The sequence below is a fragment of the Perna viridis genome, chromosome 3, assembly GCF_037379345.1.
Source record: "Perna viridis isolate PV_CMFRI_1.1 ecotype Kerala chromosome 3, ASM3737934v1, whole genome shotgun sequence".
Taxonomy (NCBI): Eukaryota; Metazoa; Mollusca; class Bivalvia; order Mytilida; family Mytilidae; genus Perna; species Perna viridis.
Genome location: NC_142447.1, coordinates 535,199 through 596,146, shown reverse-complemented (window position 1 = coordinate 596,146; position 60,948 = coordinate 535,199). Strand labels below are relative to the sequence as shown.

Here is a 60,948-nt window from a genome sequence, read left to right as displayed (position 1 = left end):
ATCCTTCAAATGTGGCTATTTATTTTTGGAATATGATGGAATCATATAACACTATTTACATTCATAAATAGTATTTTGTATTTCAACTTTCTTGACCTTCTGTGAATGATACGACAATTCTAGCAAATCATTGTAAGGTTGTATTTTGCTGTTGCTATTACTGACAGATCATATCTGTTTACCACAATAAAAAACCTGTTAGTGTGATGTCCATGTTCCTTGGATTTTAATGATTAATTTGATCGATTATTATACTTAACTTTATGTGTATTCATATTACATAGCCAAGACATAAATACCATCTATTTCCGAACGAAAAACAAATTTGATAAAAAAAATTCTGAAAGCATAGAAAACGTACTCATATGCATAAAAGTCTTAACAGTCCAGGCCTCACTAAAATTTGGAGCATGGTACAGGTGCACTAGAAGGGTATGTATTCATCGCCTGGATATGTAGCTCACCCAGAGGAGTCAGAAAGATATACTGACTGATATAACGATATAATGAAATATACAGTTATCACTAGGACACTGTATAATACATTTTATATAAACAATGGACATTGTAAGGTAGTATAAATGTGATGACTGTTCATTCAATAAATAATATTTCCTAGTGTGTTGATATGATTGCATTGTCATAACTATGCCGTAAATCATGGTAAAACGACCATTTGGGGACAAGGGGAAACTAATTTCCATACTATCATTCTGAAGTTATTGGTTAGAGGCAATCATAGACCTAAAAATGGTAAGATAGAGAAACTAAATGTAAACATCATATTGAATTAATACCGATGAACAATATTATTTTTCCTGTGATCTCCTGTTAAGAAAATGTTGTTTGATGTTTTGTTTGCATGCACACTATCTAAAAAGGAAGAGCTGATGATATCAGTCTAAGACCGATGTAAAAGAAAATTTAAATCAATGAAGCTGTAGCCTTCAAGTCTAAAAAAATCTGCTTTTAAAAATACAGTTGATAACTGAAATTGAAATACAGAATAGATAATAAAACAAACATTAAAAACCAACTAGCTGATACCATTCTTATTCTTTTTTAAAATTTCATTCACTTAGATAAATGATTTATACCTATACATTTACGCTCAATTTCAACACCTTAATTTGGCCATTTGAAAAAATAACCTCAACAAACTTTATATGCCTTCACTCACATTGTCTTTGCAGTTTGAACGAACGAATCAGTTATATAAATGTTTAGCTTATAACATGAACATTAAAACATCTTTCAAATCTTTTTAGTCATGTTTAGTTGATTTTAATTTTTGTTAAACATCCTGAAAATCTTAAACTAAACATTAAGGTTTAACAATTCTTTAACTTAACATCCACTATTTTAATTTATTTATCCGAGGGGAAGATAAAACCAATTTACATCATTACAAATCAAGATATTTCAGATGTAATGTTTTGCAGCTTTGTATCATTATATTGATTTTTTGTCAGATATATCAACTAGTGATTAAACAAATTTCACGGTTCATGTTGTAACTTAGTTTATAAAATTTAATTTTTTTCAGATTTAATTAAAAATAACTTATTTGCAATAAGCGTTTTGCACACTTAAATTTTAATTTGGAGCTTTGTAGACCAGGTTCCACTGAATCCCTGGTGAACATCGCGTATTCTTCTACCATTGTTACCATCGATTGCTTCCTAATGAAATTACTGTAATGGTTGTTTGTGTTTGTCATCTTTGGACCGTTTATATGATACTAAATCAGAATCTAATAGGTTAACTTAATTCATTTACAGAGTGCGCTGTAGAGTCAGTTATCTAGGGATGTAGGAGCAAAAAAAGATCAAACAGGTCAGTTATTTCTGTTTTGCAATTCGTTCGTGCATTTGGGTACTTTTTATGTACAATTTTAGCATTTCATGATGTTAAATATTCTGAAATAAATATATATGAAATTTTAAGAGAAAAATGTTTTTCGAATATCATATAGGTATCTTCTAAACATAACAAGATATCTAAGATATGTTTTGCTTTCATTTCCAGTATTTAGGTGATTTATTATTTAACATATAACATTTAATGAATAATTGTGTGCGCTTGTGTGTGTTCTGTTTAAAGTCATTAAGGTATTTGCTCCATTAAAACCAAAATATCACTTGGCTTTGTTTTTATCTGTTATCAATCTTAAATGACTGTGATATTCATATATTATTACACATTTTCCATATCGCCCTAGTTATTAGCCCGAGACTCTAATATCATGCCAAGACGTAGTCGGTTGCTAGTATCGGATGATACGGAAAATGCCATGTAATAATCATTACATTAAAATAAATAAAATGCTTTTGACCAACTATTTGTGTAAATATAAACCAAAATTTGTAAAAATCAACAAATAAAAAATGAGCAGCAACTTTGCTCAAGTAGATATGAAAAAAATATTCATCTTATAAAAATATGTAACTTATGGTTACTTATTGTAATCATGATTATTTAATGTTCATATTTCCAATAGAAGCACCTGAAAGAATAAAAAAAAAATAGATCCAAGGAATTGCAAAGTATTTATATTTTTATATATTACTGATCACTGCAGATTAAACAGATTGAGTGCAAGTTCTTTTCATTTCGTAAAACTAAACATACTTATCGAAAACAATTGCTCACAAAAGTTTCGATCATTTTCTAAAAATCATTTTCAGTTTAACATAAATGCTTTGAACCTACTTTGTCAAAGCTGGATTATATAATTATTGATTGAGTCTTATTTTTCCACTGTGATTAAATATGAAGCAAATAAGACTATTTAGGATATCTTCTGTTACTATAAATTATGGTTGTAAACAATTAGAGACAGAGATAACGAAATGTTGCCTTTAACCACTTTCTGTTAATTCGATGTTTTTGCGATTTTGGTTTTTTTTTTAGAAATAGAATTTATTTAATTGAGAGCGGAAGGAAACAGGTGTCAAATATATGAGAGAACATCAGCATATGCAGAAAACATTTTCTTCGTTTGTTTTATGGACTGAGATACTATTCTAAATCGTTATAACTGTAATATGTGGCGTAAGTTATGTCCGTGCTTGAATGGAATGTAGCCTTTACTTCTTAATTAACGCTCAGAATCTTGAGATTTTCTGTAAACCGCCCCTGATTCAAGACATATATGTAACCTACAAATGATGAGATTTTGCTATACATGCTATACTATACTGTGCAATATTTTATGAGAAAGCAAACTTGGAAGCAAGAAAAACGACATTTAAATGCAAATGACCTTTAAAACGACGGTTTACATACATATTAACACAAACGGAGAAAGGTAAATTTACCTTCTAGGACAAGATTTGTATATTTGTTAAAAATATCAGCATCAATTATCGACCTATTTGTTGGTTTTTGCTCGGTCGTTGTGTGCAATATTTATGAATAGCGATTTTTGTACTTATTCTGTAGAGTACTTAAGATTTCAGATTTTATACTTCATAGTTCTGATTATAAGTTTCATCATATGAACAACAGAGTACATCCATGAGTATTTCATTTCTTGGACATTTCTCTTCAAGAGAAGCATCAATGAAGGAAAGGGCTGATATTTAACGATTGAATATTGTAAGGAAAGAAATACGAAATAATAGCGGAGTGCAGACTGATCGAGGCTAGTGACGTCACAGTATCAAAGAAAATAGTACAAGTTAACCAAAGTAAAATAAACAATCAGAAAGCTTGATGAAATCGAATTTAAATACTCTCCATGAATTTCTTCCCCTTTGTACATTTTTATCGCTTATGCAATGAGTATTATTTGAATATAATTTTTCTACTATAGTTTTATATCAATTTAGAGGTCGGAGGTTTATTCAATGATTAAAAAAGAAACTAGCAAATGGAACGGTTATATCATCTATTATATACAGTGTAAATAAACATGCATTCAACGCACAAACAAGAGATGATATTTATAGGAAAGAATTCTGTTATCATGATTGTTTAAACAAACCCAGATAATGTGCTGATATTAATTCAATAACATGCTTAAATAATTCTTAATGTTAAAAAAAGTAAAAAGGCAAAGATAAACTCAACCGCAACATTTATTATAATTCAGCTCGCTCTGGTATTGCTTCCGTAGTTGTTAATCTTTCTTTTAAAGATTATCTTCTGAAACACTCAGTGGCTCACTGGATCGTAACTTTATTCGCCCAACAGCGTTCTTTGGGTATATATTTCCAATATAGTGTCGATTATCCTGATCAGGCAACAAACATGGCTGCAATGTCTATACATAGAATACAAAAGTAATTGACTATTGTCAAGACGTCTCTAAATAACTATGATAGAATAAGAAATATAAATGTGACTTTCTAACTTCAGTTGAATAGTTCTACACGACGATTTCGAATCATCTTCCAAATATACCAGAATTGTACTTCTCTTCTCGCTGAACTTTTCCTACACTCTTGTGAGGCTGACTATAATTGATCTGTTCCAAGGGAAGGGAAGGAATTTAACATCTTTTAGCCAGAACGTTTGATCTCAGTTTCCGCCATATAGATGATTTATTATCGTTAAACTATCCCAGTTTTGGGGATTTTATACATCGCATCTACCACAAAGAACTTGAGATAAACGATACTACAGGTACTGTAAAGTCAGCCTCATTTCTTGACCTACACTCGACGTGATGCCAAAGTTGGCTGTAACTCCATATACTTTTTTGTACCACGTTAGACTTCTTACAGTAAGGCTTCTTGAACAGGGGTATGTTGCTACAAGATTGAAGTCATCACTACAGAAGTTTTATGGTCGTCATCATAAACACCTTTATAGCCGATTTGTTCAACGTATCATAGTTTTTGTTCCTCTTTCGTCTATCCCGGACTTGTCTTTTTATGAGCAACTCGGCGGGTGTTTCTAGAAAAGCAGAGGATGCTTACCATACCGGTGCACCTTGTCCATGCTCCAAAATTTAAGTGTAGTCCAGTTTGCTCATTTAGTTTAGTTACTTATTATTTTGGTTATTTATGGATTTTGTTGTGTAATTCTGTTTTCCATGTCTGGTCTTTGTCTCTGAATGACTTTCATTTGAACTTCGCTACAGCTTGCCAAAACTACGAAGTTATTGTATCGCGCTAGACTTTTGATAAGCAGGCTTCTGGAACAGGGTTATTTTGCTACAAGATTGAAGTTATCACCACAGAAGTTTTATGGTCGTCATCATGAACTCGTGGATTGTTACAGTGTATCCATCTGCGCCATAAAAAACTGATTTGTTCAACGTGTCATAGTTTTCTTTTCCAGTTTTTAGTGGAGTCGGAGTTGCTCATTGCTGTTGTCGCTTTGTATTTTTAGTTCTTTGTTGTGTATGTCTGTTTTCCATGTCTGGTCTTTGTCCCTGAAAGGCGTTCTTTTGATTACCGATAGAACCTTCATTAATGTGATTACTCTTTCATAGTTCTGCATTATACAATCATTATAAGACAAACTCATTCCTAAAACACGAATCGTAGAATTCATTGCCTGATTTAAATGTGATAAAGTTATTGTAAGCTCAATCTTGTTAAACAAAGAAAATTGAATATTTAAACAGAATATGAAATATACAATCTGAAATATAAATATTATATTAAATATATATATACTAATCCAGAATACAATTTTCTTTTATTTGCACCTGTTCTAAGACTCACTCCCCATCGCCTATGATAGTTACCTTTTTCCGAGAAATTCGGAACGTACTTCATTTTTCTCTGTTTTTTTCGGTATCATTATTATTTGGAAAATTGATTTTTTTGTTCTCTAAATTTGATTATTGCTTCAGTTCCAGCCTTAAGTATTGCTAATTATGCAAATCAAATTGATTTTCAACGAACAACCACTCTTATCTGAACTCGTTTGGACTTTTGCTCAACATTAAATTGCTTTTATTGATATAACATTTCGAAATGGCGATATCACTGAATTTCTAATTTGTAATGTGATTCTTTTTATGACGACTTGTTTTTATTTGTTATCATGACAGATTATGATAGTATAATTAATGTGGATAGACTAACAGGAAATAAGTAAGTATCAAGAAAATGCATCCCCATTCAATATACATTAAAAATAAACGCATGTGATATCATTTCAGGATGTAATGCTTAGAATTATATTTATAGAGCAAACAACAGCATTGGCATTTCACATTTTACTTTTGTCAATGTTGAAAATAAATTTTGTTGTTTCCTATACTTGGTTGTGTAAGGCTATTTGATTTGTGGAAATTGTATTGCCTGGAACAGTTTTTGTTTTAGTATCGTTTACATTCTGGTTTCCTTGGTTTCCCCTTCTACAATTTTTGATGTGAACTCTGCTGAACATTTGTTTTCTTTTCATTTTATTTGTTAACTTAATGTGTTTATCATATTAAAACAGACAGAAATGTTACACATTTACTAACAAGTAATAACACACTCATATCTAAGCAGTATTATTTAAATTAGAGTTTCTGCTAACTTATTACCATGTGAATATACCACTTTCAACTTTAATTAACGATCGCAGTTATAAAATCAGAAACAATTCCAAACTATATAGATGAATTGTCATATTTTGCAATATCATTATCAAATTTGAAAAGATAAATATTTCTAATTTGGAGGCGTGAATTAAAAAATGTATTCACACGTGTCAGGCAGCACCGCGATCTAGTGAGTGCACGCACGTGTTAAATCGATTTATTTTTGATTATCATATTTGATATTTGCGATTTTTCATTAAGTGTTTTATTAATTATATATAAATGAAAAATTAAAAATAAACTTGGTTTCAAATATTGAAAAAAAAAAAAATTTTAGTATTTAGGAATAAAACGGCATATCGTGGCACGCAAACATTATTCTAAGTAAAGGTAGACTATAACAAGTCATATCACATCGACAGGAAGTGAGTACTTATCTAGGTGTTTTACCACAAGTAAGTCATTATCAAATAATTCAAAGCCACCAGCATCTAGGTTACATTATTCATACTATTGTATCTGTATTAACAGTTGGTGTTTCGTAATGACTCTTGTCTCATTTATGTGCTAATGTGGACGGTCTGTAACTCCAGGATGTGACATCAGTATTCAGACAAGAAATCTATTGGTGCCAATTATTATGTTTATCATGAAAGAGTATGGTAAATCGAACTTGTATGTAAACGTTGCTCAAGCTATTAGATTTATTTTCAATCAACATTTTTTTTAAAACTATTTTTGATGTATTAAGTGGTCGAATACCTCACCAAAAGGCGTGTTTCGACAGTATGGTGTTTCACAGGCCAAAAATAATGATGTTTATTAGACATTTAATTTTCTTTATCTGGCTCAAAAGTTCATTGTCCATCAAGTGACTCAACGAACTGATGGAATCACAAGAATGTGGAGAAGTCTTGTGTTATTTGTACTTGACAAAAATGCTTTATAACTTCTTGATCCTGATACTATAGAAGATGTAATTCTTTACCTGAGAATTTCTATGTTTAGTGACATTATTATACGATCTCAAGGCAACATTTTTTTGTCTTATTTATAAAATCTGTCACTCCTTGTTCTTGTAAATTTCATTGGGACGCAATATGACCCAATAAAAATACACCTATAAGATCATTTTGACAGTGTAAGTAAAACGTTCCCTACACTTGTTCGTAGGAAAGTCAGCGTAATTGTTCTAACACGCAATTTTATCGTTTTCCTTTGTCTAGTTCAGATAATCAAATACCATAAGCTAGACTAACTGTTACTGATATTGTTACAGAACTATTCAATTTTAATTGTCATTGTGATGAAAATGATGTTTCATGACACTGGATATTTTAAGATCATTTGCGTGTATGGGGATACATCACACCGAAATTATATTAAAAGGAGCGTGTGTCTCGACATCATGCTCATATTTGTTTCACTATGATAAATCAGGGATGATTTGCATCTATCATATTGTAATTAAATGCGAGGCATGTTTCATTAAAACCAATTCTTTCCTCAATTCTAGTTCCACCTATATCTTATTTGGGTCGATGACAAACAGAGATATGTTAAGGTGGGCACATTTAGGAATCAAATGTAAAAACATTAATGATAAATAAGAGGATTAAGATGATTCAGTCTAACCCTGCAACATAAAACTGAATCTTGAATGGAAGTTCGATCAAGTAAATTTATACAAGTGCCAGTTCCGGTACAAAATTATATACTTTCTTTATTTTATACTGCAATTTAAGACTAAGTGTTCTCTAAGTCAAGAATTTATTAAACAAATGATGAACATTTTTCAATTTGAAGATGTTTTATCTTTCAACGTTAGGTGAAAAAGATTAAAAGGTAGTAATCTATGCTTTCATGACCAAAGTTTAGTGCTTTCTCATACTAGTACATACTCTCAGACTACGCAGACTTTTTGTATCGCGCTAGACTTCTACAAGGTAGGCTTATGGAACAGGGTTATGTTGCTACAAGATTTAAGTCATCACTACAGAACTTTTATGGTCGTCATCATGAACTCGTGGATCGTTACGGTGAGCAGACAATCAGAGGACGCTTACCCTATCGGTGCACCTAGTATATGCTCTCAGTTTTTAGTGGAGTTCGAATTGCTCATTTGCTTTTGTTACTTTGTATGTACGATTTTAGTTACTTCATGTTCTTTGTTGTGCATGTCTGTTTTCCATGTCTGGTCTCTGTCCCTGGATTGCATTCTTTTGAGTTCTGCTAGAACCTTCGTTCCATTGATTACTCTCTCATATATTTATCTACAATGTTTGCAAAGATAATTCAAACTTTCACGCTTTCAAACTTAACATATTCAGAGCAAAATAACAATGAAACCAATACACGAGCAGAAACCAAAAGTTTACTATCCAAAGATAAAGTCAAGACGGAGAAACAGACGCACACGACGAAGAAGATGAAATAACCAAACATAACACGTACAAAGAAAAAAAAACAAACAAATTAGCAACTCGGAGTCAACCAAAAAACTGAGATCATGGTCCAGGTGTATAGGTATCATCATCTTCATTCCCTTTGGACATTAAGTCTTACATGTTCTGACACTTTGGTGCTATAGCAGGTTTTCGTTGTAAACTTACAGAAGTACGTTTTAGGTGTATGGCTAATCTGTAAAGCGATAGTATAAATTATACAATCACTACAGTTCTTATCTCTGATCAATTCCATTCTGATGAATTAAGCTGCTATTGCAATATTTGTGATGCCAGTGGTAATATCGGATCTCAATATGAAGGGATAAATTAAGCACTTAAGTAAAAAAGGTAAGTCTAACTGTGTTGGTAAGTTTTTATTGAAACGACCTACAGTTAAAATAGAATGTAAACGAATTTTGAAAAAGTAGTAATAGCGAGCGATTTAAAAGTATAATGTCTTCTACCATAGCAGCTTTGCTTTATTGAATAGGGCACTTATCTTTTGAACGTTACGAACAACTTTTTGTAAAATTTGCCATTTTCAATGCAACAAATCTGTATGCAATAAATTGTTCGAACATGATATGACCTTTTTCTTAATTAAATCTTGGCAATTTTATATTTCTCGTGTTTTCCCTTCAATTTCTAAATAGTGAATGTGCTTCTGTCTTGTTTATTTTGCCTTTGACATCGCCAAAAATTCTACTTTACTAGTTTTTATGCAAATTAGAATTGCCAAGAATATACCAACATAAGATTAGTTATGTTTGTTAATGGAACATATTATTTAAGGTACATTTAAAGAATATATCAGTTATAACAAGCTCGTAAACACACTCTTAAAGAAAATAGTAATGATATTGATGTCAATTAATTAAAAATGGCATACTTTGGTATTAACATTGACTTGCTCATAGATTCTTTACGTAGAAACTAACACACTATATTTAAAAAGGGTTTTCGGCATGACAAGGTTTGTATTCTGTTTCGTATTACCTACATGTACCATGGTTCTTAACCCTGGATGGGAAAAATTGGGATTGATATAACACACGATGAGAACGTATCTTTTTATAAGGTTTAAACTGGTCTGGAACTAGTATCTCAGTTAACTGTTAGTAGTCCTTTAATCATTTGTGTAACATATATTGTCTTTTATTTGTGTTTTAACAAGGGACTCAGACTTTTTAAAACTGATTTTAGGTGTGTTTAATTGTATAATATCATTTCCACAGTGGTGGCCAGATTTAAAAGGGGAGGATTTTAATCATGACAAAGTACTCTAAACTCGCCGTATTTTTTGTGCTTGTTCCAAGCCAGGAATATCTGGCCTCAGTATGTCTTGTTACGTTTTCGTTTTCTGTTTACCTTTAGGAAGACCTATGGATGACCTGGAGCTGACGTTTTTCATCCCGGTGGGGTGTTGTATGTTTGACATATTCACCATTTCCATAATCTCGTTATAAGTAAAAGCTATTTGTTTTGCTAAAGTAGTGTAAAACTCAAATATCATATCTAAACAATTACCATTGAACATAGAAATAATACTAACTCATTATACCATTTTGCCACTGATTTAGAATACACATTACAGTTGTTATGGTTTAAAATCAGAATTGGAAAAAAGTCTGCAAGGTGAATGTGGCAATGGAACATATAGGAAAGAAAAATCTTTAGAAATTTATATTTGAAAGAATATGTTTTTTATCATTAGTTAACAAACTTCTGTATCTATCATAAAAAGGTCATACAATCTGTCATAATGAAAGTTTCCTGTTTATCTGAAATCTGTATTTTATCCTTTGGTTTTGTTGACAGATATTTTGCTATCCCTAGTATAAAATATCCGTCAACATTGCGAGTGATTATGACATCATAACATCTTCTTAAGAGTTTTGAATGAAAATGACGTCACATACCAACAGTTTGTAGTCCCACTGCTTGAATTTTAGCTAAAGTACATTAAATGACCAAAATGCGATTAGTGGATTACCAATTAGTGGATTACCAATTAGTGGATTACCAATAAACAGAATGATAGTTATTTTTGATTTTGATATTGTCAGTATAAAAGTAGAAAGTAACGCTTATTCTATAGATATCATGATAACTAGAAACATCCCTCCATGTCAAAAAGATACCGTTCATATTAAATATCAAATGATCAATGATTCCAAAATGAAAGAGACACATACCCTTATCTGTATTCCAAGGATCTTCTTATTTGGATATATGAAGTAAATTACAGATAAATTTTACACTCAAAGGAGTTGTCGGAAAGAAAATTACATCATGTTTCTTCCAGCAATGTCTTCAGATGAATGATAATCTCTACGATCTTTCATACAACTAGATTGATAAGATGTAATTTTTTAGACGACATGATGACTTGACCACCTTTTTTGTAACGATTTAGTGACGATAGTGACGAACCTTAAATGCGTCGACGTAAGAACTAAAGTAATACGACCTGTCATAAAGACTTGTATGACCCGGAATGATTTCAGATTTTTTTTTCATTATATTTGTAATAATTTGCAGTATAACAAATTTCAAAATACCTAAAACTCTGATGCTTCAATCTTTGTATAAAATCTCTCGGTGATGGAAATGGATTCCTGTTCCGATGGTTTAGATTCTGAGTAGTTTTTGTATACAATTAATTGTAGTATATAGATGTTGTTATATATTTGAATCGTATACTGATGATGTGAGGTTACTCCTTAAATATGTGTACAGGATATTGAAATTTGCAATATATATGATTGGTAAGAGTAATCGAGGGAACCAAGGTAATAGCGGTAATCAAAGAATGTAATCCAGGGACAAAGACCAGACATGGAAAACAGACATACACAACAAAGAACATAAAGTAACTAAAATCTTATATACAAGTAACAAAAGCAAATGAGCAACTCGGACCGCACTAACAACTGGGATCATGGACCAGGTGCACTAGTAGGGTAAGTGTCCTCTGCTTTTCTAGAAACACCCGCCGAGTTGCTCATAAAAAGTCAAGTCCGGGGTAGTCGAAAGAGGAAATGAAAACACGTTGAACAAATCAGTTTTCATGGCGCAGATGGATACACCCACCGTAACGAGTTATTTCGTATAATTTGATAGCCTAAACCAGATGTAAACAATACTTAACTATTTTTTCTGGATCTTCAACGTGTTTCCTTTGTAATTCGGTAGCTATTGATACATTCAAAAGAAAGGGAACACATCTAAAATTCTTGTAACTGTTATTTATCAAAGCTTGTTATGCTGACGACAATAGGAAAAACGTAAACTGTTTTAAAGGACACAATTTAAATATAAATGAAAAAAAAAATCCACTACGGAGACAAGCAAATTCCTTTTTTAGCCATTTAAGATATCCTTATCTCATACGGGTGAGATATAATTCGCGACGTTTGTGGTGTCATAACTAAAAAGGTTGTATGACGTCCTGTAAATTCAAGCAATTCAGGCAAGCAGTGCACTTTTATTTGGCGTACTAATCACAAAATTAAATTTAAAGGTAAGAAAAAGAATCAAATGCCGCTAGAAAATGCAAGTTCATGTACTGATTAGCGTTATTGTGAGTCAAACCATCTGTAAACAAATTATATTGTACAATGAATTCAACACGCAATCTACTCTCTCATAACAATTTATGAATAACAATGGCACACGTAATATTTCATTTTGAAGTCAATAATTTCTCCCTTCGCAATCATAATGAGTTATACAAAGCACAACACACTGTCATAACAGTTATGATTGTATCAATTAGGAAAGTATTTGTCGATAAAATTGATAATTATAAATCAGAGAGAGAGAGAGAGAGCATATATCTATTATAAATCAGAGAGAGAGAGAGAGAGCATATATCTATTATCAAAGCAGAATCGGAATTTGAAGTTTTAAAATGTTTAATATTCTGTACATGACTTGTTCTCAAATGTTAATTTGGATTCAGTTTTTACCCAGGTCAAGATAATTCAATGTGTAAAATTGAAACTTGTATGAAGTACATAGTTTCACCGTTAAGACGAAACCATATAGAATAAGTTATTATCTTTGTTGTTTTGTTTTTAAGTGCCTCTTATATCAATCTTTAATAAAGATTAATATGATTGTTATAGCAACAAATTCATTATTACTTGAATGTTATAACATACTTCAAATCATTAAGTTATTATAGTGCATCTCTTGCCTTCAAATGATTTACCTCATAGTGTGTTCATAGTTTGTGAGATGATTGATATAACGCCATTGGATTTAATACAGTGCAATAATTTCCAACAGATAATTCAATAAAATTGCAACTGTGGAATTTTCTAATGTTTGTTTCTTTTCAATTATCAAGAAAAGTGTTTTGGATTAAACAGATATTTGATTGAAGGTAAACAAGACAAATGTGTGTAAAGTTTTACTTAATTTGTGATAATAAGAGGATATTTATTGGGCTTGTTACACCAATAATGTGTTTTCAATTACGTTTTGACATTGCTTTTGTCTTCAAGGTAAATATAAACATTGGATTTTTTGGTATTTTTTCCCGATCACACAATCCTTTTTCGACTACCCAGGACTTGACTTTTTATGAGCAACTCAGGTGTATTTATAGAAAAGGACGCTTACCCTATTAGTGCAATGGTCCATGTTCCCAGTTTTTAGTGGAGTCTGAGTTGCTCATTTACTTTTGTTGTTTTGTGCATATCATTTTATTATTTTCTGTATTTTGTTGTGTATGTCTGTTTTCCATGTCCGGTCTCTGTCCATAGGTTGCATTCTTTTGAGTTCTGCTAGAATCTTGTTTCCTTAGATTACTCTTTTTTGAAAAAGATTTTATTCCAATATTGAAAACAAATTTCAATTCATTTGTTACATTTTATTCATCCAGTAAGCTACTTTATTCCTTGGTGGTGGTCTGCGAATACTTCCGTCTTCTATCGTGTGTTTATCTAAAAACGTTTTTGCAAAACTAGGAACAAAATAAAGTACATAACACGTCATCGTAGACGCTAAGATCTCATATAATCAAATTGCTGTGAATATTTGCATCTTTTTTTACAAATTTTTCCTGAAAGGATAATTTAGATTTTGATGTGATTAAACGTCTTGGGAAATAGTTTACTCTGGATACTCCCTGAATAATTAAACAAAGTAAAGGGAGATTTTACCAAATAGTATTATCTATTAACTTGGTTGATACATACATCTGTTACATGTGATTGATATTTAGTTATGATTCAGCCGTGAATAAGAAAGTGAGAGAACACTTATGTGATGTTCAATTTATGGTAGCCTTGATGTATTTCATAGACATTGCTATATATCTGTTTTACCCTATCAATAATGTATTGCATGAGACGGATACACTGTAAAAAGGGCCGGGAAGTTTCCCGGACTTTTTTGCGCAGAATTTGACTGAAGTTTTGCTGTAAATATCAACCTTAACTAACATTCAAAGGATCAGCTATTACAGGTGCACAATAAGTGCACATCAAAATGTATACCTCTGTTAAAAACTACTCAACCAAATTCTACAAATATGATGTCTGTCAATAAAATCAGCACAGTAATATTTTCAGTATTTGTCACAAAGTATATTTTTGGTCATTTATAAATTATTTGTATGGTTACATCAAGGAAAACATTATGGTATGCTGAAGTGTTATTTTTATCGGTCCATCGGTCAAATGACCAGCTGTAGTGGCCCATTGATTTCTTGTGAGGCATGTAAAACAACTCGGAGCAATAAAAAATGCCAATTTTCAATGATATTGTTCCATAGTATTAGAGTTGTTAACTTTCAATTTTAATTGTCATTTTAGAATTGCTTATGGTACGATTATTAACATGGAGGTTGCTTTGTCAGTTCTCGTCAAGGCCAATTGTTAATGAGTTATATTTTGGATTTATGTTTCAGATATCTGTAACAGTAATTAGATTTTTAAATGACATCCTTCCCAACCGGATGACAATGAAAATTATGACGACTGCAGACATCTATAATAAACGATTTAGATTGGTAGATATTTGATTAATTTGAAGTAATACATTCCCCTGTCCTCATTTCTCCCCTGATTCCTTCAATGTAGACTAATATAGTAAAATTCCCGATGTTCAGACTGAAGGATTTTTATAATAAGGAGATATACTTTTTATTTAAAATAAAATGAACTGAAACTGTTTATTGTTGATTAAATCAGCATTCCAATGCATAAATGTTCAGAGATGTTCATGCAAGTCAATATTTAAAGATGGTTTTAAATGCAAATGATTAAAGAGTTCGAAAATTATACATGTCTGTTGAAATGTAAATCAGAAAAGAGATAATTTTAGGAGAGATTATGAATGAGACAGCTGATTAAGTTTACATTAAAAAAAGTGTTTTTACCAAAAAATCAACTGTGATGACACGGCATGAGTTAAATGTATCTTGAAATTTGTTAAATGTGTATATTTGTATATCTCTTAGTGCTTTGAAGGTGTCAGTTTCATGTATTATTTACATATCATTGCTGACGCTTTGGTATTTTTGTTTGCCATTACATATGTACATCGGTTGAGAGGAACTTTTAACATTGTAAACTGTAATCATGGTTATGTTACACGACAAACAATACAAATATTTGCATTAATATTTCTTTAATCCTTGTTCGTTGTATAAAGTATTGTTTAGTTAGTGGTGCCAGGTTTGTGCATACAAGTCTGAGATTCGACATCAAATTAATCAATCATCGAATCATGAAATGAATCTAAAGCTCACAAAATAACAGAAACTGTTTACAATAAAACCGTAACTTTTCACATCATATTCTCCTATGTCATCGTTATTATCAAACAAGTTTTTTTTTATTGATATATACTGATATGACTAGACAATTGATACTCTAAAATATATAGAAAAAGCCTTTGCGTATATTAGTACTCTTTGCTACTCATAAAAGTAAACAAACGTTTTGCATTCTTCAGTTATAATTTAAAAGTTTTTATTGAAATGATAACGAGTTGTGATAATTTGTATGAAATACATCGCAGTGTTGTGAAAACCAAACAAGAAGTGAAAAGACTCAGTGGTAAAAGCAATATTGATTATCATCTATCCATAATTAATTGAGGCTATGTTGAGTAAGTGATTCCGGAAGGAAGTTTTTCTGGTACTCAGCTGGGGCTGGAGTCGACATATTGTTCAACGCCATTTCACATCTAAAGAATCCAGACCCATGATTGTATAGAACTTTGCTGTATTTACTTGATAATGACGTACGGTATTATAGAATTGAAGAAAGCTTCAGTTTTTAGGGAGCGTTATATGATATCGTTCATATCAATTACGCCAATAATTAAAAAAGTGATTAACATTTCGGGGATAATTAATATAAAAAAATAATATGTACCATTTACCGTACAGACAACCGCTAGACTCTATAGAAATGGCTATGTTTGACTGCATAAATTAAGGATGTTAAGGTGTACTTCATGCTTATACCCTCAGCATTTTAACGGCAGAGATTGTACGCTTTAATCTTAGTCCGTGCTGTTTACTTTGCAGCAAATTGGACAGCCGTTGAATTGTAACTAGAGTTATATTATTTCCATTTTATTTTCAGGTTAATCCTTGCTTTTTGAATAATTCCAGGATCAGTGGTGAAAATAGATATGAATAATTGTTACCTTTACTCGTTATATGTGAAAGGATAATGTGAAACCAATATGTAAGCAGAAATGAATCAGGAGGCTAGATTTAGGAATTCGGTGGAGAATTTTGCGATAACCATATTCATGTCGTTCTTGTTAGCAGGTAAGTTTGTTTTATACTTATGACACAAATCGTAAAGAATTATTTTCGTCTTTTTCAGAAATTATTTCTTTAAATAGAATTCATATCTTTAATCAAGGGATAAACTTGGCAATGCATGCATGGAAGCTCGGGATATACCAGATTATTATGTTTTCTACATTCACACTGTAACACATCTCATATTTTAGAAAGACATTTAAGTGACTTGTGAAGATTTGAACTTTGCTAAGGCAATATTGCAAGCCAGACAGTCACTCCGTGGCAAATTGTTTCGTCATAATTAAATCAAAGTGCAGAAGTACTGAATAAAAATAACTTCAATTTATGAAATAATCACTCTTTAAGCTTATCGAATCCTTAAAAAAATAGTAATGGTTAAATGATAGTCATAACAACATTATGTGTTCGTACTGCGCCTTTTTATGTATAGTGTTTATTTTGTATTTGTGTTCTCTCTTCATCTATTTTCTATTCAATTTTGAACCAATGGTTACAGTTTGTCAAACAAAATGCAAAAAATGTATTTTCTATGCGACTGTAGGAGCGCCTCAGGAGTTAGTTATTAGAAAGGCGGGAAAAAAAAGCAAAACAAACAATTTAAGGTTCCTTAAATAATTGAAATGTAAGCATAGCGAATCGTTTAAAAAATGTTAAAATGGAATAAGAAGGCCAGTCGATCATGATATTTTATCGATATTGTGTAACATCACTTTAACTTCCCTAAATAGAAATATATACTTCTTCAGTAATGAATGGTTGACATTATTTTTCATTGTAAAATAAAAGCTTTGGCAAAGAATATACTCAAGGACAAATGGCTTGTCTCGTGCAATATGTAGAAATGTTGGAATATGTAAAAAAAACTCTCACAACAAAATAATTACTAACTGTTGGTTAAAAAGTCATTTGTATTTTAATCATCGGCTTAGAATGTGTGAAAATTGATAAAATGAACCAAACTCTCACCCGGTTATCATTGAGTTTCTATATCGAAGGTAACAAGAAAGTCTTGACTTTGACAGGTAAAAAGTTACTTCTCATCCGACTATCATTGAATTTCTATATCGATGGAAATGAGAATGTCTTGACTTTGGTAGATATTTCTATAAAAGTAAATTCGAACCTTGTATTCACATCCACAGATCGAGTATATTTAATTAATTATTCCTCCTATATACATATGTTGTCGAACAGAAAGCTGATGATTACGGCTTCAACGATATTATAATTTTTTGGTGTTCTGGTTGAATATTTTGCATGTATCATATAGTCAACAAGATCATTCAATCCTTTCTATGAAAGTTCATATTTTAGAAAAATATTACCATCCTACGAACACTCCCGTTCTCAGTAAAAACTATCGTAGGTAAAGAGAGGAGTACTGGAGACTGAGTACTGCAATACCTTAGGGATGCAATGACAACACCAAAAATATAGGAAACCTTTCAAGCCAATATAACAATTTATTCGACACAAATCCAAGACAGGGAAGGAGTCATGGCCATCGCCACTATACGTCACCTAAGTTACATGATGTCTCCATAGATGGTCTCCTTCCTTACATACAAAAACCTCTTAGACTCCATCACATTAGAACCAAACTTTATTCTATACCTCTCACTCTACTACACTCCCTTTACAAAACAAGTCTTGACACTCCTATTTCTGACCCAACTTCATCATTATACCTACTAGTTGCCATCATTTTGGATATTGGTTCCCACTGACTCTTTAAACCAGTTTGTGTGAAAGGTCAAGATGAAGAAAAACGATCATTTCTTCCACTACCGTTTGTCAACAAAGGTATAGATGTAATTAATTTGACTAACATCCTACATCACAAAAACGTTACCAACAAAATTCTCCCATAAATTCAAAACAAATCCATACCAATTAATTGTCTACTATACATGACAAATATGTTGTCGTACCAGCAGACAAAGCCCAAAACAACATTGTTTTTGTCTGCAAAAAGTTTTATATCTAATCTTTATTATTAGAGGTTGACGTAGAAAATAATAGCAGTGATAAGACCTACACTGCTACCACACACTCCAAAGAAGAGATTGTGGAAAACCATAAATCTGTGCTATCCTCTTTTGGTCTCTCTACCAAGGACGATGATTGGGATTTACCGTCTATGTACTGGATTCACAAGAACTCCACAAGAATCCATACAAACAACGTTTCATAGCTGGATCTGCAAAATGGACCGCCAAACCTCTTTCAAAACTTTTAACTTCTATACTCACAATTGTCAAAGAGGGTTTGCAGTCCTACCACAACAATTGTTACTCCCGTAATAGTATTAATTCAATGTGGATCCGAAAAAGTTCGAGAGATCTTTTGGAGGCAATCAGTTCAAAACTATTACCTGAATATAATTGCATTAAAATCTATGATTTTTCAACACTGTATACTTCTATTCCCCATACTCAGTTAAAATCCCGACTAAATTCTCATAATTTCTAACAAATAATTTCAAATCATCTCCCAAATATACAGAGAAAGATGTTTTCAAAATGCTGGAATTTTTAATCGACAACATATTTGTCCACAGTGGTGGACGTGTTTTTCAACAAACGGTCGGCATTCCAATGGGAACAAATTGTGCTCCTTTATTTGCTGACCTATTCCTTCACTCTTATGAGGCTGACTTTATAGCTGATCTGATCCTAAAGGAAATATATCGTTTAGCTAGATCCTTTAATCTCAGTTTCCGCTATATAGATGACGTATTATCTTTAAACAATCCTGATACATCGCATCTACCTCAAAGAACTTGAGATAAAGGATACTACAGACACTGTGAAGTCGGCCTCATATGTTGACCTACACTTAGAAATCCATGGTAAAAGTAAACTATTGACCAAACTTTACAACAAACGTGATGAATTTTCATTCAAAATTGTCAACTTTCCTTTCATCTTTGGCACCATCCCTCCAGCACCAGCGTATGTAGTATTCATATCACCGCTCATACGTTATGCCAGAGCTCTGCTAAAACTACGCAGACTTTTTGTATCGCGCTAGAACTCTCACAAATAGGCTTCTGGAACAGGATTATGTTGCTACAAGATTGAAGTCATCACAACAGAAATTTTATGGTCGTCGTCATGAACTCGTGGATCGTTATGGTGTATCCATCTGCACCATGACAACTGATTTATTCAACGGGTCATAGTTTTCCTTTCCTCGTTTGTCTACCCTGGACTTGACTTTTTATGAGCAACTCGGCGGGTGTTTCTAGAAAAGCAGAGGACGCTTACCCTACCGGGGCACCTGGTCCATGCTCCCAGTTTTAAGTGGATTCTGAGCTGCTCTTTGCTTTTGTTACTTTGTATATATGATTTTAGTTACGTTGTGTTCTTTATTGTGTATGTCTTTTTTCCATGTCTGGTCTTTGTCTCTGAATTACATTCTTTTGATTACCGCTATAACCTTGGTTACCTTGATTACTCTTTCAAATACTGTGAATGTACTTTAATTCATGGATACTAATTCGTGGATTATGGAAGATACACAAATTCGTAGATTCTTGAATTCATGCACTCCAATAGGAATTCACGTATTTAATGATTCGTGTCTGTCTTTGGTGTTTTTAAAACTTTAATACAGGTCTTTCACTTGAAAAAAAAATGAACGGACGGCTTTTCATAGAATATTAATCTTACTACAACGGAAACATTTCTTATATAGTTCTTACACTGTTTTCCTTGTTTTTTCTTATATGTGCAATTAACCCTGTGGAGTGACAGGTAATTAGACTACCTCATTTTTTAACATATGACCTTGCACTAGATCTAGACTTCAATTCAATAAAATCTACGTCAAAGTAAGTTTATAATGTTTTTGCTCTTTTTACTTCTACCATTCATGATGTGATTCTTAAATGAAAATTGATTCTCATCTTTGAGACATCAGTTGGTTGTTATAGCTATTACAATAATTGTAGACCACCAAAACAGAAAACTATTGTCGAAATAGAATGGATCTAGATTTTGATGAAAAGATCTATCATACACAGGCTATTATATGTCGATCATTTCTGAAGGATATCATATTGTATAAAAATACAAAACACACGATAATATGAATTAAAGAAAAAAATGCAGTAAAAACCATAGGAAATATTCATGTGAAATATGAATTGAAAACAATACCCGGTACTCATTAGACAATATCCTCTTCATCACAAAAGACATAATTGTATTTAGTGTTTTTCCTATCTTATGTAAATTATTTCAGACAAGCATATAAAACCATAAAATAAAGTAATAGTGGTAATAGAACGAACTGTTTTAAATTGTTTCGAACTCTGTAATGCGTCCAAAGGTAGGAAAAAGAACATTGTCCAATAAAACAAAAGAAATATTTCTCATTAATTACGTCTAAACTATGAGGCAATTAGTTAAGTTGTTATTTTGTTATATAGCTCACTGTATTTTCAAATAAGTCTAGTGATTCTTCCGGAAAATTTTCCTTTGTCTACAAATCACAAAAATGGATTAGGCCTTAAGTAGAACTCCATCTAAAAATCACGCAAATTTTGTCATATGTGATACACCAAAAAAAAAGCTACACATTTTTACTTTTGTTATTAAGTTGCTTTACAGGCCAATATATTGAAATGTATAATTTTTCATTCCAACTTGTCAGCTCTTTGGAGAAAATTCAAATTGAAAATCCAATGGTTTCTACTGTCTTTTGTGTCATTTACATAGTTATCTCCCTTTATTTCTGAATTCTACAGTACATTCAATATAATTTTTATCTCTTATGAACAGGGGTTGCATGAAAAACAACATGATAATTTCTGATAAGTATAACGTTTTGAACAAAATATAAAAAAAAATAAAAACAGGTAGGGTTTCCAACCATGTATCAAATTTTGCATGATTCTTAGCTGGAGTACTTCTTAATTACAAAAGTACCAAACATATAATATTGCAAATTTCGACTTGTTGTACTCGCGTTTCAAGGGGTGACCTCTCAAAAGCATAATTTAAAGAAAGAATAAAGGAAGATCTTAATTTTGAAAGAAATTGTATACAAGAAGTTCTCAAAATGCAAAATTCAGCGCCAGGAAGTTCACTTTTACCCTGTGCAATACAAGGAATGAAGCCTTTGAATTTTTTGAATTTTAAAATTTGCATACTGAAAATTTTGATACATAGTATATATGAAATGATTCGTGCCCTGGCTGGTCAACTAGCAGTAGCAAATTGGCAAAACAAATACTGAAGTATCACCATAAAAGAGCTATTCAATTATAAATGGCATAAAAAATTAAATAATAATAAAATGAATAAAATAAAACCCGAATAAGGAATTCGGAAAAGATTCACATTAACATTGAAGACAACATAATATAATGCAATTACTAAAGAACTCACTCAAATTGAGTACAATCCAATAGGTATCAAGTTTAGGGGATTCTTAGTAAAATCTTCTGAAGATATGTTGTCCCATATCTAAGATAGAAACAAGATCATGATTATAGAAATATTTATTCTTACATGTATAATGCCATGAAGGCTATTGACGATATTACTGAACTGATAAAATCTACACAGTCATGTAACTATAATTTTATACGTATCCCAAAATATAAAGTGAAAGATTAAAAAAGCCACGATTCATAAGGATAAAGTAAAATTAAGAATTGATACAAATGTTTTAATTACTAGATAATCAAAATAAAATACAGATGCCGATGGAAGAGTAATCAAGGGAACCAAAGTTCTAGCGGACATCAAATGATTGTAATCCAGGGACAAAGTTCAGATAAGGAAAACAGACAAACACAACAAATAACACAAAATAACAAAAATAGTACGTACAAAGAAACAAACGTAAATGAGCAAGTAGGGCTCCACTACAAACTTGGAGCATGGACCAGGTGTAACGGTAAGTGAAGCGTTCTCTGCTTTTCTAGAAACACCGTAGAGCTGCTTATAAAAAGTCAAGTCCGGAGTAGACAAAAGAGGGTATATCGAAGAGGGGAAATGTATGGGCAATACATTTTAAACCGACAATGACAATCGAAAAAAAATTCAAGAATGGTAAACTGTTCTTGTTTCTTGGAAGACACCCAGCGGGATGCCGGATTTAAGCCATGTTCGGTAAAGATGCAGGAAAATGATTTCTGAAAACCCAAAAATAAGATGTAACAGAGCCATTTGTGTTTTTTTTTCGACAAAATTTCACGTTGAAAGGATATAGGTCGAGCGCACAGACATGAAGGATAGACAGAGACTAATTCCGATAAAAAAAGCCATAAAGATGTATAACATTACTATAATGTTTTGATAATTTGATTTGGTACTAGACATACAATCATCTTTCACATAGGGTGCAATGTAGGTATAATAAAATTACAGAAACAACATAAAATAAATGTAGGAACGAAATCAACCCTGTCATTGTTTTAGAATAATTGTTACTTCCAATATAATTGTAAAATTAGACTATGTTGTGGTTCAATCATAAGGTTTAGGACCGGTGGCCTACATTTTGACAATACGTATTGATAATAGTGCATAATAATGACGAAAAGACAAAGGTTTATGTTGTATGCTATTGGTAACACTTTGGAAAATGCTCTCAGCAAATACCAATCATACCACAAATACTTATTATACCACAAATACCAATCATACCACAAAAACCATAATGGATTAAGATTACTTGGAAAACATTTCTGTATAATATTTAAAGAAAGATTTATTAAAAAAAAAACAAACACTATCGGAATGCTTTACCCCTAAAAATTTTCTTTTTATTATTCCTATCGTGTTTTAAACTCCTATCTACCCCTTTTATTTCCAGTAGGTTATGATTTATAGCATATTGAATTGCCATAACCGATGCATTTTTTACACGTCAACCTCTTTGTATTGTACATTGAGATACAGTTTGATGCAATAAAAATACGCATGAGATTGACGACCTAAATTAAAACTTAATAAAAGCACTTCTTCAGTTAACCAATATCTGCATTTAAATTTAAAATTATTTTTTTAGTTCCATCTTTCTGATGGACCAAATATTCTCTTTTATTTGTATGAATAGTACCTATCTATAGCTACCTTTGCATATTACTTCGCGTTTAAATGTTGGACAAAGGATAATAGGATAACAGGTGTGATACTATGACTGTACTTGTTTAAGCACCAGCCTCTGGTCAATGGAACTTGACAAAATACTTTGCACTTATTTTTTTAACAATTTTAACTCGAGCTTCTTCTTTGTGATAAAGCGTCATGAAATACTCTGATTTCTTTTCATTGAAGCATCGGCATCTTGGTCATGATGTGATAAAATACTCTGACCCTACATTTTTGTATTGTTTCAAAGTCTTTTCTATCTAAGAATAATCAGGGGAACAAATATTCTGGCGGAAATCATTAGAATGTTATCCAGGGACAAAGACATACCAAACATGGAATTTAGACAAACACAAAAAGAACAAAAAGCAACTAAAATAATACATACAAAGTAGCAAAAGTTAATGAGCAACTCGGACTCCCCTACAAACTGATGTTATAAAAAGTCGTTATATAAAAGAACGTTATAAAATAGTATTAACATATTTTATTTTAGCGCCGGCCTCTGGGTCATGGAATGGATTTGTTCTACCAACATTTTTGGATACTAAGACAAACATTTCTACATTTGTAGGATCAACAGTTGTATTGCCTTGTTCTGTTGCTAATTTAGGTACAAAAAAGGTAAGATAAAATACTAATAGGAAAGAGTTGAAAAGTTGGACAATGTGACGTAATGTGGGGAAGTTGTGACTCTCATTATATATTTTAAAGATATTCGCTGCACGTTTAAAATATATGTTAACATGAAGTAACGCCACATTTATAAATCTTTTCGATATTCAACAAAAAATATCGAAGCTGATTTTATTTTTATCAGGCTATAATTTTTTTGTAATTATGTAGCTGTTAAATTGTGTTTGTGTTCTGTTTGGGTGGGAAATTGTTGTGAAATAAGGAAAACGTTTAAAAGAATACAAATAATGAGTTTGTGCTGGTTTATAAAAAAAAAACCATTTAGTTGTATTCGTTCGTTATCATGATATATGAATATCTCTTAATTAATGTCTGAGTGCATACAGTCTGTGAGTTAGTACAATTTGCAATTTATCAGAATGATTTGGAATGAATTACGCGATCATATTTCTATACATTGAATGACACTACCGTTTTTCATCTATTATTGAATGTGAGATAGCAAAGTATTATCCTGTAGTAATAAATAATCTGATTAATGTACGCAGTGATAGAAAGTAATTCTGAAACCCGGGTAAACCCCAATAGGAGCGATATTCATAGAGACAAAAAATGTAGGATGTAATTTTTTTTTTTATTTTGGAAACATGTTTCAATTATAATATTGAAAAGGACAGTGTTGACCATTGAATTTCCGTTGGTGTAAAGATAGTTTTGGGGGCATTGAGCTTTTAGCTGTGACCTCGAGCTTTGAGTTGTAAATCTTAATAAACAATTTTTTTTTCTGTATCTTGATTCGAACGTAGTATATGCTTGTTTATGTAGATATCAAGTGCTCATAATGTTGCTGTAAGAGGATGAAAGTTTACACAGTTTTGAGTTTTGAGTTATGCATCATTTATATAAGCGACATTTATTGTCTTCAGTACCGTTTGTCAACAAAGATATAGATGCAACTAATTTGGCTAACATCCTCCATCACAAAAACGAAAACAACAAAATTCCCCTGTATTTCAAGGACAAATCAATACCGATTATTTCGTATTTCTATATTTCACCTATTGCATCCAAACTTTTTAAGTATAAAAGGCTATTGCCGAACCACCAGACTTCGAGAGTAACCACCTGACTGTTCTTGCAAAAACTCTGCATAAATTGCAATTATAACCTTAAAGGTCTTATGAATACCGTGGAGGACTACGCAAGAAATGAATAAAACGAGAACAAAACATCGATTCTCTGTCAGAGTGGGTAAAGACCGTGAGGTCTTTAGTTTTGAAACGAATGAAAGTTTTAAGTAGGTCAATGAGTGTCAATGATACTTCAGTTTTCAAATGATGTAGCAAAAACATTATCTATTATACATGACAAATATGCTATCATACCAGCAGACAAAGCCCAAAACAACATTATTTTTGTCTACAAAACGTATTACATCCAATACTTACTATCAGAAGTAGACGTCGAAAATAATAAGAGTGATGAGACCTATACTGCCACACTACACCCTCCAAAGAAGAGATAGTGGAAGGCCATAAATCAGTGTTATCCTATTTTAGTCTCTCACTAAAGACGATGATTACGAATTATCGTCTATGTACTGGGTTTCTAGACTCTACAAGAATCTATATAAACAACATTACATAGCTGGAACTACAAAATGAACAAACACACCTCTTTCAAACCTTTTAACTTCTATACTCACATCTGTCAAAGAGGGTCCGCAGTCCTACCACAACACTTGTTACTCCAGTAGTAGTATTAATTCAATGTGGGTCCTGAAAAATTGGAAACATCTGCATGAGACCCTCACTTCACAATTAATATCAGAATATAATAGCATTAACACCTATGTTTTGTCGACACTGTATACTTCTATTTTCCATACTCAGTTAGAATTCCGACTTAAAAACATTATACATGTTTGTCCAAAAAAGATGGTACACCTCGGTACAAATATATAGTTCTTGGTAGAGATACCAAGTACTTTGAAAACAAAATATTTCCAAATCATCTTCAAATATACAGATGATGTTTTAAAAATGCTTATCGACAACATATTTGTCTAGTGTGGTGGACGTGTTTTTCAACAAACGGTTGGCATTCCAATGGGATCAAATTGTGCACCTCTACTTGCTGATCTATTCCGTCACTCTTATGAGGCTGACTTTTCTGATCCGAAAAAATATTATTTAGTTAGATCCTTTAAGCTCAAATTCCGCTCTGTAAATGACGTGTTGTCTTTAAACAATCCTAGTTTTGGGGACTTAATACATCGCATCTACCTAAAAGAACTTGAGATAAAGAATACTACAGACACTGTGAAGTCAGCCTTATACCTTGACCTACACTTAGAGATCAGTGGTAAAAAAACCATTGACCAAATTTTACGACAAACGTGATGACTTTTCATTCAGAATTGTCAACTTTCCTTTCATCTGTGGCAACATCCCTTCAGCACCTGCGTATACAGTTTTCATATCACAACTGATATGTTATGCTAGAGCTTGCCGCAGACCCTTTTTATCGCGCTAGACTTCTTACAATTAGGCTTTTGGAGCAGGGTTATGCTCCTACAAGTTTGAAAGAGTAATCAAGGGAACCAAGGTTATAGCGGTAATCAATAGAATGTAATCCAGGGACAAAGACCAGACATGGAAAACAGACATACACAACAAAGGACATAAAGTAACTAAAATCATACATACAGAGTAACAAAAGTAAATGAGCAACTCGGACTCCCCTAAAAACTGGGAGCATGGACCAGGTGCACCGGTGGGGTAAGCGTCCTCTGCTTTTCTGGAAACACCCGCCGAGTTGCTCATAAAAAGTCAAGTCCGGGGTAGACAAACGAGGAAAGAAAAAATAAGACCCGTTGAATAAATCAGTTTTCATGGTGCTGATGGATACACCATAACGATCCACAAATTCATGATGACGACCGTAAAACTTCTGTTGTGATGACTTCAATCTTGTAGCAACATAACCCTGTTCCAGAAGCGTATTTGTTAGAGTTCTAGCGCGATACAAAAAGTCTCGGCAAGCCCTGGCATAACGTATGAGTTGTGATATGAACACTCCATACGCAGGAGCCGAAGGGATGTTGCCACAGATGAAAGGAAATTTGACAATTCTGAATGAAAAAACATCACGTTGGTCGTAAAGTTTGGTCAATAGTTTTCCTTTACCATCGATTTCTAAGTGTAGGTCAAGATATGAGGCTGACTTCACAGTGTCTGTAGTATCTTTTATCTCAAGGTCTTTTGGGTAGATGCGATGTATCAAATCCCCGAAATTAGGATTGTTTAAAGATAACACGTCATCTATATAGCGGAAACTGAGATTGAAGGATCTAGCCAAACAATATTCTTTCTTTCTGATCAGATCAGCTACAAAGTCAGCCTCATAAGAGTGAAGAAATAGGTCAGCAAGTAAAGGAGCACAATTTGTTCCCATTGGAATGCCGACCGTTTGTTGAAAAACACGTCCACCACACTGGACAAATATGTTGTCGATTAAAAATTCCAGCATTTTGTAAACATCTTCCTCTGTATATTCGGAAGATGATTTGGAATTATTTCTTACAAAGTATGAGGAATCTCAAACAAGAACTATATATTTGTATCTAGGTGTACCATCTTTTTTGGAAAAACAACGATGTATAATGTTTTTAAGTCGGGATTTTAACTGAGTATGGGGAATAGAAGTATACAGTGTTGACAAATCATAGGTTTTAATGCTATTATATTCAGATAACTGATTGTCTCCTAAAGATCTTTTGAATTTTTCAGGATCCACATTGAATTAATACCACTACAGGAGTAACAAGTGTTATGGTAGGACTGTAGACCCTCTTTGACAGTTTTGAGTATAGAAGTTAAAAGTTTTGAAAGAGGTTTGATGGTACATTTTGCAGATCCAGCTATGAAACGTTGTTTGTATGGATTCTTGTGAAGTTTAGGAATCCAGTACATAGACGGTAAGTCACAATCATCGTCCTTGGTAGAGAGACCAAAAGAGGATAGCACAGATTAATGGCATTCCACAATCTCTTCTTTGGAGAGAGTGGTAGCAGTGTAGGTCTTATCATTGCTATTATTTTCTACGTCTACCTCTGATAATAAACGTTGGATATAAAACGTTTTGCAGACAAAAACAATGTTGTTTTGGGTTTTGTCTGCTGGTACGACAACATATTCGTCATATATAGTAGACAATGTTTTTGCTACATCGGGGTCTTTGAAAACTGATGTAGCCTTGGCACTCATTGACCTACTTAAAAATTTTCATTCGTTTCAAAATTAAAGACCTCACGGCCTTCAACCGCTCTGACAGAGAATCAATGTCTTCTTGTTCTCGTTTTATCCATTTTCTTGCATAGTCCTCGACGGCATCCATAAGAACTTTAAAGTTATAATTCCAATTTATGGAGCGTGGTTCACGGTACTTGGGACATTTAGAAAGGATATTACGCAGAGATTCGTTTTCGATAATGGTTAAATCTCCCGTAACGACGTGACCAGAAGGAGTCATTAGAAAAGAATTTTTAGGGTCGTCATTATAAACTCGTGTTTCGTTACAGTGTATCCATAATGTTCTTTGAGTGTGTGTTTTCCATGTTTGGTCTTTGTCCCTGGATTACATTCTTTTGATTGCTGGTAGAATCTTTGTTCCCTTGATTGCTCTTGTCTTTGAGTCCAGCTTCAGGATAAAACAAATCGTACTTCGAATATTGGAATATACACATAATTTCGATAAGTATTCCATGTCTGGTATCAAATTGTTGCTCTGACAAAAGATATGTTTTACAAAAGTATTGCTTTATCATAGTATAAATAACCTACTTGTCTACAATAAAGCAGTATAAAATAAGTAAAATATTGGATTTAAGTCAGGAGTTGGTTTTGCGCCATTCTTGCCATTCTTTCTTGTTTTTAAAGAGAAATTGTTTTTCTTCAACATTAAGTTCGTTACTTGTTTACCATTTTGATTAGAATAATGTGAGGTCAATATCTTATATGATATAAATTTGTTTTGTCCCAATGCGTGATCAGTTCATTTCTCACTTTAATGGTTAGACTTCAGTATTTAATAATGCTTTCAAAGTGGTGATGAAAATTCATTGTGTGACGAATGCGTTTTCCTGTTTATTTGTTTGTTTTATTACCGAACGGAAACATGATCCCAAATATAAACTGATGATTGTAAGTCCAAGGTTGAAGAGAAAGATGGCATCACAGAAACTAAATATGTTTAGTGGTTTTTTTGTTTTTTTGTTATGAAACATTTTATTACTTCTTTCTGTTTAAATTTAATAATTTTATTTATAATGTAATAAATATTTATCAATCAAATTATTTTTTTTTTACTTAAATATGGATTCCAATGGTAATTTTCCATCTGTGTATTTGGTCTGACATACTTTTATAATGAAAAGGATGTAGCTTATATCATTGTCCTGAATAACGAGCGACAATTGCATGTCACACCTCATAACTGCACAAAAAGTAGACCACTTTCTCAATCTGAACTGGGATCAACTAGAAATCTTCAAAACAGTTGTTCCGTAATTATTTGGAGACAAATCAAAATTTGAGCATAAAAAGGTCTTAATATCACCCATTACTTACAAATATTGATTTTGCAAATACAATTTTTACACTCAGGCTGCCGCTGAAAGTTTTTAATTATTTTTTTCGGGCTTGCATAAAAGAGTAATGAAGGGAACTAAGATTATTGCGGTAATCAAAAGAATGCAATCCAGGGAAAAAGACCAGACATGGAAAACAGACATACACAACAAAGAACATAAAGTAACTAAAAAAATACTTACAAAGGAACAAAAGCCAAAAAATGTTTTATTCTCATAAGTTAGTATCTAATGTATGTATAAAGTACTTTTTAAACTCCTTCAAAGAATTTCTCTCCATTTAACAGGAAAGCAACTATATAAAATGTTTAGCCAACCTCCTGCTTGGTTTGTTAGTTTCCATTTATTTCTAACTAAGTTAGATGTTGTTATCTCAAATTGAGCTGAAAAAAAAACTTAAGAAAATAAATGCATGGTATTATGTCTGTAATATTATTGTTATTGCCAGTTCGTACTAATCAGTGTTAAAAAAAAGCTGAGAGAAGTTGTGTTAACTTTGATAAACGGACATATAGTCGGGATGAACGTACCACACAGATATACGGTTAATGAATTCATTGCTTCCTTATTGCAAGTTTGTGCCAAAACCGGCTAAGATGCATGACGGAAAAGGATTATATATATATATATATATATATATATATATATATATATACACTGCTCCATCGGATCAAATTCATACAAGGAAGATAACGTAAACTTATAGAAGGTCTGAAAAATTCCCAACGATGTTAGAACCGTCAAATTTGCGAAGCCCATTTTTGGTCGTTCCCTCCGCGGGACTCGAACTTGTACCGCTGTGACATCTGTGACAACACCGCCTGCACTAAGTCCAACGCCCTAGACCGCTCGGCCAGCTAGCCTAGACGAAATTTGTGACGTCTTTTGGCCAAGAAAGTCCTTTGTTATAGCATATTTAATATGTAATTATTACGGAAATTAATTGACGATTATTTATTTAATAAAACGTCGCTCTTTAAATGATCAAGAAATATCAAGTTTTAATACAAATCTGGTATCTGACAAACCAAAATATTTTTCAAATACAAATTGAATGAACATTCTTTTACCAAGAGTTACTTTTAAAGAGTAATCAAGGGAACCAAGGTTATAGCGGTAAAAAAAAATGAAGGTAATAAAGGAAATATAATTTTGTCAATTAACAGAAAAGTGTGGAAAGGCTAAAAACTAGGAAATAGTTACGAAACGGTCAATAACCTTAATTGCATAATCTGTATCTTACAATGTGTCATTTGTCAGTAAAGTGATTAAATGAATGTCTTCAAAATGACGTCTGTTTTGACTTTTAAAGTTCAATTTTACGTATTATTATTTGTATAAAATACGAGTCCAATAATTTAAATATTGAACAAATACACAAGGCTGAATATGAAAGATAGTTTAAGATAGATTAAAAAACTGATGTGTTTCCTTTCGAACCTAAGTCTTGTTGATAACAAAATCACCTTCAAAACATACATAAGATATAATGATTTCAGCATCAACACGTCTGTTCACTAAATTAGATAATGTTATCTCAAATTGAGCCGAAAAAAGAATCTACCGACGATGAATGCCTGATAATGGTTTTTGTGACTTTGTTGAATTTGCCAGTTTCTAGTTATCAAAGATATAAAAGTTGATGAAAGCTGTACGTAATTGTGATGAACGGACAGATATTCAATTAAATATAATCAAACAGTATAATGAATATGTTTTATAAGTTTTGCATCACAGTTTTAAAGATATTCAGTGTACTTAATCATGACACAACATGATGTGAAATGATTTGTTCAGTATAACACCACATTTAATAGTGCAAGGCTGGAATTTATTCCTATTTGAAGATCCCAGAGAAAAAAAATGTTTGAATAACACACTCGTAATTGTAAATATATAAAAATTACTTTTCAATTTTGTTCCCATTCCAAAGGTATTTTGGGCAAGTATTGTCGTTATTGTTTATATGATCTTTAAGTAAGTATCAATGCATATGAAAACATATCTTAAAGAAAGTGAAGTTGCTGATTAAGGACAACAAGATGTTTTTGGGCACAAGCAACGGTCTCGTTCCATGACCCAATCTGCTAGTAAACAAGACATGTCTATGATTTTATGTATCTATGCTAACAACATTTCATCATCAAATTGTTCATTATCCACGAATAGATTTAGGGTTGACATTAATTGGATATAGAGTTATGTTGAATGATTCTTGTTGTAGGTAGTTTGGAAGAAAGTCAACCAAATGCATGCATTAACAATTGGTGATTTCGTGTTCACTAGTGATTCCCGGTATTATATTGAGCATCCTGATTATAGTTATGATTGGAACCTGGTAATCAAAGACATAACTAAAGCCCATGCCGGGCAGTATGACTGCCAGATCAGCACCAAGGAAGATGTATATAAACGTGTCGCACTTACAGTTAAAGGTGGGTATGATTAGAATAAATAAAAGATAATTCAAACATTTGAAGTAGTAGTCGTCACACAAATCAGACAATAGGTGGTTCATGCATGACAAAAACAATACGATTTGACTGCTGCTAATTCAGAAAGAGTAACAGACCACATAACCAGTCTTAGTTTGTTGTATGAAATTGAAACTATACAAGAGACATCATTCCCCATTTTAATCTCAAAAATCCAGATCTGTATTCAGAAAAGACTTTCCTTATGTGAAAAAAACATATTTATAACAAACACATTGCTTTGACGGTGGGTTTTTCTACACCATGAATCATGTCTGCAATTTTATGTGTCTAAAAACGTTTCAATTTGCATATGTTAAATAAGGTGCAAATAAAATACCGTTTATTAGGACAGTTTTGGTCAGTTTTGCGTTAACGAAATTTTAGCGAAAACAATCCGCCGGAGAAAATCACCCTGTTAAATATCGTCAGGCTGCATTTAAGTCTGACCGCGAACTTTACCCCACAGCACAATGTTGGACCAAGTAAATCGCAAAAATACTCTCCAGTAGTTCACATTAAAGAAAAAATCTATAGACTTATACTCGATACTAATGTTCATTAACTTTGGGCACACAACTACATGTAGTGGTTTGAAAGGTGTGTTTAAGAATGCTTGCATTTATTTTTTAGAATTAGCTTTAACATAGATGAAACTTTAAAGGCAAATTCGTATAATGACTATATATGACAGGAAAGATTTAATTAGTAAAGTTTCAAAAATATAGGTTATTCAGATACGTTTTTCCTGATATTTTCTCCAGGAAAAAAAGAAGAATGATTAGCATGTATGTTTGGACAATTTCGTAATGTATAGAGTAGAATCCTTATACACCCTTTAACAAAGTACCGAATGACATTTCCGCTTTTACTATCATTAGTATGTCACAGATTATTACATTAGTCTTACGAACAATATCCTCGATAAGAAACTGCGTTTAACATTTGATTTTACTGTTCTCCAAGGGCAAACACTATGTGTAAAAATCGTTCATTTATATTACCATAATTGTCATTTTGTTATGGTTGTAGATGGTCCTCCTTCAGATGACTCCAGAGGTATTTTTTATTTATTAAAAGTCTTTTGATTCAATAACACATTGATAAAATTTGCATAAACATTCAAAATAAGAGATCTGATATGATAACTTTGCCTTACATAAGTTTAAGATAAAATGTTATTTGCGATATGCTTTTAATATGAGCAAATGAAAAATACAAATGCCTGGCATGCATAGACAAATTAATGAGTCTCCATTGCTAACTGATAACAATGACATATGAAAGCTTATCTACAGAATTAAAACAACACTGTGCAACAAATAACAACAAGGAAGATATATATGAAGTTTAACATCTATTGTAGTGTCAAGGAACTCCTATAATTTTTAATTTAATGATGTTGTTCGTTTTACTACATGTACCTTTTAGTTCTTTTAAGCTGTACGATTTCTGCTCTATTTGTTAATTTTAGTTTGTGTTCCCGCCAATTTGGTCAAGCAATCATCGTTTGTACCGTTCTGGGATCTCATCTCAAAATTTAATTGTCAAGATTTCTGCAGCCAAACTTGTAACTAAATCGACAATAAACAAAATCTATAGAAGATATTTTCTTTGTTGTGACAATGATTAGTGTGTCGTGTTAAAAAATTGTGTTCTACCTAAGTATGCTCCTCCAGCTAAAAGAAGCTTACATACAACGATATGGATTTAAACCAATCACACAATATAGAAACTGACATCTGTCTGGTCATGTTTCTTCAGCACTGAAATAAAATTTGATAACAGTTTATCTTTTAGAAAAGAGGCGATTATTACCTGATAAATCGAAGTCTTAACGCAAAGAATGTAATATTATATCAAAAGGGCAGTTTTAGACAATTGTGGCCATATTAATATAAGTAGGATATTTCTGCTTCAATTACATTGCCAATATTGATGCAAAGGTTGTATTAGGTATCAAACTTTTCCACTATCACAATCAAGTTCAATGAATCTTTCATTTTTTAAGGTATTCGCATATCAGGACCTAATTTTACAGAAAAGGGCGATTCAATCAAAATTACTTGTAACGTTACTTCTGAATCGGTATCCACTGAACATATTGACTGGTTTCATGAAGGTGTGAAATTAAAGTCCAGTGGTTTTGGAGGAATAAGTATTACTGAACAAAGGAATAGTGACACAAATATAATTATCAGTACTCTAACTATATATAAAAGTACGATGAAGAACACTGGTACATTTTTATGCAGGAATTCTAAACGAGATGTAGTAAGCCATCAAGTTGTAGTTTTAAATGGTAAGTTTTCTATTATAATAACGTCCAGATATCGACTGCTCTGTGGTTTTTCTGTCCTTTTAATCTTAGCTTGGACGTCATTATGAACAATTGCAATTACAACTTTTTTTTGAAAAATCAACTTTAAAAATGACTTATTTTATTCATTCAACAAACGGCAGTTTAATATTTAGAAATATTTCAAATAAAGAAGTCATTATGTGTCCAAAACAAATAATACTGTAGATGTTTCTTGGCAGAATAGATATATTTCACTTAATTTTAGAGCTACACAAATTTGTTTATGCATAAAAAAAAATTTATACATGCTTATATAAAAGCAAAAATAAATGCTAGTTTTTTTAAACGTAAAATAATAATAATAATTTGTTTTCAAATATTTAGTTTATTTAAAAAAAACCACTGTTTTCTTGTATTTGCTAATTTTTGCTGTTTAATTGTAGCCGATTCAAGTCACGATAAACGAGGTAAGTATACTAAACATGAAATACAACCTATATGATTAAACAGCCTCTCTTCTATGTCATGCATAATACTAAAATCGACGCTAACAGATGTTGCGTACGTAAAGAAGTCATACACACCGGATTATACGTTAACAATACAATTTATTTGTAAATTCATATCCGAATGTTGCAAAGCATCATTATGGTAAATTTTAAGCAAACTAGGTAATTCTGAAGTTTAATTTCGTCCAAGAAAAATGCTTGATGTACAGCATTTTTTTATATATTTAACCATATTTGCAATTCTAGTCTTAACAAAATCATTTAAAATAAGAAAACCAAACAATGAAATAGATACGTGCAGTAAAAAAGTAATAAATTCAAATCTCTATGTTTTTATCATATCGCTCTTTCGTGTTGAATTTTCAATGACACTCCTGGAAAAGTTTCATGATATAAAATGGTAAAGGAGTACTTGCGTAGCAAAATCAAAAACTGCAAAGATAAGAGGCGTCACCCCCCCAAAAAAAACCAAACAAACAAAAAAAAAAAAAAAAAAACAACAAAAAAAAACAACAAAAAAAAAACAAACAAATCATTGCAGTGACATGCAAAACTTGAAAAAAATCGGGTAAAGGAATGAATTTATATGCGTTACAGTTATCACTTTATCTAAATGTCTTGTTTGTTTGTTTATGAAGGATTCCAAGAAAAGAACAAGGACCCGAGAAGTATGGACAATACTGCAACAACAATTAATAAACACCAAGTACTGTTTCAATGTGGAATTTATATTATGATTTTGCAGTTGAATAGTATATGGAGATAACAAATATGTACAGAATTGTAATCAAAGCAACTGTGATATTTTGTGTTGTCTTGATAAACCGTATTTTCTCTGTAAATTATTCAATTCAAACTTAATGTAAAACAAATAATGATTTATTGTCTTGGGTTTTGCCAAAAAATAAAATAAATAAATAAATAAAAAAATAAAAAAAAAAAAATAAATAATTATAACAATATCGTGGAGATGTTTTTTAAAGCATAACTTAGGCTTGGACTTAAGATTAAAGCGAAATCAATTGGTTGATGACATATAAGGAAGTCAAGAAATGGAACGGTCGATATTTAGTTTGAACTTAAAAAAATAATAAAGAAAACTAACAAAGCGTTTTTTAAGTGTATTTAACAAATGTTAAAATTCTTTTCGAAATTAGAATTTAAGATAAGAAAAATCTGAATAAATGAAGGGAATTCCTTATCATTTACAAAAGTTATATTTGCATGAATTTCCACTAATGACCAAATTTGTTTGACAACTAGGATCTCGGAAGTATGAAAAGATAAAACACTTTTTACAATGCATGTTTTTTCTCCATTTAAAAAAATCATAGACGTTCGTATGCGTGTAAACGATACATCGATAGATGTTGCGTAACAATATACTATTGTTTTATTACATCAAATAAACGATTTTGTGAAGTTTTTTTCAATTTATTGCATGAATGTTTACGTGATTCTACGGCATCAATTTAATTTAAGTTAATTAAGATCAGTTTAATCTTTCAGCCTTCCATTATTGATGGCTGACACAATAAGCACCATGAGATGTTTTCCGTGTTAACCAAAGTCAATGTTTAGTTTTGTAATTAACACTGATGTTTTGTTATTTTCATGACTATACATATCAACACACGGGCCAGATTGCAGTTATTTTTCGCATATATGTACTACATGAAACTATCTAATTTTGGTCAAAGTTTGGTGTAAAACTGTTGAGCCATGTTGGAGTTATTGTCTTCTTTTTGTGTTTGCTATTTTTACTGTTATTACTTTCAAAAATATTTTCTTATGAAAATACCAGACAGAAATCAATTAAAATTGATATGATATGATCCTTTGGTATCTATCTAAGGAATAATCATGGCTGCTTTAATAATTAAATATGATGTAGCTCGGAAGGTCAGGTGATCTAGCCAGGTTCCTTAAGGCTTCTATATATACGTTGTTCTAATTCAGTTACGCAATTGACTCCTTGGTTTAGAATATAAAATCTACATAACACTTGTATATTACAATATTTGATGAAACGAAATTGACTGAAATCTGCCCTGAATGTCCAGTAATTTAGATGAAAGTTTTTCAGATGATGTGTTTTATTCCATTTTACATATTGATTATTTTCCCCATAAGTATGGATGATGAATATGCTTGATGGTACTTATACAATAACAAGAATGTCACAAATCCAACATTTTGTAGACTGTCCATATTTGCTGTTTACACATTCAGGCCATAAATTTTGATTTGAAATCTCTGAGTATTAAAATATTTACGCCTTGTTTTTACTAATAGGTAGTTGTGTAATAACAACAACTGGTCATGTTATATAAGTTTTAAATACATTGTTCCTATGTTAGTGGACAAAAATTGATGCAGTTATGTATCACGTGACACAAAATATACCGGTAAAATTGGCCAGTAAAATATTTTTTGCTGATTTAAACATTGCGTAAAATAGGTCAACGAAGTTTTTTTTAATTCTAGCAGTGTACGGAATGAAGTTTTATGATAGTTTTTCAATACTTAATATAATTATCTCTGGGGAATTAACATGGCGTTTTTTTTACACTACTTATATAATAAAACAAATCATTTAAGTTTCAAGGAAGTGAAGAAAACAACATATGTCTGATCGCTTTACTCGAAAAACATAAATTATACATTAACATGCCTGAACAAATTTGCCATAGATTAAACAAGTCCTTTTTAGTCACCGAATCAGTTAAATATTACATATTTTTTTTATTTTGCTCCACAGAAAAATATTAATAAATGAAAATATGAAAATAAAAGTGCTCTAGACTATATTATTACTATTATATTAAAATTCCACGACAAACAGATAATCTTTCGCCAAACCAAAATTGAAATTTTATGTAAAATAATTATTCTTTCACGAAAAAAAAATTAAGAAAAGCAAAGATACAGTAAATAATTGAATGATTTTTAGTCTATGAAAACATTTTAAAAGGACGTATGTAATTACTGATGCGATGAAATAGCACCATTTACCATGTATATATAGTTGAACAGAAGTTCCAAGTGCCAAGGCTACATCAATTTTCAAAGACCCCGATGTAGCAAAAACATTGTCTACTATACATGACAAATATGTTGTCGTACCAGCAGACAAAGCCCAAAACAACATTGTTTTGTCTGCAAAACGTTTTATATCCAATGTTTATTATCAGAGGTACACGTACAAAATAATAGCAGTGATAAGACCTACACTGCTAGCACTCTCTCCAAAGAAGAGATTGTGGAAAACCATAAATATGTGCTATCCTCTTTTGGCCTCTCTACCAAGGACGATGATTGTGATTTACCGTCTATGTACTGGATTCCTAAACTTCACAAGAATCCATACAAACAACGTTTCATAGCTGGATCTGCAAAATGTACCACCAAACCTCTTTCAAAACTTTTAACTTCTATACTCACAATTGTCAAAGAGGGTCTGCATTCCTACCACAACACTTGTTACACCCGTAGTGGTATTAATTCAATGTGGATCCTGAAAAATTCAAAAGATCTTTTGGAGACAATCAGTTCAAGACTATTATCTGAATATAATAGCATTAAAACCTATGATTTGTCAACACTGTATACTTCTATCCCCCATATTCAGTTAAAATCCCGACTTAAAAACATCATACATCGTTGTTTTTCAAAGAAAGATGGTACACCTGGATACAAATATATAGTTCTTGGTAGAGATTCCTCATACTTTGTAAAAAATAATAATTCCAAATCATCTTCCAAATACACAGAGGAAGATGTTTACAAAATGCTGGAATTTTTAATCGACAACATATTTGTCCAGTATGGTGGACGTGTTTTTAAACAAACGGTCGGCATTCCAATGGGAACAAATTGTGCTCCTTTACTTGCTGACCTATTCCTTCACTCTTATGAGGCTGACTTTGTAGCTGATCTGATCAGAAAGAAAGAATATCGTTTGGCTAGATCCTTTAATCTCAGTTTCCCTATATGGATGACGTATTATCTTTAAACAATCCTAATTTCGGGGATTTGATACATCGCATCTACCAAAAAAAAACTTGAGATAAAGGATACTACAGACACTGTGAAGTCAGCCCCATATCTTGACCTACACTTAGAAATCGATGGCAAAGGAAAACTATTGACCAACTTTTACGACAAACGTGATGAATTTTCATTCAGAATTGTCAACTTTCCTTTCATCTGTGGCAACATCCCTTCGGCTCCTGCGTATGTAGTGTTCATATCACAACTCATACGTTATGCCAGAGCTTGCCAAAACTACGCAGACTTTTTGTATCGCGCTAGAACTCTCACAAATAGGCTTCTGGAACAGGGTTATGTTGCTACAAGATTGAAGTCATTACTACAGAAGTTTTATGGTCGTCATCATGAACGTGTGGATCGTTATGGTGTATCCATCAGCACCATGAAAACTGATTTATTCAACGGGTCATAGTTCTCCTTTCCTCGTTTGTCTACCCCGGACTTGACTTTTTATGAGCAACTCGGCGGGTGTTTCTAGAAAATCAGTGGACGCTTACTCTACCGGTGCACCTGGTCCATGCTCCCAGTTTTTAGTGGAGTCCGAGTTGCTCATTTACTTTTGTTACTTTGTATGTATGATTTTAGTTACTTTATGTTCTTTGTTGTGTATGTCTGTTTTCCATGTCTGGTCTTTGTCCCTGGATTACATTCTTTTGATTACCGCTATAACCTTGGTTCCCTTGATTACTCTTTTACATTGATGATCAATAATTTAACAACAAACAAAAAACACGTGCAATGAAATTGTACTAATTATTATTTTTCTTGTCTGTCAGATTTTCAGTATGAATGGATTAAGTTTATAGATACCATTACTTCGGCTTTTGAAGTGATCTTATACTCGATATGAAACGAAATAAAAAGCATCAGCTTATAAGCCAGTGCAATGTTTCGAACTAACCGATATATCCCATTTTAGTTATGACTTCAAAATTTCAAATGGTACCCAAAACTGATATTTGCAAAATGACTATACTATTAGCGATTTAAATTCAATACGATCAACCTCCAATCTTACGTGTTTAGTATATTGTTGTTGATACCTTGTACAATGGTGTCATGTACTCAGTGTTATCTTATGTTATACTCATGTTATAGTATCTGGCTATTATTTCACAAAGTTTTTTTAGTTCAGCTATCACTCACCCCATTCTAGAACTCCCGATGTTCACGTCCAGGCTAAATTGGTATTTGTGTTGTGATTTTATGTGTTAAGTGTGTTTTTGTAAAAATCAGGCAAAACTTCTGTAAATGAATGTCAAAGTCCCACCCATCTGACAATATAGTTTCACTCAAGGATGCTTTTCTATTTAAAAAATGGATCATTATTTGATCTCTACATCAGTAGATTTGCTCTGATATTTGACAATAGAATGTTGAAAAAAGAAGGTTTTTGACAAAGTTGTCCAAAAATGTTCATTTTCAATTCATTTCAATGAGATTATAACTCAGTTTACCAAAATGATTTGGGATTTTATTTCCTTGACTCTAATAGTGTAAAAAGTCAAATTTGATTTTCAAAAATGTTTTTTTTCAACCATGTTTCACCCACTGACTAATTTTTAACAGACTGACACATAACCTTTTACGTTATTGGTCCTGTATGATCTTTTCTATGGCTATTGTACTTCAGTGTTTCCATGATTATTTGTTGAAGGATGACCCTTTGGTTTTAAAAACGGATGGTAATGGAACTTCTTCTTTTAATTGCAAGATCCTTTGATTCAATTAATCTATAATTTAATTTATTAATGAAATATTTAGGTCTACAACGAAAGAGAGTATCACTCAAGTGCCATATAGCGGTAATAAACAACTCAAATAACCAGAAAGACTCACAAATATCAAATTATAAGAAACAATCAAGAAAGGCTGGAATGGAGTTTGATATTCCGGATGTATAAAAAATCTCTTAATCTTGCAAGATGTCCGTGAAAGTTTCGTCGACCAACCCAAGAATTTAGGGCAATAAAGCGCTCTGTAACTTTTTAGTCCAATCAAGACACCTTTCGGTAACTTAATACAAGTGAATACGAAGAAAGTTCCGTGCTGTGTAAATTATAAATGGTAAGATACTAATTATGATATATATATACTTCAGTGTAGAAATAGTCGTGTACATGTACCTACAAAACGATAAATATTTGATAACAACTCTCTTCCTGATAGTTTCCATGTAAAACTTAATTAGACTTATGTTCTAAACCAATAATGTAACTATAAAGGTACATTTGTTATGGTATTTTCAGAGACACTTAACAAATATTTACAATGTAATTTAGAAAACTATTTCCTTATTACTATAAGCATTGAACGCCATCCTATCATTATAGTTGACCTTTCTGATCATCTTCATAACCAATGTCTTGACAAAATATTAAAGGGCATAGAGGACAATAGTTTACATCACTTTTTAATTGCGTACACTATGGCAAACTAAAAAAATTACTTATAATCATTAGCCGATATAACGAAGAAACATGTAACAATTTTCCTCTACTGGGACCATCTTTATTTTTTTACATGTCTTTTGCTGATAGTTTTGTTTCTATCTCTAAACATCTTTTGTTTATGTTTTCTATGGTTGTATTATCCTCGTACTTGAGAAAATAGGATACATTTATTGCATTAATATATAATTTCTTTTAAACACCTTCTTTAAAGACAGACTATGCAATTTTTTTAATTTGATTCACTTAGAAAATAAACTCTTTTATGAACGAATGTCCCTGCAAATAAATACTTTACCATGGACCAGATAGATTCTATATTTCTGTAATTTCAAGAACTGTTAATGGTTATCAAGATATAGAAATAAATATTGAAAAAAACTTGAATGAACAATGCGATCAAACTCTGAATGGAACTATAAAGTACAAGCTCACATAAGAAACATGCATAGTATAATATTTTACAATATAGTTCCTTATCTAACCTAAATGCAAGTACTAAATCATTTCTTTAAATCACATATATGAATTTCTGAAAGATAATTGTTGTAAAGATAATTGTGGTAAAGATAATTGTTGTAAAGATAATTGTTGTAAAGAAATTTGACGAAATTCTCGATTGTTTGCTCTTTATTTGCACGACTTCTACATAAATTTGTACCTAAGTCCGTCCCAGTGGGACTCTCTGTTATCATTACGTAAAACTCATTCCATTAAAGACTTCAATATACATTTATAATCAATTTGAATTAAATGCCATTAAATCATTTTGTTAAGTTAATGGGTAAAATATGATATAAAGAAAACTGCTGCTTTTGTTAACGTATTCATTCTAACATTAATGTGAAATTAACATCTTTTAATGGGAGGAATGTTTGCAGGTTTGGATCGTAATTTGTGCAATTTCCTGGAATAAAAAAATGAAATTTCTTTGAAGTTTAATACTTTGATGTTTTGAGTCAATCGATGAAAAGTGGTAAATAGGATTGGTTTTCAAGTTCTTAACAAAGCTATCAAAATTGAGAATAGTTTTTTTTTATAGAAATTGTAATATTTTGGATCAGAATTGTACATCCAGTTTTGGTATGAAATATAAAGCATTTTTCAAGCATATGATTATTGTATTTCTAAAATACCGGCAAAACGTTTTTAATCATTGAAGATACTTAAAAATAAATGAAAGTTATTAGCCATTAAGAGAGACTTGTTACTCAAAGGTCCCTTATCAAAAGTCTATATGCGTTATGTGCATTGTATCATGAATCTGATATTTGCTTCCAACAATACATTGTTGAGGTCAAAATGAATTCCAACCTAAAAAAAATCAAAATGAGATAATTCACGAAGGAGCACATTACCATCTTATTGATAGAACATAAGTAATACAAGTTGAAATTAAATTAAATGTATAAAATATCACAGAATTATAAAATAAAGTTAAAGTATATCAAAATTAGAGAAAAGAAGGAAAACCAACGTGTTAGCTTAGGGAAAATCTGTTGACAAAAGCCCACGAGGCGATTTAACCTGATAAGCAAAAGCTATATTTTTATTTAGCAAAGTTGGTCAAGTGGTTAGGTCCAGGGTAGACAGTGTCATAGGGTTAGGGTTAGATCCAGGGTAGACATAGTGCTATAGGGTTAGGCTTAGGTCCAGGGTAGACAGTGTTATAGGGTTAGGGTTAGATCTAGGGTAGACATAGTGCTATAGGGTTAGGCTTAGGTCCAGGGTAGACAGTGTTATAGGGTTAGGGTTAGATCTAGGGTAGACATAGTGCTATAGGGTTAGGTTTAAGTCTAGGGTAGACATAGTGCCATAAATTTCATAGCGATACGAGTCCACCGAAGAAATAATAGAAAAGTGTTATCCAAATTTCACAATTTGAACAAGATCAAATCATTTTTTCTAAAAACAACAGTAATGTCGTATGTTGTAAGATGTTTTTTTTATCATCGTAACTTATTTTTGTCTGTTTTGGATAATGTTCCACAATTTCCACATTATTTACTATGTTAACATTGTGGTACTTTATTGATTATAATAGTTTCGCACTTGTTTGAAAGGTTTCTGACGCGATCTCTTTGTGACCCATGTTGGGAGCTGTATTTTAGTTGTTAGATTATTACCGGAATTTTACTCACTTGTAATATAATGGGTGCTGTTGGCGAAACATGGCATGCTTACCATTCCGGAGCATCTTATGTCATTCCTGTTTTTTTTTTTTTTTTTTTTTTTAGAAAAGTCATATTGCTAGTGTTTTATTTATTTGTGTGACATCTTTTGTTCTTTATCTCCTGTTTTCATTTGTAATATACTACATCGTGTATTTAGATCGTCTGTGTTTCAATGTTTGTGATTTGTATATCCAAGTTGACTATTTGTTTATTTGTTTATTAACATTAACATAATTTATAATCTTAAATTGAAAACCAGTAGGCATTATTGGTTTTCTATACAGAAAAGCCATATAATATTCCTCTAGATCGAGCTTTTCGGTGATATAATGCTTGTTTCTTGATACATAATGATACAGAAGCACACATTAGTTAATTGTTCGTTCATACTCTACGCATGAGAAGTGAAAACACTAACTGGACAATTTTATAAACAACATTGCTTATTGCTTGTCATAAATATGTATCGTATAATTCGGCTAATTCAAAGCTGTCAAAAATAATATTTCTTTGGCTCTGATTTGATGTGACACGAACCTGATTCCATTTATTCATCAAATCAATCTAATGGATGGCTAGACTTTCTCTTTTTTCTATCAATATGTCTACATGGTGTCTTGTACTTATAACAAATCACGATATGTTGGAACGTGTTGGAAAAGTTGATGATAATCCTCTAATTTTTTTTAACATACAGAACAATATCAATTAACTAATTAACCTTAATATCTGTATGCGTGTTTTTCGGTCATTTTATGTTTTTTTGTAATGTGTGTGATTTTGCCTTTTTCGGCCGTTGGTCCTGGATTGAGTCATTCTGCACAATGTCGATCATAGTTTTTATTTTAAATACAATGGTTGTTGGTGATCAAGCATAAAAATACATTAGTATAAAAGCGAACATAAACACAAAACGCAGTAGCATTAAGTGATTTCATAAGTTTCAAAACGTTCCGGAGGGAAGCGTTAATGGTTGTTTTGTAAACAGGGTCCTGTATACTTATGGTCATAAAAAAACTTCAGTATCCGTTTTTAGTATGTAAAATCCGGGGCTGAAAAAGCAACGTGACAGCTTCAGTCTCGTATACATCGTAAATGCAATGGAGAACCACACAAGTCCAGGAAAATATTTGATAGGTTCGATGATTAAATATAAATTGGAAATTATCTTTTTCTGAGTTAGGGATGGTGAAAGAGTAAACAAGGGAACCAAGGTTATAGCGGTAATCAAATTAATGTAATCCAGGGACAAAGACCAGACATGGAAAACAAACACACACAACAAAGAACATAAAGTAACTAAAATCATACATACAAAGTAACAAAAGTAAATGAGCAACTCGGACTCCACCAAAAACTGGGAGCATGGACCAGGTGCACCGGTAGGGTAAGCCTCCTCTGCGTTTCTAGCAACACCCGCCGAGTTGCTCATAAAAAGTTAAGTCCAGGGTAGACAAACGAGGAAAGGAAAACTATGACCCGTTGAATAAATCAGTTTTCATGGTGCAGATGGATACACCATAACGATCCACGAGTTCATGATGACGACCATAAAACTTCTGTAGTGATGACTTCAATCTTGTAGCAACATAACTGTGTTCCAGAAGGCTATTTGTGAGTTCTAGCGCGATACAAACGTCTGCGTAGTTTCAAAACATCGAACCAAAATGTTTACGAAAATGACGTTATCAGCTTATCAATACCGGACAAATCGACCCAAAGAAATTCGGGACCATGACAACTCATAGATCCTTACATACGCCGGACATTTCTGTCTATAAACATTTCAGACCATAATTTGAAAAATGCTTAGGACAATAAAAACCGTTATCCATAACAAATTTTAATATTTTGGAAATTAGTTAGAATAATGTATTATATCAGTGTTGACAAAAAATATAAAAACTGTTTTGAATTTATGTTTCTTCGGGAGCGTTTATGGTTTAACTTTCCTCATATTAATAGAATGAGAGAAATATAAAAAAAACACAGAATGCACATCAAACCTCTGATAAAGCAAATCTTTCCAAAAATTAGGTTACGATGTTTTGCTTTGTAAATGGAAAATATAAGGTAATTATTTGTTAATACATTTGTTAACGGTAATTTGGTTTTGATTACTTGAGTTTTCATGAAGTCTTTGATGTTCCATTGTAGTATTTATTTAAACCGTGTTACGACTTTTTTTATACTTAGAAACTCTCAATTATATAGTTTTCAAACAAAAATATAAATACAAACCCAATGGATTGATACAAATCAATTAAACTGCACCCAAACTGCTATCTAAAAATGATCTCCATTATCTATGGAAAGGTTCAAATTAAAAAATAGGTAAATTTTTAATTGAAAGTTCGTAGACATTTGAACTCTGACAGTTGTACGCAATCAATAGAATAACTATAAAAAGAGAACTCATTAAATGGGCAAACATTTACAACTCTGGTAATAAATTGATATGAACCTGTAATTTTTTTTACATCAACAATCGTCTTCATTTGAAACGTGTGTTTGTTCAAATAATCGGCTGTTAGAAAATCATTCTGTTCAAAATTGAAAGATTGTCAACGTAATATGGCTATAATAACCAATAAACATGCGTAACATTCTATGTAGAAAAACAACTTAAATCTATTTATTTTTTTAAAACAAGTGAAATTATTTCCGAATGTTGTGCTTTGACTCAAGTCGAGTTCTTTTTGTTGTATGTGGCTCCGGTCAAGTATTTACACCTTTATTTCTTGCCTTTCGCGTCTTATATACAGTGGAACACATTGCTATTGTTTTTATTATCTTTTCATTCATTTAAAGATCAATAAATAGCGCGTTATCGTTTTACTGTATCTCATGTACCATAACATTACAAATTAGGCGATTTCCATGTTCTTATGATATTTCATTAGGCAGTTGATGATAACATGTGGTGTAGCATGGTTGTCCTGAATTTACAGAAATCGAATTTGTAATTAACAATCGATGCAAATGTTTGTATTCAACAAGACGGCAAGTTCTAAACAATGATATGAGTGCTTCCTATTACTGATCCTATAATTTACTTTAAGGTGCAGACAACCATTTGTATTAAGGTTTCTTTTTATGTACTGTAAAAACATACATGGATGTTAAATGGAGACAATTCAATAAACCACTCACGAAGTGATATCTTTACTAGTGATATATCCACGGGCATTGACTTCTCAAACTGGACAATTACGTTTTTTTATTCACTGGGATACAAAAACTGTATACTATACAAAAATAATTGTATTTTTTTTATCTACAGCGATGAGTGATATATCATCTACAATTAGTACATGTATATGTGTATTTTTATCAAACCTCTTTCAAAACTTTTAACTTCTATACTCATAGCTGTCAAAGAGGGTCGCTAGTCTTACCACAGTAATGTAGATCCTGAAAAAAAATTGAAAGATCTTTTGGAGACCCTCTATTCAGGAATAATATTGGCATATAATAGCATTAAAGCATATGATGTTTCAACACTGTATACTTCTATTCCTCACATTCAAGTAAACATCCCGGCTTAAAAACATAATATATCGTTGTTTCTCCAAAAGGTACACTTAGATATAATTTTAAAGTTCTTGATGGAGATTCCTCATTCTTTGTAAAAAAATTATTCCTATAGTCGGCGTCACATAAATAACATACTGTTAAAATTTGAATAAAAATATTTTCTACGACTTTATTGACACCTACCGTCGTTTAAATTGTCTTAAATGACTTGCTCATTCGTTTAGCCAAACGGCTTCTCCCTAAACATTGAATCGTTAAATTCCGGTCAGATTTTAATTCTAGGTGGCAATATTTACATTGTAAAAAGTCGGCCATGTTTACAGTGATCGGGTTGCTAGGAGATGTTGTTTACGTTTAAATGGTTTGTCCAAAAACCGAAGAACCCAGAATGCAATTCGGCGTTATTTCGGATATCTCGGATTTATTTTACGCGAACAACGTATAATACCGAGAAGTTGATCAAGCAGACGATTGTCACCGGAGTTCGACGGGAACTTACGCACTTCGTTTGTAAACAAATCGTCCCGTAAAAACCAACATGGCGGATATTAGTATGGGATTTTCCCGTAAGGATTTGTTACGCATGATTTAAGCTAATAAGCGACTTGTTTTTGAGAAGCTGTTTGACTAAACGAATGAGCAAGTCATTTAAGACAATTTAAACGACGGTTGGTGTCAATAAAGTCGTAGAAAATATTTTTATTCAAATTTTAACAGTATGTTATTTATGTGACGCCGAGTATAATCATCTTCCAAATATACAGAAGATGTTTTCAAAATACTGGAATTTTTTGTCGACAACATCGTTTGGCTAGATCCTTTAATCTCATTTTCTGCTATATAGATGACGTATTATCGTTAAACAATCCTAGTTTTGGGACTTGACACATTGCATCTACACCCAAAAAACTTGAGATAAAGGATACTACAGACACTGTGATGTCAGCCTCATATATTGACCTACACTTAGGGATCGATGGTAAAGGAAAACTATTGAACAAACTTAACGACAAACGTGATGACCTTTCATTCAGAATTGTCAACTTTCCTTTCATCTTGGCCAACATCCGTCCAACACCTGCGAATGGAGTTTTCATATCACAACTTATACGTTATACCAGAGCTTGTGGTAACTACGCAGACATTTTGTATCGCGCTAGGACTCTTACCGTTAGGCTTCGGGAACAGGATTATAATGCTACTAGATTGAAGTCATCACTACAAAACTTTAATGGTCCCCATCATGAACTCGTGGATGGTTATGCTGTATCCATCTGCACCATGAAAACTGATTTGTTCAATGTGTCATTGTTTCCTTTCCTCTTTCGTCTACCCCGCACGTGACTTTTATGGGCAACTCGGCAGGTGTTTATAGAAAAGCAGATAACACTTACCCTACCGATGCACCTTGTCCATGATCCAAGTTTTTAGTGGAGTCCGAGTTGCTCATTTCCTTTGTTACTTTGTATGTATGATATTAGTTACTTTATGTTCTTTGTTGTGTATGTTTGTTTTCAATGTTTGGTCTTTTTCCTGGATTACTTTCGTTTGATTTCCGCTAGGACCTTGGTTCCCTTGTTTACTCTTTGATATACTTTTCTGGTGCATCAGGAATTGATAAAAATTTACATTAAACAAATAGTACAATAGCTTCAATAGTAAATGATCATTAATTCTAAATGAATAGTCTAACTTATGTACTTATCAAAACGTTAAGAGTTTTCTTGTTAGAACTAATAAAAACACATGTGATCACAAAGACTTAAATATATTTTATATGTAAGAACATACAACAGATTAGTACACAAAAGTAAATTTTGATATAAAATATCATAACTCTCAGTTGTAAACTAGCAGAAAGTAAAACAAATACATAAAAAAGTCAAATAGCCAATATATTTTTTTTGAATTATAGAATATAGGATAGTTTTCTTGTTATTTTTTAATGTTCTATCGTATCTACTTCACGCACCGTAATCAACGCTAGACACTTTATATGGTATTGAATATTGTATGAAATAATTTTGTTTTTTTCTAAATAACACTGTTCACTTACATTCATTCCTAAAAAGCTGTTGAACAAAAACTGAAATTAAAAAATTGACAAATGTTGCAAGTACAGTGAAGCCTGTCTAAACGAAACGCCTTTTTAAGGTCAGTTTAGAGAGGTGTTTGGTTTACTAAGGTTCAAAATACACTTTAAGAGATAATATAGGACTTTTAAAAGTGTATTGTGTACACAGGTTTTTGGATTATTCAGGGTTGGGTTTAGAAATGTTTAACTGTATAACAACGCATTGAATGAACGCCCTCATCCCCCAAAAATTGCGTCAAAGGAGAAAGCAAAAATAAAAACAAACAAACAAACAAACAAAATCAATTTAACATACCAAGACAAAAAACCAAAAACTAAATATAAAACAAAAACAATTCGAAACTAAAAGAATATAAAATTTATGCAAATACAAATGTATGTTTAGATTTTTTATTGGACGAATACTGTGTGTCTTCATGTCTGCCATACATGTAGCAACATAAGAAAGATGCAAATGTTTATAAGTAAACTGGCACAATTACTTTTTAATATGGTTATATAACATGATGACAATGCAAAACAAAGTATAAAAGCATTCAGGTCAAAACTTAATAGCTAACTGAAATAGAAAATAACGTAAAATCTGACAAACAACTGAATCAGTAAAAGCTATGTCTTATAAATGAACAGGAATAAAACTTAACATCACTTCTGACATTTAACGACAAACACTACGTTCTTCACATTTATTTGTATAAATTTTGTTACTATTATCTTGTTTCATCTGTAGTTGACTGTTATTCTGTGGACAAGTATTTTTGGATTAGTAGCAGGTTAACATTCATTCAATAGCTAATTGTATTCAGTATAATTCCACCTGTCTTGTTTATCACACGTAAATCACCTGATGTACCAATAGATGAACGCCATATCTTTTGAAATTTTCTTTTAGCAAATAAATTGTGTTTCATAGTTACATCATGTTACATGTAGAATATTTTGGCAATTTATTTATGCCTTTAGTTAACAAGTTACATTGTGACTTTGGGGCGGGAAATTAAGAACATAATATTTGTTAATTAAAAGTTTATAAATTGTGAAGAAGAAAAATATGTGGAAAACAGAAAATACCAAATAAACCACAATAAAAATAATAACAAGAATAAATAAATAAATAAATAAATAAATATATAAATAAAAATAAATAAAAAATACTGTTCAGATTGGAATTACACATTTTATTTGATGTTAAAAATTAGAGGTTTCATGCACTTTTTCTTTGAAAAAGGATGTATATCTCGTTAGATTATAAAAGTTTAAAACATGACATATTTAACATTGAAAACGTTTATTCAGTAAACATTGCACTTGTCTTGACAACTGTCGTCATGGAACGGAACTGGAATTCTAAACGTTACAGAGTATCACGTAAAATCAGAACACATTATGTAAATACAAACCTTGGTCTAAAACGATTTTCTATGTTCAATCGTATTTAAATCGTCGTATAAAGGGAAGTACAGTAAAGTGTTTTTTTAGGAGACGATTATGCAGATACAAGGCTCCTTGGCTGTTGAGGTGATATCTTTTCAAACTGTTTTGTTTTTGTCATTACCTACATGTATATGCCCGAACATCGTCAACAAAAAAATGAACTCAGTACCCCCCACAAAAAAAACCAATTTTAATACAACGAAACCATTTTTAAAGCAATAATCATCTCTCTGTGTATACATTGTATCTCTATATGAATAAAAATGTTTACAGATACATTAAGAGCTCATAAGTATTTCAGGGGGCTAGTTAGGAAAGTGGAGCATGCGATAGTTTTTGGTGTTTTAATGCTTGAGTAAGAGTAAATAAAACGATTAAAATATTCGATCAATTGAAGATATCATAGAACATTTTTTCACAAAGGTTTTCCGTGAACGTGTACAATGTACCCCAACGGAACACCTATGTACAAAAACGTGTCCTATTGTTGTTTGTTTTTTTATTCCGCCATCTTTTCCTTTTCACTTATATGAATTGGTTTTGTACAATTGTGTTTATTGTAGTCGGAAATGACGAATATTTAAGTGCCAGGCGTGCACCATAATGCAGTTTTGAAGGGATTTTGCGTTATTTGAATTTTTAACCACACATGGTATTAGAATATACATTATGAGACATATATTAAGATCAGACAAATTACATTTAACAGAATATTGTATTACATAATATGTCACATAAAATTGCTTTCAACAAAATTGATTGAGCAATATCAGTTGTGATCTAATTTAGTTGTAATCCACTGAATATGACCAATCTTCTTCTTTACAATATGTAAGGTACAAAGTCGCTGTAATTTCAGAAATAATTATGTGTATTCATATGGAATTTGACTTTTTGAGCAGAAACGACATCCTAATTTTTGTTGTGATATTTGAAGTATCTGCTTTATGAATTAAAAAAATAGATACTTTGAATTGTATGTTGCTTATTCAATCTAACTTTATAATATACACACACAATAATATCAAATGTACAGGATTGCTTTTTTTATTTGTGTTTTTTGTTGTTGTGAGTTGATCGTGGTCATACCTCAAGTCAACTTTAACTATATTCATGGAAGAAAATTAAAACACATATTAGTGTATTGAATGATATTCGCTAAACTCAAACTAACCACATATCAAAGGTTTGTGTTGTGATTTTTAATCTTATCAACAAGCTAATAGAGCATGACTTTGTCTACAAAATCAAGACTTGATATTTGTCGATATTCAACTTACTCTAGACTCTTTCATCTTTAAAATAAGCGTCTCTGATAATAATTTACGAGGTTATGACGCAAATTTATTTTTACAAAATAATGGCCGGTTTTCTTTTTCATATAATGATTGGTCACATTAAGTGCAATTATGTTTTATGAGAGTAGACATGCTTGCATCACAATAATGTCTTCTTGGAGACTTTACATGAAAATATACGTATAGGTGAAACTCTTTTAGTAACATCATGATATGATCCCAAAAGAGCGATTCCACAATAATTCATAGTTTCTGCAATATTTACGATGGGTGTAATGACAATATCAAAAGTATAGGACACCTTTCAAGCCAATATAACATAAAAACATAAATGTATTTATTTGAATACATTCATGTTATTTTTACAAATGAATTCATTCGACAAAAATCCAAGACGGATAAGGAGTCATGGCCATCGCCACTATACGTCATCTGAGATGCTAGATGTCTCCATAGTTGGTCTTCATCCTTTCATACAAAAACATCCTGGACCATCACATTTGAACTAAATTCTATTCTGTACCTCTCACACTACTACACTTCCTATACAAAACAAGTCTTGACACTCCAGTTTCTGAATATACTTCATCATTAAACATATCATTTTGGATGTTGGTTTCCAAAGACTTTAAACCAGTTTGTGTAAAAGGGCAAGATCAAGAAAAGATTTTTTTTTTCATCAAAGAAAAGACATCGTTTAGCTAGACTATTTAATCTTAGTTTCCGCTATATAGATGACGTATTATTGTTAAACAATCCTACTTTCGGGGATTTGATACATCGCATCTACACCCAAAGAACTTGAGATAAAGGATACTACAGACACTGTAAAACCAGCCTCATATCTTGACCTAAACTTAGAGATCGATGGTAAAGGAAAAGTTTTGACAAAACTTTACGACATACGTGATGACATTTAATTCAGAATTGTCAACTTCCTTTCATCTGTCGCAACATCCCTTCAGCACCTGCGTATGGTGTTTTCAACTTATTCGTTATGCCTTAATTTGCCGTAACAACCTAGACTTTTTGTATCGCGCTAGACTTCTTAGTTAGGCTTCGGGAACAGGGTTATGTTGCTACAAGATTGAAGTCATCACTACAGAACGTACATGGTCATCATCATGAACTCGTGGATTGTTATGGTGTATCCATCTGCACCATGAAAACTGATTTATTCAACGGGTCATATTTTCCTTTTTTTCTTTCGTCTACCCCGGACCTGATTTTTTATGAGTAACTCGGCGGTGTTTCTAGAAAAAGCAGAGGACTCTTACCCTACCGGTGCACCTGGTCCATGCTCCCAGTTTTTGATGAAGTCCGAGTTGCTCATTTGCTTTTTTTGCTTTGTATGTATGATTTTAGTTACTTTATGTTCTTTGTTGTGTGTGTTTGTTTTCCATGTCTGGTCTTTGTCCCTAGATGACATTCTTTTGATTTCCACTAGAATCATGGTTCCCTTGATTACTATTTCTACATTTATATAGGAAAAAAGATTACATGGAATCAAGTTTACAGTTCTGACAAATCAGAGAGAAATATCGTCATAAGCTCTACATTCTTGTAAGGTGTAAAGGTATTGTCCCGTAAATTGACCTCATATGACCAAGAGAATGTGTCCCTAACTCCGATTCAAAGCATAGCAAAGAAGGTGATTGTTTATTTTAAAAGTAAAGCTACAATGTAATCAATTAAAATTCTGAATAAATATGATAATATAATATGACGCTAAATTATTATTTCAACTTTATAGCAATTTTGATAATAACACAAGATATAATTTTCAGATGCATCACATTGCTGTACCAGGTATTAACAAATCAAACAAACAAAATACAAATCGGTTTTTAGTTTTGAATGCTGTCAATAGTAAAAAAATTCCAATAAGAAATAAGTCGAGGAACAGACTTATAAGCCTTATTGTGTTTTATATTAATAATCAACCAGTTCTATTGCGTCAAAATAGCAACATAACACCTTATTGCACTTCCAGAACATGTGATGTAAAAGCAAGTGATAACAATACTAAATAATAATTTAATCGAAATTTTGTCGGGAGCTCTTGACTGGAATAATTCACTTCAGAGGAAAACATGTTGAATATTAGCTTACAACCGAGTTTTTGTGCTAAATTGAACGCATTCCGGTTGTTCAGTTATTTGCATTTTAGATAATGAAGTTTTGTAATAATTGAAATAAAAAAAAAACTGGATTTAATCCTTTTATTGTTTAGCATCTCGGTGGGAAATAATTAAGAACTTTTTAAAAAGCAAACAACGGAGGGCGAAATATCACACGATGTTATACGATACAGTTCAGTGGCAAAAATATGTGGCTGACACCTGTATATCAAATAACAGTTTAGTATAATTAAAGATATGACTGATGAAAACTGTGAGTATAGTCTATAGCTAACTGTATGTTGGTGTTATTACAAATAGATCATAACTTATCTCATTACAGAAAATATGCAATGTTATTTCTTTGATCTTAGGAATAGATTGGTGACATTTATATCATACCCTCATATCCTTGAGAACCTTAATGTCAAACTGTACACATTAATTGAGTTGTAGTGAAAGGTCTATGTAGGAGTATCAATGTTATGTAAACAACTCTGTGTATGAATATCAATATGACATAAATGTGTACAGTTTATGACATTAGTAATATGTAATAAAACGACATATATCCAGCTACATGTTTTATTATTATTATTAATTTTATGTTAACAGTTTCATGTATATTTAACTGAATAATTAGACATTTGGATCTTTAGCTCCACTTACGAATATCAGTTGTATTTTCACTGCCCCATCTATGAGTATCTGAAGACATTAGACACCCGGGCTTGAATGCTCCTGGACTTAATACCAGTTAAATGTAAGGTTAATTGGAGGTTAATTTGAGTACATAATTGACTTCCTTATTACATTATACATACATTAAAAATAAAGGGACGCCTATGTATTTAAAATGATTTTTGAATAGTGATTAAAGAGACTTAGTAGATATATAATCTTCTCAGTTTTTCTTCTTTCCGCAGAATCCGACAGCCAGAAGAAAAGGAGTGAGTGTGAACCAGGGTTTTTTTATTTAAAGGCGCACACACCTACAAACATGCGTTTGGTAAACGCGTTTGTACATAAAGTTTGAATTCTGCATCAGTTTGAATAATTACAACCAACACAAGAGACAAGACTATATTATATGTTTTATAAGGAATATGAGTATATTATATAGATATGTCCATCAATATTATATCATCCATATAATACTTGAAAAATCAATATTCAATATTTTCATGAATTGACAGAAGTTATTACAAATATTAATATAACGAAAGTACATACAGCTCTAGAATTTACATAACTCTTGAGTTACCTTTCTTTCCTTTGGTAAATACAATCCTACTACCTTCAAAATATATGTATGAAGAACAGTTAAAATGATCTAGGACAGAACTCTGAGATAGGTTCCTGTTTTTGATCCTTGAAAACACATATACATATATTTAAAAGATATTTATGTATGACATATCTAGATCTTGTAGGATGTTTTCAGAACACTTATACATGTTTTACTTTGAAAGTTAGATTATCAGATGATACACCTAATGACCGAACACTGTGATACAACAGTAGTAGTCTCAGACGGGCAATAAAACAGGACAATACACAGATTCATCATTTCAGCGCCAGACAATTTTAAACAGTTGTCCATATATAACCAGAAAAGTAATATACCAACAAAATAAGATATAAGGAAATGTAATAATACTGGAAGATAAATGTTAGCAACATTTAATTCGACTTGTCTGATGCTAACAATTGATCCAAATAACGTCTCCACGGAGTTATAAGTCAACTACTCTATCAGATACAATGGACACAATGAATGTACTGTACAAGTCATATTGACTTTGTTTAATTAAACATTGCTTTATATTATAATATGCAAATACTTTCTCCCACAGAGATTTACTAGAGACACATTTACATATTAAATAAATAAAAACATTGAGATATCAGTAAAATTAATCCAAAACCGTTTTCACACAGCAGACGCAAGAACAGGGACAAGTATGTTTACTCAGTTTTCGTTTTTGCTCTACATCTACATTATTCCCCGTAGTAGACTTTGTTAACCATTCCTGAAATAATAACTACACTGATTCTAGTACCTCATCTATTTATCTATTTACCGAAAGATGAAGTCTAAAGTTACAATTGCTTACAAAACAAAATATGAATGAATGAAAATATAAAAAAAGCGATAAATACTTCAATTTAGCGTCTTTAATTTTGTCATTTTCACTGTGACCCACACGAGGTCAGTGTTTTCCTACCATGTATAAAAACTTTTTCCAAGATTTTCTAAGGATTTCGTTTTACTAAGAGGTACTTATTCAATAAATTTGTAAAATACATGTAATTTCGTAGAAATTATTGAAGATTTATCTTTCATTCTAAAACCTCACCTAGAAGAATTGGTAAACAGGATAATGTATATTTGTATATGATACTACTGCATATAAGTGTTGAAATGAAGTGCATTTTAGGTTTTGGAGTAGCGTTATTTACAATTACTCATTAAGCGAATGACAAAATAATATCGTATTTCTCTTTAATGTCACATTATAAATAAAAGTAATATTAAAACAAATCTTATGAAATTAAATCGACAATAAGTTATATTTTATATGTAATAATCATATCATATCATATTCATTTCAAGATACTCCGCTTCTTAGGTTTGTTAAATGCATCTGCTATTTAATATCATTTATCGGTATGAAGGGAAATGCAGCAAATGATTTTGTCCCTTTTAGCTCTAAGTTGTTTTCCCTATCAATTATGTATTTTTTTTATGTATTAAGATATATTTCTGTCATTATTATAATTCTGTGATAGTCTTAGAGTCTCTATAGCCTTAGGGCAAAACTACTCAAATAAAAGACCTATTGATCGAATATGACGTTTTAAAAGTCAAACACCAATACCTAGGAGCTCATATGACGTCACAGCAAGCACTATAAATGTATCTCCAAGCTATAATATAATTTTACATTGATGTCATCAAACAATAATTACAATTTTAAGGACAGAATGGCGTATTCTCACACACTTCAGACGATCAGAAACTTCATTGAAGTGAAATCGTATAAGCGTTTATTGTATCGAATTCTTGTGAGAACAATATTTACTGTGACTAACCTTCTCGTAAATTGGATATTCAATTCATGTGTGTTCATCATTTCTTAGTTACCTTCCTAGCATATGTTACTAATCATCCATTTTCTCAGCTACAATTACACTTCATTTATTGTGCTATCCTGCCGCTTTAGAATTAAAACCTATTTCAGCTAGGTAATATTAGGTTGAAGGTTATGAAATGCGTCTAAATTGAACAATGAGCAATATTTATTTTCTTGTTTTCTTGATTCCTAAAAAGCGAGTTTCTGGTAAAAGTACTCTTTTTGTCTGCAATATTTCGCATTGTATGTCATTCTATATAACTTTAATTCTGACTTTCTAAACAAACCGAATACATTTTTTATTTCCAAAGAACGTCACTGAAGAAGACACAAACAAAAGTATAATTCTAGTTTGTGATCAAATGGATAATTAAGAAATGAGTACGTAATACTCAGACTTGATATTCGTGTTTAGTAAAGTAGAAATGATACTCACAGTATAAAATAAATCATGTCAACAGTATTGCAGAAATAATGTTAACAGTGTAGCAGAAATCTTGTCAATAGTGTGGTAGAGATAATGTTAACTGTGTAGCAGAAATCATGTTATAATTGTAGAAGACAGAGATGATGCTAACAGTAATGCAAACATCATGTCATTGTAGTAGAGATTATGTTAACAGGAGCAGAGATAATGTCAACTGTGTAGCAGAAATGATGTTAACAGTGTAGAAGAGATAAGGTTAACAGTGTAGTAGAAATGATGTTAACAGTACTAGTGTAGAAGAAATCATGGCAACAGTATAATAGCGATGATGTTAATAGTGAAGCAGAAATCATGTCAACAATGTAGAAGTGAAGATGTTAACTGTGTAGCAGAAATTATGTTAACAGTGTAGTAGAGATAAGGTTAACAGTGTAGTAGAAAAGAAGTTAACAGTGTAGCAGAAATCATGTAAACAGTGTAGCAGAAATCATGTAAACAGTATAGTAGATATGAAGTTAACAGTGAATCAGAAATCATATAAACAGAGTGGAGAAGTTATTTACTGTGTGGCAGAAACCATGTTAACAGTGTAGTAGAAATGGCGTGTACCTTGAAGTAGAAATGTTTTGACAGTGTTAATTATACTCTTTTATTGTTTAGTACATTCTTGCAATTGCTGGATATGGTGTAGAAGAATTACAGGTGTTTGTAGGTAAGACATGTAACATAGACAGATATGTCGAAGATTAGTATATTTTTATTGTAAAATTGTTTTAGTAGACACCCCTGACAATTAGATAGTATACTTTATTTGTAAAGCATTCATAAACATGTTGATGTACGTTACTCAGTAAAACAATACCGGTTATTTGACAATACTCCCACACACAAGTTTGACGATCATAGTACATTGGCATTTAAGTTAGCAGTTACACTTTCGTTTTTTCATAATCACTTACTGTCCTTTTCTGTCGAGTCATATGACTTTATATTGCCAAGAGGCCTAAATGATTTGATATATTTTCTGGGAACTGTAGAATCAATATGGAAATAAATATAAGTACATCTGTTGATTGGCTTACACTTTCCATCTACATCATATAACATACTCCAAGCCTGCTCCCATAATTCCGTATTCTCAACAGATAGAGAAATCTCAATTCTTTATAGTATTCCCATTGCATTTTTATTATTGTGTGAATACATTGCTTTCAGTATTCAGCAGTTTGTAACTACAGTTGCCCACTCATAATTTCCATTTTAACACAAACTATCAAATTCCGCCCTTATAAATATATAAGTATTTGATGCATGAAAATGAACGTTGTACATATTCATAAATTAGCACTATTTGTCACTTCATGAACATACGTACATTCCGTACATACAAATGTTGCCACTTCACTTTACGTCAGTTGTCTATCAAAATACTCAATCATGTATCCATATAAAGTTAATGTCTTAAAAACGATTTTTTTTTCATACAATAGAATAGTACAAGCGTTTCGACAGATGCAATATTTTAATACAGACAGTTGAAGGAGTTTGAGAAATGAACGATTAAATACGGTTAACTGAAATTGGATAAATGCAATCCTTGACTTTTCTTATCATATTTCCCAGAACAACAACAGAGACATGGTGTCATTTTGAGTTTTGAATGATATTAATGTTGGTTCATTGTTCGGTTCGAAGTATCATTTATCTATATGCTATCCGAAAAAAAACTATTGGGAATTAAATGCCTCGTACGCACATGACTTCTCAAACCCCAGACAAAAAGCTTAGGACATACTCTTATTGAACAAGTAATTCAGAGAAACATAGTACCTTTAAAAATGTATGAATTTAGGGATTCGTACACTGAATATGCGGTCTCCGATGCAAGCTTATACACACTAACCTTTTGCTTATTTGACTTGAAAAGGTCTTTAATCGAACTATAGATATTCAAGACAAAATCTGAGCAGTAATGTCATCAATGTCCTAACATGTAAAGAATATATTCTGTGTTGAATCAACATATATTTAAAACCATTACAAATGCAATAATAAATAAACTGTCCTAATTTTGCAACTAACTAAAGAGAAGAACTACATCAAAATTTTTAGCAAATATTATTGAGATCAAATATGTACTTAAATATAATTAATGATATTATCAATTAGAAGAATGTTCCATAAAAAGCTTGTTTGACACGAACGACGTATATAAAACAAGCTTATCTGCTTTTGTTTTCAAATCAAAACGAGTCTGACGAACAGAGATAAAACAATCACCAAATCTGTCATTTAAAGTTTAGAATAAAACTAATCTTGTTTGACGTTTATGCGTGTATTTTCTAGTACTGGATAATGCTGAACATCTTCTGTCGAATCTTTAACTATTGAATTAATAGGATGATAATAAATAAATACAAAACTAGCACCTAAACCATTTCAGATAATGTAATGCCAAAATCACGCAATTCTTGAATATGTAATTCAATGAGTAATCAAGGGAACCAAGATTCTAACTGAAATAAAAAGAATGCTATGACAAAAACCAGATATGGAAAATAGAATGACAAAAAAACAGATATGGAAGACAGGCAGACACGTCGAAGAACATAAAGCAAACCAAAATAATACATAAAAAAAGGGGATTGAGCAACTCTGACTGCACTAAGAACCTGGTAAGGTAAGCGTCCTCTGCTTTTCAAGAAACACCTGTCAAGTTGCTCATAAAAGGTCGTGTCCAGGGTAGACGAAAGGTATATATAGTAACTATAGTACGTTGAACAAATCAGTTATCAGTTTTCATGATGC

General features: G+C 31.7%; 1 protein-coding gene across 4 annotated transcripts; it reads left to right on the top strand.

Annotated features, from left to right (window-relative positions):
- The first annotated feature begins 1,683 nt into the window (after nt 1–1,683).
- LOC148620557 (zwei Ig domain protein zig-8-like) lies at nt 1,684–36,837 on the top strand. Of its 4 annotated transcripts, none has more exons than XM_088574204.1 (8): nt 1,684–1,836; nt 16,545–16,735; nt 24,341–24,468; nt 32,355–32,565; nt 33,637–33,663; nt 34,616–34,906; nt 35,350–35,373; nt 36,054–36,837. In XM_088574204.1, exons 2-8 carry the CDS (start codon nt 16,660–16,662, stop codon nt 36,179–36,181), a joined length of 885 nt encoding a protein of 294 aa, XP_088430330.1. In that variant the 5' UTR covers nt 1,684–1,836; nt 16,545–16,659; the 3' UTR covers nt 36,182–36,837. The 4 variants fall into 4 exon arrangements, with proteins under 4 accessions (XP_088430330.1, XP_088430329.1, XP_088430333.1 ...); XM_088574203.1 differs by lacking the exon at nt 1,684–1,836 and adding an exon at nt 9,170–9,285; XM_088574207.1 differs by lacking the exon at nt 1,684–1,836 and adding an exon at nt 14,856–14,959.
- Nucleotides 36,838–60,948: the final 24,111 nt, after the last annotated feature.

Bases quoted from the DNA above. Each gene is read 5' to 3' on its own strand.
- LOC148620557 (XM_088574204.1), top strand. From the start codon at position 16,660: ATGAATCAGGAGGCTAGATTTAGGAATTCGGTGGAGAATTTTGCGATA. The intron at 16,736-24,340 runs GTAAGTTTGTTT...ATTTTATTTTAG, and splicing joins CATGTCGTTCTTGTTAGCAG to CGCCGGCCTCTGGGTCATGG. The intron at 33,664-34,615 runs GTATTTTTTATT...TCATTTTTTAAG, and splicing joins TCCTTCAGATGACTCCAGAG to GTATTCGCATATCAGGACCT.